The sequence below is a fragment of the Cryptomeria japonica genome, chromosome 7 (genome assembly GCF_030272615.1).
Source record: "Cryptomeria japonica chromosome 7, Sugi_1.0, whole genome shotgun sequence".
Lineage (NCBI taxonomy): Eukaryota > Viridiplantae > Streptophyta > Pinopsida > Cupressales > Cupressaceae > Cryptomeria > Cryptomeria japonica.
This window is the reverse complement of record NC_081411.1, coordinates 846,040,292-846,112,380: the sequence shown is the minus strand read 5'-3', so window position 1 is coordinate 846,112,380 and position 72,089 is coordinate 846,040,292.

Sequence of the window (72,089 nt, the reverse complement as noted above, 5' to 3'; positions counted from 1 at the left end):
GCTTCTAGTTCTTCTTGTGTGATTTCGTACTTGATTTGTCCTATCTCATTAGGGGAATTGATAAGTGAAAGACTTGCTTGTGTCCTTTCTTTCTCCAACTATCAGTCATAGTCTTCTTGTCGTCTTAATCTGATTTCTTCTATTTCCTTTTGCATTCTTAGGCGTATCATATCTTGTGTGTTATCTACGATATCTCTGAGTTCTTCAAGCATTTCTGTAGTAGATGTATCTAAGATGTGATCTGGACCCCATTCATACTCATTTGGATCAGCTTATGAGTCATCTACTTGTTGTCTGCTAGTATATGTGACCAGAATGTTTAGCGGTGCAAACAATTCTCTAACCCTGTATACCTCATCTCTCATATCCTCTGGGGTGTCTACTTCATGTGGTATTATAGCTGAGATAACTAGAACTTGATTACCATCTGTTTCCTCTCCCTAGGTGGACAATTCTTTTTGTTCACCATCACACTCCTCCTGAGTTTGTTGAGTATCAATTTCTTGTGCTATTAAAGGTAGTACCTTTTTCTTTCACTTACGTTGGTGGTGAGATGTGTGCTTCTGATCTGATGACTTTCTTGAATCATATCCCAGTCCAGCTTTATCATTGACAGACTTAGTTTGTAACTGAATAGGTTCAATAATACCCTGTCGATGTTTGCCAAAAGGACTAGTACCTGAATATCCCATGCGTTGAAGCATCTTATAGATTGGACCATATTGTGTTGGATAAATCTCACAATGTCGTATTTCTTTATCTACACTATCTTCTTTGAAGAGCTATTTAAGGACATCATCCCCTTCTATTTCACCTACAACAGAAGTAGAGGACTGTATAAAGGTGCCATCATAAATGATTTTTGGAGTTGAAGTTTGTGGCCTCATACCCTCTAATGGTTTTCTCGACTATCTTGGTGATGGAGGAAGAGATGTTAGTGAGAGTATAGGTTCTATCTTGTAACCATCCATGCTAGTGTTTGTGATTCCCAGTTTCTTTTCCAAATCTTTCAACAAAGATTCTGAATTTTTAGCTACAGAAGTTGCTCTATTATTAGGAACAAAAGCATCAGCACCCTGTGTTAATGCATTATAGGTATAACTTGTATCGGCAGGAATACTGACTTCAACTCTATTATAGGGAAATTTCAGGCATTGATGATATGTAGATGGTACTACTTTCATTTCATGAATCCATGGCCTACCCAGTAAGATGTTGTACAAAAGATGAAGATCCAGGACTTGAAAAATGGCATTTCTCTCCACAGGTCCTACTCTGATGGGTAATGATACCAATCCCTTAGAAGTTCTTTCCTCTTCATTATAAGCCTTGATTGTTATTTTCTTTGTTGGATCGATGACATTCTCAAAAAATCCTAGCTGTGTCAATAGATTGTAGGTACAAATATTCAACCCAGTGCCTCCATCTATCAAAACATGTTTAACGCGGTGCTTATGAATCATGGCTTCAATGTGTAATGGTTGGTTATGTGGGTGACTCAGTGAATTATCATCTTCTTTAGAGAATGTGAGATAATGGGGTGAGGTTAGGTGACCCACCATAGATTGAAACTGATCTACGTGTAAATCTTTAGGGACACTGGTAGTAAGTAGAGCCTTGTCTAGGACCTCTTTATGAGTAGAAGAGATCTTAAGCAATTCTAAAATGGAGATTTGAGCATTGGTTCTCTTCAATTGTTTGACAATACTATAACCAGGGGAAGACAATGAAGCTGGTTGTTTTGATTTAGCCATGATTGTGTCTATTTGTCTATTTGGCAGTTTTGATGTCATTTGATCAAAAGTTGGGGGACTAGCTCCTAGGAGAGAAATCTTCCTTTGAGCATGAGTCATGACATTAGCAGTCTGTGTTTGACTTTGATGATCTTGGATGAGGATCACATTGGAATATTCAGGTTGAATAGATTCAATCATGTTGATCACATTATCATGATTAGTGTAAGTATAATTGACTCTAGCTCCTCCCTTGGATTTTGAGGATTCTCCTTGTTCATAATTGGGTAAGGGATCTTTAAAAGCCTTATGATCAGTGTTAGCCATGTGACTCCCAACAATGATCTTGTCTATGTCAATGAGATCTTGGATTTCATGTTGGAATTTCATGCAGTTGTTTATGTTGTGTCCCTTGTTCCGATGATAGTCGTAGTATTCATTTTCTCTCCGCCATCTGGGTCTAATTTCTGGGTCATATGGTCTAGAATTGTCTAGCAATGTTATCAGATTATTTGCCAATAAAGTTTTAAAAGCCTATTCATATGATTCATCTAGAGGAGTAAACTCACGCTTAGGTTTTGAGACCCAAGGTTTGTCTTTAAACCACTCTCTTGTTTTCTTTGGAGGATTTTCCGTTGTAGTTTCGCCTGCCTTGAGTACTTGTGTGCCACTGGCCAAGTTAAATATTGTGGATTTTGTTTTTGCTTGGACAGTATCTACCACTCCATCACTAATGATGTTCTTGTTGCTATATTTGCCATATTTCCAGTATTTACTCTTTTCTTTAGAGCTAGAACCTTGTGATGTTTCTTTCCAAATTGATATATCTCCCTTTTTGATAAGAACATCTTCCATTCTAAGGGCGTTATCTACCATTTTGTTTAATGAAGGGTGTACTTGCATCTAGACACTATATTTCAATTCAGGGACTAAGTTATTGACAAATATATCCATTTTCTCAAGATTTGGGATGGTGCATGAATATCTAGAGAACATCTTTCTCCATCGTTGGAGGAAAGTGAGAAAGGGTTCTTCTGTCTTTTGTCTAGTATTACAAAGCTCTATCATAGTGACTGGGTGATGAATATTGTATGAGTATTGTTGTAAAAATAGTTGGATTAGTTCTTTAAATGTTTTTATTCCTTTGGGTAGGCTTGCGAACCATTCCATTGCTTGACCCCCTAAACTCCTTGGGAAAGGCACATGAGGTACGTTTGATCATGCATAAACTCCATACAAGCAGCACAAAACTCTTTGACACGATCTTGAGGATCTGAGGTACCATCATATTTATCAAATTTTGGGATCTCAACTTGTGAAGGAAATGGAGACATGTAAAGGTTTTTGTCAAATGGGAATGGGCATATCGTATCTAAAGAATATTGTTTTGGTTCTTTATCTTTGTTTTCTATTCTTGTGACTACAATTTGTAATGCTTGCATTTGTTTGCTCATTTTTCCCCATGGTGTCTCTTCTTCTTTAGCAACAAGGGCCTCCACATTATAACCAATAGGGAGTTTGGCACCTTGTTTTGCTAATTCTAGGAAATAGTCTTCTTTTTCCCTAGCCATGATGACCTTCATCATTTTCTGGAATTCTTTATCACTCTGACATTTATGAACTTTGTCTTCAGGAGGTTCAAGAAGTTCATATTTAGTTGATGAATCGCTGTCAGTGGCATGATTGCTGAAATCATCGTGAGTGTTTTGTTTACTAGCTTCTCTTTCTTGCCTTTCTCTAGACATGGTGGGAGATAAGGGCTGACCAAAGATTGGTATATCATAAACTGGTATTTGTGACGAGGACAGTTTATTGTAAAAGGGGTTTTCTTTGAAAAAATGATTGTCTTTGGTTGAAAAGGGTGTCTCTTTTTCTTTGTCTCCTTTGCTGCGAGAATTTCTAGTTTGATCAAGCATTTCTAACCAACAGGACCAAGAGCAAGATGTGTTGCAGAAGTCAAGATCAAATTGTAGCTAGTATTTCATTTAACGTAATAATTAAGAGAAGAAACTTAAGATCTGGTCTAGTTTTAGGAACGATAATTCTTGTGTAAGACGTTATCCAAGTTGACTTAGGTTTGGTAAAATGTTCGTTTGAACTAGCTGAGAAATGATCAACAAAATCATGCAACGCAACTGCAGAGGTACACTATCAAGGTTGTTTATGCTTATGAGGATGATAACCAATTTTAGGCTCACCGTAGACTATTTTGGCCAGGTTTAACTATGCTCAACTGACAGAATCAGAGACTCATATGATTGTATTTTTGGAACTGTACAATAGTAGAACAGGTTTAGGATGACAATAGTTCTGTTTCGTAAGAGTTGCTACCTAGTACCGTACGACAAATGGGTAGGTCCCGGATGACAAACGATTCTATTCAGTTATGTCTCGTACGACATAGGATATGGCTCTAGACAACAAACTACTAGGTCTCATATGACAGAGGATTGGGCTCAGGACAACAATATAGTATACTCATATGACACAGGATTTGGTGTAGGATGACAATTCAGCAGACTCGTACGACTGTTCACAAATCAAAGACTAAAAATTTTGGGTTTTTCAATGACTGGATAAGGCAATTGAACATGACCAATTCTGAGGTGGACTGGTTTCTGACCAAGATAGACTAGTTTGTGACATGAACAGAGTTTTGATCATTGAGTTTGTTGATTTGTGTTCTCCAATTTTAGTATTCTAGTTTCAGTTCGGGGGATGAAAACACATAAAACACATGGTATGAATAGTAACTCCAATCACAACATGCAAACCCTATGGAAGTTGGCTTAGAGAAGAAAACCTTTCCTTGCTAACTTAGGTACACACCCAATAGCTAATCATAATATGGCCGCTAAGTCTCACGCAATGGATTCTCAATGTCGTATTAGCTGACTCCAAACGCTGATGGGGGCATGATATGGCAAGTGTCTTAGGAGAGTTACTATCTCTCTTGCACAAAGATTATCAACCTTTCGGGGGTGAATCAGGTAGCTTCTAATTTTTATCAGATCTAGTAAGGGTTTCATTTGGCGCATCAAGGTATAAACTCAATTAAGAGGTCTCCCAACCTTGAAAACCAAGGTTTAATATACCCGAAGGTACTGAGGAGAGCTATTCCTGAGCACTGCCGTTGACTTGATTTTTATCAAATCATGTTTATTTTATAGTGGGCTGGAGAACTTGGCATTTAGCCATTCCTACTTAGGTCGTTCCCCTCTCACCACCCATAAAGGCTATAGAGTTATTAGCTCCTCCGGAGGGTAGGCCTGCTAAAGATGTACAAATCTCAAACAAAGAAAAAGCCTCAAGGGTCTAGATTTTTGATTGTCTTAGAAAGACAAGAGCATACTTTCCTACCTCTCAAAATTTTCCAAAAAAAGACAAAAGACAGATGTGTTCATTTACCCAGATAGCAAGTTAAGGGCCTAGAAAATTTAAGAAATACACAATGTTTGATTGATTTCTCCTTAGACAACCTACAAAAACAACGCATCAGTAGTCATGCTATTTTTATTTTTTTCTTTTTTTGGCATATGTTTGGTTGATAAATTCTTTGGCAAACCTCTTGCAAGAAACTGGTTAGGCTGTGAAAATATCAGGCAGATAGAAAATAGTTTAGGGTTAGCGTTAGCATAATCAAAATTTAATCCAAAAAATCCTGAAAGGCAGTCTGTTTTTTTTAATCTGTCAGAAAAATCATACAAAAATCTTCATAAAGCAGGACGACAGAAATATTTTATCGTACGAGTTATAAATCAGCACAGAATGACAAAAGATAAAATGAGCAGTATGTCGTACGAGTTAGGAATTAGCACAGAACGACAGAGTATCAAAGAATTAGTATGTCGTACGAATGATAATCCTGATTCATATGACAATTTAAAGGATATGATCTTGTTTCATAAGAGAAACTACAGGCGTCAATATAATATCATGTGATGCAGTGAAACTGCTCATACGATATTTCGCAGAGGCTATACAGACGAAACCTGTAGATAAAAAAAAATTATTTTAAGGCCTGAAAAAGTAGTTTTCGGCCCCATGGTGGGTGCCAAAAATGTGTGTGTGAAAAGTGGACTAAGAATCTATATTTGCAAGACACAACACTTCAATCAAGTCATTACACGCATGGTTAATCAGATATAATCAATGAATAATAAAGCATAACAAATCGATCCATTGCTTTCTAAAAGATACGAGTATAAGATTGCTCTTAGATTATTTAGCAATACCAGTCACTAGACAACATCAAGACGAAGGATTTAATCTATATGAGCATGATGAATGTTAGATGGATGTAATATTGATCTAACAAGATTTAAGCAATATTAAGCTAAATGATTTAATCAATATGAAATGATTAATATGCAATATATCAATGAGTCTAGAGCAAAAATAGTATAATAACAATATATTCTCCAGCCTCTCTTGAATGAGAGATGAGCCTGAATTTATAGAAAATTTAGAAAGAAACCAATGGCTAAGATCAAATTATGATGAGTAGTCAAGATTTTCCAAGAGGAAGCACAATCCAGGTGAATTGATGTGATTGGATGCTTTTCTCAGTTTTAAAGGAAATTGAACTAAAATTAAGATTAAATCAAGAAAAAAACCGATTTATTCTCTATTTCATTCAATTTTAAGATTTAATTGTTTTAATTGCTTTCTTTGAGATTATTTATCAATTTTTAATTTGTTTTTCAAGATTGTCTCCAATTGATTTCTTTTCTAAAATTTTTAATTCTTTCTTGGTCAATTAATTCCTTTTTTGATTTATTTCCTTTTTTGAAGATTTGTGCTCAATTGATTTATTTAATTAAAATTAATTCCTCTTTCTTGATTTGATGGCAAATTGATTTATTTAATTAAATATGCTAGGATATTCAATTAAAATAAATAAGATAATTGTTTAAAATGATTTACTTGGAATGATTTAATTAATTAAATAAATATTTAATTAATATTGAGTGATTAATTTGCCATGTGACATTTGATGTTTTAGAATTAATTATGTTTGATTTAATTGCCTTTGGTTAGGACCTTGGTGATGTTGTCGAGATTAGGGGCTCATGGTTTAGATGACCATTTTTAGGGTATTACAACTATCAATTTTCATTTGAGCTCACATGAGTTCAACCTTTCAATCAATCTCATCCAAAAATCTATAAATTGAGCATCCAATCTCCATTTTCAATAATCATGAACTTTGAATCTTTGTGTCACTTGGAGGTTACTAGCGCAATATCTGAGAGCCATCATACCATGAAGAGGAGAAGAGAAATGGACGTTCTACGTAGTCATGGAATAGGGAGTTTTTATTGATTGAAATTATAATTCCTATTTTGCATGGTTGCATTATTCCATTGTCTTGTTTGTTAGAATTCTTTGATTAGAAGGGATTCGTGATTTCCCTTTTTGCTTCTAATTGATTACTTGTTTTTATAAGATGAATTTTACATGTGCACATTTTGGTGAACCCGACGTGAACTAACAACAATTTAACCTTCTTTATTTTTTCGGTGTGATTTTTGCAGATTGTGCAGATTTTTCATATTTTTTTGTAGGCTGCACGAATTTTGAGAAAAGATTTTTCCGTCATGCAATTGAGCTTACATCATCACGTAATCGCATACACAGGATCACACATTCAACCTTTCAGGGTCACGCAATCACCTTGTCCAGATTGCGCAATCGCCTTTTCTACATCACACATTCACAGGAAGCTTTGCTGTTAATTTTTTATTCCATCTATTATTTGTTCTATTTAATTCTGCCTCAAATTTGGTTAATCAGGGATCAAATTGCTTTAATTTTATGATTTTATTAATACATTTAATGGCAAGAAAAGTACAGTTCAGGATTTCAGGTGCAAGAAGGACGAAACAACAAAGAAGAGAAGCTAAACACTACCAAAAGGTTCTCCAGGCAGAAAAATTGATACAGGATTCGAAAGAGCAACTGGCCTTAGATAGATATAATAGCCTAGTTCTTTCTTATACAGTTAAATATGATCTAATCAATATTGAATGGATGATGAGGGATTTGGCTAGGGCTTCATAATTGGTTTTGCAGGTTCCTGATCGGGTTTAGTTCTCTTTTTTTTTTTTTAGTTTTTGACTTTTGTTGTTGTCTTCCTTTTGTCATGCAATCGATCTATTAGTGCTACGCAATCAACCAAATATAGTCACGCATTCGATATGTCAGATTTACGCATTCGGCCTGTCAGATTTACGTATTCAGTCTATAAGTATCACGCATTCGCTCAGGTAGTATCGCACAATCACCTCTGTCAAGTTTTGGGTTTTTGTTTTCTATTGGTTTAATTTTACTACTAATCTTCTGTTTACAGCTTGTGGCAGATTTGCAGGGAGGATTAGATTAGTAATTTTGCATGCACATCTCACACTTCAATTTTTAGTGCTTAAAATCAACAATAGTTAAAAAGGACATGCATGGATAATCTCACACTTTGTTGTTGGTGTTTAAAATAAACATGGGCTAAAATGGACATGCGTGTATCTCACACTTGGTTTTTGGTGCTTAAAAATCAACAAATGGTTAAAATGGACATGTATGCCTTCATACTTGGATTTGGTGTTTAAAATTGGCATGCATATGCATATCCAACACCTAAATTTGGTCTATAAAACAAACGTGAATCGGGCTGCATTAGATTAAATCATTTTTTTCATTTTCTTAAGGAAAAGAACTTTTTATTGTGTCTAGGGTGGACCTACTATTGCACTAACTGACTTTCTACTCGCCATCAGGCTGTTGGGAGAAAGAAAGAAGGTGACAATGACATCCAAATTTTCTTTTATTCTACGTAGTGAGGGGTATCTTTGACTGGGGATTTCATCACTCCACAAAGGTGCTTTGAATTGGGATGCATTGGGGATATCATCTCTCCCAGCATACTCTCAAGCAGGTGTTTCGAGCCGCTATATAAATATACTGGTCAGGCGGCTAGAGTGTTGAGTGAATTCAACATATGTGGGGGCCTTCCCTACACTGATAAGCTCAACTAAAGCTTTAAGTGGCTTGCTTTGAGAATTTGTCATTGGATCAGGACCCCTCAAAACCTAATACTAAGAACCAATCTAGTTGCCAAAAAACCCTACTTTCAGTGATTCCGGGAGTCTGGATCGTACCCCATAGATACCCTTCATGTACCTTACACTATGATACAAGAATCCCTTGGCTATAAGATCTTCAAATCTTTAGGGTAAGAGAGACTGGCATGCCTGAGAAGTGTGTGTCATGGACTGGAGCCAGTGCTGCCAGACTCTCTATCTGTTCATTTTGTCTTGGTATTTTATTGTAAGGGCCTCACTTGAATGGTTTCCACTATCAAGCCTAAGATTGTATTCCATGCTTTTTTATGTATCGATGTGCTAGACCAGTATTGAGTCAGTCCCTTGGTCTATTTTAGGCCCTATCCCACGTATCTTCGAATTTTTTGAGATTGTATGAAAATTGAGTCAATCAACTATACATACCTACTAGAAATTGTTCTCGGATTTGGAAAACTATAAAACATTATCCTACACATGAAGTTACCCAAAAAAAATTCTATTTTGAAACTAATTCTCAAAAGTCCTTACATACTTGGGACCATAGGCAGTCCCTTACATAGTCTCTTGCATAGTCCCACTTAAGTCCTCACTATTGTCCTATGTCTCTTGCATAGTCCCACTTACATCCTCATTATCATCCTACGTCTTTTGCATAATCCCACTTACATCCTCATTATCATCCTACGTCTTTTGCATGGTCCCACTTACGTCCTCATTATCGTCCTATCTTTTTGCATTATTATCCATATTAGTTGCATAGTCCTACATTATCATATACGTCTTCATCTAGACCTCATATACATCTAAGTCTGTTGTCAGTTATAGGTTCATAGCATGTGCCTTCATGGGTCTCCCAAGTGATGGTTTTCTTTCCTTTGAGCAACCTAATCTAGTTCCAAACGACAGTCAACAAGAAATCATTGATGGTCTAGCTAACTTAGATTGGGATTTAAGAAGAAGCGCACCTCAATATATAGGAGTCATACATGAGATAAACATTGAGTCTAGGATTTCCCATATAATTGATAGAGAGATTGAGGCTGAACAACTTCGTGAACAAATGGAAAGACTTGCATTAGAGAAATCTAGAAATGCTAAAAAGGTCTCACATCAAAATCCTCAATAAAGTCTAGTATAGTCTTGCATACCTCATATTTATGTCTATAGTCTAGTGTTAGGCCATCATCTTGCATAGAACCACCTTCATATAAGCAATTTTAGATGCCCATCACAAGGTCACAGAAAGCGAAAGGAATAATGGACCCGAACAACACACAGTCTATAAACCCTACTTGGAACATGGACTTGTCAACAGGTCAACACTCAGGTAGATAGACAATGTCCAACATAAACTAATTACAATAGCATTTGACAAAGTAAGAAATTGAGTCCGCACAACAAGACCCACATGTCCTCATGATCCTAGATGCACTTATACATAGTGATAGGGACAAGTATCTTTCATTGTTAATACAAAATGGGGCAAAACTACATGAGGATTTTGATGTCACAAATATTTTACCACCAAGAAAAACTTTAGGTCAAGAAAACAGTCAAACACCACCCTTGACACAAATACGAGAAACGACCTCTAGTTTTCCTCAAAACATACCTATCCAAACAAATGTCAACACAAATGCGAACTTTCAAACAAGTGTGTCATCCCCAGTAATCAATGCTAGTATAGCATCACAGAGCATACCAATAATATCAAGTGTCTCCACACCTATTCAAACACAAGCAACAAGTACAACCCAACCTCCAATTTCCTATTCTATGGGATCCACATATAGTCAACAAAATGCAAATCTAGGTATTGCCAATACAACAAATACAAGTCAACCAAACATGGGTTCACATATCAGTTATTTCACAATACCCAGTGGATTGCACAACAAATAAGGTTATAATCTCGATACCTTCCAACAACTCCCTAGTTATGCAACCACAAATCCTTTTCTGGGACATACACAAACACAAGGTATACCTTTGACACAAACAGATATTCTGACACAACAAATATAGAATTTACAACAACAAATGATGACCATGCAAACTGGCAATGATAAAAAGAGCTACACAATGCAGGACTTACATCCTTATCCATTTGATCACACATTATACATGCCACCTTTCCCACAACATTTTGAAACACCCAAATTTGATAGATATCAAGGGAAAGGTGATCCTAGAGATCATATCAAATAATTTTTTATGGCATGTATAGAAGTTGCCTTAGAAGATACTTATCTAATGAGAATATTTCCTAAAAGTCTAGGAGGTCTAGCTTTAGAATGGTTTTCACATTTACCACCAACTATCACATCATGGGGAGAATTAGTTGAACAATTTATTGCAAACTTCTTGCACAACATTGACACCCCGGTTACTTTGTTGGAATTATGTGCAACTAAAAAATATGAGAATGAAACATTTGCCTCCTTCATACAACGATGGAGGGCTCTCTATAGGAGGTGCAAGATAGTTATCCTAGAAACAGAGCAAGTGGATATGTTCATAGATAATTTGATTCCTAAGATTAAATATTTGATACAAATGCAATGTTTAACCACATTCAAAAAAATCATAGAAAAGGCTCTAAAATGTGAGAAGGGACTAGTAGAACAAGGTCTTATTAAGTATGGCAATACCAACAACAATGACAAATCTAAGTTTTGGACGAAAAACAAAAATGTCATCAATGATGGTATTGTAGACGCCAGAATGATAAATATAACTCAACCCATTTTATCTTTGAGAATGACTCAGTCAACAAATCCACGTACAAGGAATAACACAACATTAGAAAATGTAAATGCTATGCAATACACGAACACAAGATACCCTAGGGTAAATGCTCCAAGAAGAAATTACACACCTCGAGGAGAACCTATTGAGTTAGTGCTCAAAAAGTTAATATAGACAAACATGATCGCTTTACCTAAGGTAAGAGTGTATGAACCAGGTCCTTTCAAACCCACATGGTGGAATGATAATGATTTTTGTGATTATCATAGGACTAAAGGTCACAAAATGACAAGTTGCTACAAATTGAAAAACTTGGTCCAAAATATGACAGACCAAGGGGACATCACAATTGATACCGAAAAAACCTCAGCAAACACAAATCATACTATTTTTAAGGATCCTTTTGTTAAGCATGACAAGGGGAAAGCTACCACATTAGATACCCAAGACAACACAACTAACTACACAAAGGTCTTATTCGACTATACTATTCATGCCATTAGCTCAGGAGATACAACAAACAATGATTCACAAGAAACACCTGATCAACATGACCAATATCAAGACACTCATAGAGATGACAACCAAATTTGCATGATATATGAAGCACCAAAGTACAATGATGATACAACTCTTTGTCTCAGAGAATGGGGGCATGATCAACCATCTCACTCAGGTTGGTTTGAAGATGAACTCATAGAACACATTATGGATGTCAAACATACACATCAAGACTGTGAAGAGGGATTTAACATAAATCTTGATAAAACAACCTATGATACAAATGATACAATTGATACAATCACAATTACTCCTAGAGATAGAGATTGTGCAGTGGTTACTCGCAAGTCAAAGGTAACTCTAGAAGGGATACCACAAAATCAAGCACTAGTAGTAGGGACTTACAATATAGTTGAGAAACTTAAGAAAATTCTGGCACATATATCATTATTTGAACTATTGTGTATTTCATCCAATCATAGAGCTATACTGGACAAAGCACTTCAAGATTCAGTAGTGGATAGAGATATAGATGAACATGACTTCCAATCTATGGTAGGAAATTTGACACAAGGCACACGTATTGCATTCACAGAACAAGATATTCCTAGGGATAAATTGCTTCATAATGACCCACTACATCTGGAAGCTTATATTCATAAGAAAAGAATCAGATGAGTACTCATAGATGGGGGAGTCGGTCTCAACATTTGTACTTTAAAGCTAGTCAAAGCACTGGGATATTCTGAACTTCACATTGATTCTTCCAAAAGGATAAATATCAAGGCCTACGATGATGAAGAATGTCCATCTAAAGGCATTGTAACATTACCTGTACAAGTAGGACCAATAACAATAGAAGTCACTTTTCAAGTCTTGGAGAGAGAGCTATGATATAACATGTTATTGGGCCGCCCATGGATCCACACCATGCAAGCAGTACCATCCATATTTCGTCAGTGTGTCAAATTCCCATACAATGGTATTGAAATCACCATAAAGGGTGATCCAAATCCATTCCAACATTGCAATTATCTGAAAGACTGTGTGGATGATCATATACCTATCAATCAGGCCGCACCTCTCACTACACAGCTGGAAACATTAAAGATCACAGAAACAAAAAAAGATATGCCTACAACATCCTCCTTACAAATAAAGGATATGGGTTGTGGAGAGTACTCTATTGCAAATACTTTAAGTGGGAAACAATTGTCTCTTTCTCCTAAGTCCTTTGGGAAACCTCACACCATAGTGCAGAAGCGAGACAAAGGAAAATAAATTGTCAGATACACAAATTCATGCTCTTTCATTAGATGGGGTGACTTATAGGAAGAATCCTTGAACGAAGATGTTAACCATTGGATATATAGAGAAGAAGATCATATGACAACACCCAGAATACACACAAATCAATATGGCAATGGATTCAAAATACTCCGAAGATATGGATATGATGGTACCACAGGCCTTGGGTTATAGAAACAAGGAAGACTAGAACCTGTTGTTCCTAATGATAATCCAGGGAATCAAGGATTGAGATACAAGCATGTACAACATATCACCAAAGCAAGACAACATACTCTTGATATACTAAATTGACCAAGAAAACCATAAAATTACATATCATAAAGGAATTTGTCCACACAGGCGCTTCCATCTTCATGTAAAACAAGAAATTAGGTACCTACATCACCAAGCACAGAATCAGATGGGGAAGACATGAGACAACTCTTGCAAGAACCTACCACTGAGTTACAAAATGATGCAGTTATTGACACAACAGTACAGGCTAATGTGGCAACAGTTGTAGGATTACCCCCATCACCCAAATCCCACCCATGGTTATTGTCACTACTTCTACCACGAGAAGCAACTCAGGCTCAACCTAACAAAATAGATGAAGAAAGATTGCAAAGGCTGATACCTAGCTTAAGAAGGGTCACTAATGTGCAAAGAAGACCAATCAATCTACAACAGAATCGAGGACAAGAAAAAGAAGAAATAAGTGATGATAGCTCATATGATGAAACATATATTGAAAGTGAGATAGATTCTTATGACTACGAGTTCTTATCACTCCATGATTCTACCCCACCAGAAAGTGAAATATCAAACAATCAAGTCTTCATGTTATCAGATTCTACTAAAGAAGGGAATAATGATTTACCCCTAGTACATTCACACTTGATTGATTGGGGGCAAGAAGGAAAACCAACATTGGATTGGTTTGAAAATAATGAAGCAATTTCAAAATTTCTAGGAGTCAGAGAGGGATTTCTGCAAGGTGATCATAAAGCAGGGTTTGTTATAGACCTAAATAGAATGACATACTTTGGAGAAGAAAAAACTTCTGCAATAGAAGATAAGGATCAAACTACCCATAATGACAAGAGTGACTTGGGTAATCTTCCTATGGAAAGAGAAATTTCAGCATTACTTACAGAGGAAACAGAAGAAGTAAACATAGCAGAAGAGGAGGTTGTACATAACATCCATCTGGCAAAATCACTTAGCAAAGAAGAAAAAGATAGATTCATTCATTTTTTCAAGCAATGACCTATCAACTTTTATTGGTCTTATTCAGACATCTCAGGCTTAGACTCTGAAATAGTGTTGCATCACTTACCATTGATACTAGGAGTTAAACCTTACAAGCAAAAATTGAGAAAAATCCATCCAAGTATTGCATTACTAGTTAAAATAGAACTACAAAAGTTGCTTGATGTAGGTTTTATTAGACCTATTGGCTATGCGGAATGGATATCCAACCTGGTACCGGTGACTAAGCCCATGGGAGGCATAAGAATCTGTACTGATTTTCAAGATCTAAATAAAGCTTGTCCTAAGGATAACTTCCCGCTACCCAATATCGATATGATAGTTGACCTAACAACTGAAAATGAGATGCTATCCTTAATGGATGGTTTTTCAGGATACAACCAGATTAAAATTGCACCAGAAGATCAACATAAAATGGACTTTACATGCCCATGGGGAACATACTGCTGGAATGTGATGCCATTTGGTCTCAAAAATGCCGAAGCAACATATCAAAGAGCCATGACAACTTTGTTTCATGACATGATCCATAATATAATGGAAGATTATGTGGATGACATATTGGCTAAATCACAAACTAGGGGAAGTCACCTTGTAGTTCTTACACATATATTTGATCAGTTGGAACAATATAATGTCAGATTAAACCTGAAGAAATGTGTGTTTGGTGTAACAATAGGTAAATTGTTAGGGTTTATAGTATCAAATAGAGGAATTGAAATAGACCATGCCAAGGTCAAGGCAATCATTGATATGCAACCTTCATCAACACTTAAACAACTTAGAGGGTTACAAGGAAGACTGCAATCCATAAGGAGATTCATAGCATAGTTGGCAGATAAGTGTCACCCATTCCAACATTTACTCAAGAAAGGAGTTACTTTTAAATGGACATAACAATGCTAGGAAGCTTTCTAAGCTCTAAAGATTATCTTTTGAACACACCAGTGTTAATATATCCTACTCTAGGACAACCTCTATTGTTATACATATCAGCAATGAACTCAGCTCTAGGAGCTCTATTGGCACAACATGACAAAAATGGAAAAGAAAGAGCCATTTATTATATAAGTAGGACCCTGATCGACTATGAGATTAATTATACCCCCGTAGAGCGAGCATGCTTAGCAGTAATCTTTGCATCCCAAAAGCTCAGACATTACATGTTGAGTCATAAGGTGCAACTCATTGTACGCTTTGACCCACTCAAGTACCTATTGAACAGAGCAACATTGACTGGGCGTTTGGCTAAGTGGGTTATGATCTTGAGCGAGTTTGATATAGAATACATAGACAAAAAAGCCATCAAAGGACAAACCATAGCTAATCAATTAGCAAAGGCTCCTATACAAGATAGTCATCCATTGCTAATAGACTTTCTAAATAAATCCGTGTTTATATTAACTACCTCAGTAATGTGGAAGTTATACTTTGATGGGTCATATACAAGTCACGGATCTGGAGTAGGCATTATCTTCATTACTCCTCAAGGGGATGTTATACCTAAGTCATTTAGAATCAATTTCCCATGCACCAACAATATGGCTGAATATGAAGCTCTCCTTATAGGGCTTCATACAACTATACAATGGAAAATACAAGAGTTACAGGTCTATGGTGATTCACAATTGATTGTAAACCAGGTTAATGATGATTACAACATGAAGGATGACAAACACGTGCCTTATAAGAAGTTAGTCAAAGATTACAAGGAGCACTTCAAAAAAATTACCTTCGAACAAATCCCAAGAATACAAAACAAGGTAGTGGATGCAATGACAACCATAGGATCTCTTCTAAATATTCCTGCTAATGAAACTCAGTTTGAGTTTGTCATAGAACAATTAATGCTACCTACATATGAGACTCTCCTATTAGACTATGTATGTGCAATTGTGGGTCCAAAATCACCTTGGTACAATGAAATATATGCATATTTGCACACCCAATACATGTCACCAGATTTGTCCAACAATCAAAAGAAGACATTTATTCATCAAGCATCTAGGTACAACATTATAGCTGATACTTTGTATAGAAAGGGTTTCAATGGAACTCTTCTCCGATGTCTGGATGAGAATGAAGCACACCTTGCTTTAAAATAATTCCATGAAGGAATTTGTGGGGCTCACCAAAGTGATTAGCCATTTTCAAATAAATTGCTGAGAATAGGGTATTACTAGCCAACCATGGAAAAAGATGCTTACAAGTATGTACAGAAGTGTAAACAATGCCAAATGCATGGAGACCTTATTCATGCACCAGCACAAGATCTTCAACCCATCACATCATCGTGGCCATTTTCACAATGGGGATTAGATCTAGTGGGTAAAATCAACCCTGCTTCCTCCAATGGGCACAAGTTTATCTTGACAACCATTGAATACTTTACCAAATGAGTTGAGGTAATTCCTTAACATACATTACTGGAAAGCAGATAGAAAAATTCATGCTCAACTACATTATATGTAGATACAGAGTTCCAATGTGCTTTGTTACAGATAACGAGCGTCCATTTAAAAACCAGGAAGTGAAAGAATTGTGTGACAAATTTCACATACAACAGAGATTTGCCACACCATATTATCCACAAAGTAATGGACAAGCAAAGGCTACAAATAAAACAATATTGAAAATTCTTAAGAAAGTAGTCACTGACACAGGACGAGACTAGCATCTCTAGTTAAATCCCGCTCTCTGGGCTTACAGAATAGGAGTACGCACACCTATAGGAGCAACACCATATTCCTTGGTCTATGGTACAGAAGTGATACTCCCCATTGAAATAGAAATATCATCTCTAAGAGTATCCTTACAGAACATTATATCAGAAGAAGACTACAGGGTAGCAAGGTTGCAAGAACTCGAGACCCTTGATGAAAAATGACAAACAACATTCAATCATTTACAAGGATATCAAAATAGACTGAGACAAAGTTATAATAAAAGAGTCCACCCATGAACTTTTCAAGTGGGAGATCTAGTACTTAAAGAGAATCAAAGGAACCTAGCAGAATGAGAAAGGCCAGGGAAATTCGAACCTAACTGGCTAGGTCCTTTCATTATAAAAAGTGTCATAGGAAATGGAGCCTATAATTTGGCTACCATGGAGGGAGATCCAATCTCTGACCCTATGAACAACATCCACCTTAAGCGATATTATACCTAAAGGCTGTGTAGTTTAGGTTTTACTTTCTGCATTGCATATCACATCATTTAAAGCACTACATGACCTATAGTTTCTTTTTTTTTTAAATGCATCGCAATCTTAAACTTTCCATATTTTCATATAGCAACATCAATAAAACAAGGCAACTATTTGAGTTTATCATTCATTTGCATCTAAGGAAAACAAGGGTCATCTCCTTTCTTAGATATTCAGAGATGAAGTCTTTGAGATTCTAAGGTCATTCATTCTCAACATTACCCTGTGATGACGCTTTACTTATGGTTGGGTAGCAATTTCACTATTTGAGACTTGTTAACCCACAATCTATCAATTTCTATATCTCACACATTAAGAAGATCCCTAGTTTATTCTAGACACCTAGTTGATCATATGACTAGTGAAAAATCTAAAATTCCGCTTCAGCGCTGCTGTAATTGTCACACCCAAGTAGGTTTCATTACTTACAAGTCAAGGAAAAAAAATTTTAAAAAAGAAGAAAAAGAGCTATCCCAAATATCCATCTCAAGGCAAAAGAGCAATGATATATAACTAAAATATCATGTATACAAATGTGATAAAAAGCTTGACTATGGGAACATGCAAGTAACTCCATCAAGGCTATGGACACCTCCTGGCAATGGAGAAATATTTGAGAAATTATAGTCTATAACCTTGTCGGAGCTCTCAAGGCTTGTTGGCAGCGAGACTTTACTCGAGATGCTTTTGAAGTTAGGATAAACCATGTAGCTAGTCATATAGGATGCTAAGGATCTTTAGTGAACACAAGAGTGGGAATTAATGCATTTGCACACACATGGGCAAAAGAAGATCAAAGTTTCAAGAACCAATGGGGAAGTTTTCCGTGTCTCTATTTCTAAATCCTAGTCTCTAAGTGTGTTGAGATGAATGTTCTGAAGGGCCTTAGAGATCGATTGACCGCTTATCTATGAGATGTTTTGCACCTCCATTTCTATTGGTGTATTCAAATGATAAAACAAACATAGTTAACCTTGTTTGAATAGGAAATGCATCTTCATCCTACATATTACATTCACATAGGTCATGTCCAAAACTCATTTGTCTCCACATGCATTCTGTAGATAATCATCTCATATCGGTCTGCACACTGGAGGCATAACTGAAAAACTCCAAAAACATCGGATAAAGTCCTGAAAAAATCCTAAAAATCAGATAAAGTCTTGAAAAAATCCAAAAACATTGAAAACCATAAAATACCAAAAACATCTAGTTACAATCCTTCAAAAATACCAAAAACATCCATATAGGATCCTTCAAAAATCCAAAAAATTGAATACGATCCTAAAAAAATCAACCAAAAACTTCTGCAAAATGTCCTGAAAAAATCATCCAAAAACATTCAAATATCAATCTACAAAATCCAAAAACATCGAAAAAGCTCTTGGAAAAGAACTAAAAATCGAAAATCAATCAAACAGAAAAACTTGCAATAAAATGTGTTGTGAGAAACAAATACCCTAGCAAATATCCAACAAACACTTCGCACAAAGTTAACAAAGGATACAACTATCCAATCAAACATCTGTAATCAACTGATCAAACTATCTTATCAATCGTATCATATCCATATCAACGTGATCATTATCTTGTCTTAAACAGAAGAGGATACACTCGAAATCAGACAGGTCAGTCTTAAATGGGGTCTGCAACTTTCTGAGATTAGACATTATCAACCATCACATCAAATAACTAAGAACAAAGGCACAAGGTCAGTATAGCTGCTGAATTTTCTCTGGGTCAGTCTTTATCTTTTATCATTTGGTGACAGATATTGTTCCTATGTGATGGGATGGGGTTTGGGATAGACTAGCCTAGTCTATGCTCTTGGATCCTTTCCTTGGATCACCAGGTGTTCTAACCATGCCTTAGGGTCTCTAGGACTCCCCCTACTTGTGGAATCCCCTGACCTTGCCCAATCCACCCACCAACAAGTTGAAAAACTACTCCTAAGGTCTCACCTACTTATGAGATTCAAGAAACCCTTACTTAGGCCAATAAGGGTTAGGCTTGTTCCACACCTTCCTAGGTCTTAGCAAGGTTAGGTCAGGTCTAATTCTTGGTTTTTCCATCCATTGATGTGCCCCCAAGAGGTTTCAAGCTTTCAACCCCTTACCGATTTCACTATTTTGTGTTTAGCCTACAAAATAGGGCTACAAGGATTATGACCAATTAGACCTCCTACCCGGTCCTTTAGGGCTCCCTCTCACAAATGATGCACTTTCTTGTGAAACTTAAAAAAAGACTTGCTATTAATTTGGCAAGGACTCAAGTATTTTCTAGGTTTTAGGCCTCTAGGTGTCCATACACCGCCCTAGGTGGATTTTGAGCTTTTTAAGGGTTTTAGGAGGGTTTTTTAGGCCTGCCAAGGTCACAGTGTAGGTTTAATGCTCTTTTCCACCTTGACTGGATTGGTGGAAGCTCCTCCTTCATACCAATGATGCTTCACTCACCCCTTTGCAACTCCTCCAAAGGGTGCCTCCTCCTTTGACCTTCCTTTCTCTCCAAGACCTCTGCAACTTAACCCTTCCTAGCCGGGCACTGTTCAGTCTCGCCTAGGAGTGGGTTTTTATATGGCCTCCTTTCATTTTCAAGGGCCCTTCTTGCATTAAACTATAGTATAGGGTTTGTACTTGCATTCCCCATGGTCTCATGGTGATTCCACAATGGGGAATGGAGTTATGAGCCCATTTATTCAAACTAGTCCAAAACTAGACAAAGAGAATGCAATTTACAAAATATTTACAAACACACACAACCTGCAAACTAAAACCTAATCTAATTGCTCAGAATGAGACTAAATACACCATACAAGACACTCCACATAGTTTTGCATGCAAATCAATCCATTATCAACCTTCTTTTACTCCATTTGTGCTGACTGGCAACAAAACTGCAGTCACAGTCAAGTCCCTTTGCTTGGGCCGTACAAAATCTGACATCCAACCCATTAACTTAGGGTTTTCAATTACTTATAGTAGCTTTTCCTTGGTCTATGTGCCCATATTAGGGTTGTCCATGCTACATTGAAGATTTTGACGTCATGGTGGAAAAGTTGCTTGACAACTTTTAAAAGTTGTCATGCAACTTTTGAGCAACTTTCTCAATGTTGCTTTTCTTGACTCCTAACCCACATTGGGAAAACCTAAGGACACCACCATGCTATGAAGGACCCCTAAACACCTCAAATGCACACATACCCTCTATTTCCAAGAAATATCAATCTTGACTTATGACCCTAAGACCTCAACTAACATGGCTCTTATTTTATATACAATGGCTTCATTGAGAAGCAAGAACACAATCTAATACTAATGGTGGGAGACCTTTGAAGGGTGCTCCTACAACATACTCCCCCTCTACAACAAGCTAAGCAATTAGGGGAGTGAGAAGAGCTGGATCAATGCCAAGCTTCTTGAACTTGCTCTCCTCCACCCAAGTAGCTTAAGATACAGGTTGGCTTGCCCATTTCACCAAATGCTCCATGTAGACCTGCTGTCTAGTAGACTTCTTCACTCTTGATTCCAAAATCTCCTCTACTATGGGCTGCTTCACGCATTCACATCCAAGTCTTGTAGTACCTTGGCTTGGTTCTCAGTCTGCCCTTCTATCACACCCTTGCACATGATCAAATCATCAATGTTGAAGACTGGTGAAATGGCTAAATCTGAAGGAAATTCAACCTTATAAATATTCTCACCATATTTTGCCAGAATTCTACAAGGTCCTACCCTCTTCATTTGCAATTTGGTGGGCTTACCACTTTGCATCCTAGCTTTGCTCAAATGAACCATCACATAGTCACCCACCTTGAACTGAACCTCTCTCCTTTTCTCATCCATTTTGGCCTTCAGTTTTTGAGTGGATTCAAGGATGGCTTTCTTAACCTGCTCTTGGACTTCCTTGATGGTTTAAGTGAAGTCCTCTGCTTGCCCACTCTTCATCTCCATGGAACCAAGCTCCCTAAGTTCACACACTCCTCTTGGATGTCTACCATAGATAACCTCAAATGGACTCTTTCCAGTGGTCCTATTCACACTGTCATTATATGCATACTCTACTTGAGGAATGATTAGGTCCCATGTCTATCCATACTCTTTAGTTAAACACCTCAACAAGTTTCCTAACACCCTATTGATGACTTCAGTTTGACCATTAGTTTGTGGATAGTAAGTTGAGCTAAAGGAGAGGTTGCTTCCAAGTCTTTTCCATAATGTTTGCCGAAAATGGCCCAAGAACTTGCTATCCCTGTCTGAAACAATGCTTAAAGGGAGTCCATGAATCCTAACAATCTCCTTAAAGAAGAGATGTGGAACATAGCTAGCATCATGTGTAGTCTTACATGGAATGAAATGGCTTATCTTGGAAAATAGATCTAGTACCACATAGATGCTATCCATACCTGTCTTTGTCTTGGGAAGTCCTACTACAATGTCCATGCTTATACATTCCCAAGGCCTATTTGGGACCGGCAATGGTTGATAAAGAACAACATTTCTTGATCCTCCTTTTGCTCTATGACACACACCACATTGCTCCACATACCTCTTCACATCTCTTGGCAAATTTGGCCAATAGTAGTACCTCTATACTAGATCCAAGGTTTTGTTGACTCCAAAGTGTCCACTTAAACTACCATTGTGTTTCTTTTAGATGAGGTTTTCCCTCGTGGATCCTCTTGGCACACACAACTGATTACCTTTGAACAAGAGACCATTTTAGAGAGTGTAATCTACATACTCACCATGGAAATGGTTCTCAAACTCCTTGCAAACCTTGTAAGCTGATAAGAAGTCTTCATCTCCTTCATAGAGGTCCTTGAAACCTTCTATTCCTATGCTCTGCAACTATAGTTCTTGAACTGTCAACAACTTCCTGCTTAAAGCATCTGCCACCTTGTTGAGTTGCCCCTTCTTATGCTTGATGGTGAAGGTGAAGGATTGGAGGTATTCCATCCATTTCAAATGTTTGTTGCTAAGATTCTCTTGAGTGTTAATGTAACTCAATGCCTGGTTGTCTGTGAACACCACAAATTCCTTTGGGAGTAGGTAATGCCTCCATTTTTTAAGAGACTACACTAATGCATACAACTCTAAGTCATAGGTTGAGTACTTCTTCTTTGCTTCATTGAGCTTCTCACTGAAAAATACCATAGGTCTTCCCTCTTGACTCAATACACCACCTACTACAATTCCACTTGCATCACACTCCAATGTGAATATCTTGTCAAAGGTAGGTAGAAGTAGGATAGGTTTTGTGGCTACTTCTTGCTTCAACAATTGAAATACTTTGTCAGCCTGCTCAATCCATGTAAACTTAGTTTTAAGGCCTCCTTTTATGGTGTCAAGGACTGGTGCACATATGCCACTGAAGTTCCTCACAAACTTCCTATAGAATTGGGCTAAACCATGGAAACTCTTAACTTTAGTCCCTGTTCTAGGTGCAGGCCAATTCAAGATTGCCTCCACTTTGCTTGGATCCATCTTCAAGGTTCCCTTAGACACCACAAATCCTAAGTAGACCAGCTCTTGCTTCAAGAAGTCACACTTCTCTAGGTTGATGGATAACTTCTAATCATGCAATCTCTCTAAGACTAACCTCAAATGCTCAAGGTGCTCCTCTTTGGTTCTGCTATAGATGAGAATGTCATCTAGGTACACCACCACAAATCTTCTTGTGAAATATTTTAACACCTCAGTCATCAACCTCATGAAGGTTCTTGGGGCATTGGTGAGTCCAAATGACATCACAAGCCATTCATACAATCCTTCTATGGTCTTGAAAGTAGTCTTCCACTCATATCCCTCCTTCATTCTAATCTAATGATAACCACTTTTAAGGTCCAACTTAGTGAAATGCATAGCACCTCCTAAACAGTCCATCAAATCCTCTATTCTAGGAATAGGAAACCTATACCTTATGGTGATCCTATTGATTGCCCTTGAGTCAGTGCAAAGTCTCCACTTTCCTCCCTTCTTTGATGCTAGCACTACCGGGACTGCACATGGGCTGATGCTCTTCTTAATCAGTTCTTGTTCCAATAACTCTTGTACTTGCCTTTCTACCTCCTTGTTTTGATCAAGTGTGAGCTTGTATGCAACTTTGTTAGGTAGGGATGCCCTGGGAACAAAGTCTATTTGATGGCTAATAGACCTTCTTGGTGGGAGTGTTGCAAGTGCTCCATCACTCACTATGTCCTTATACTCTTGCAACATTTGCTTCACCTCCTTGGGTACCTCTACCTACAACTTGTCTTCTTCCTCCTTTGGCTTCACAAAGATGGCACACTTCACTATCTCCTCCTCATGTAGCAAATGTAAGAACTCTTTACTAGTAGCCAATAAGACACTAGGTGTTCTTGAAGTTCCCTCTTCATTCTCTGTCAAATACTGAATCTTAAAGGTCTTCCTATCCTTCTTAAAGAAGATGGAGTTCTCCTCTCCATCATAGATCACCTTCCTATCAAATTGCTAGGGTCTACCTAGCAATAGGTGACAAGCATCCATGGGTAACACATCACAAAGGATCTTATCCTTGTATCCTATAATAGAAAACTCTACAAAAGTCTGTTCATTGACAAGCACACTCTGCTCATGATTCAACCATGTCACCTTGTATGGATTAGTGTGGGGTATCCTTGTGAGTTTCAAATTCTTGGTTGCCTCCTCTAATATTATGTTATCAGTTGACCCTGAATCAACTATCACCTTGCAAACTTTACCAAGGATCTTGCATCTCACCCTAAACAATGCTCTCCTATGCTTAGGTTCATTCTTGACTGGCTGTCTTATCAAGACCCTATTGAACATTAGATTCTCTCCAATCTCTAATTCTATATGGTCCACCTCAGGTGTCTTTCTGCTTGAAGAGTCTTCATGTGCATAAGCAACCCTCTTTCCACTATTAGATGATGAGGTAGGCTTGTCAAGGCATCTATATGTCGGGTGTCCCAATTGTCCACAATTGTAAAATTTCATGGTTGCAAAGTAGGAGTTACCCCTACCGGTACCTCTACCCCTACTTGGACCACCTTGTTCACCTCTTCCTCTAGAATGGACCACTCTGAGATTGGGTTCACTACCATATTCAATCAACTTGGCTTCTCCTTGGTTCCTTTGCTCATTTGTGTTACTTTGGTAACCACCTCGGTGATTCATTTGTTCTCTACCTCTGCCTCTACCCATGTTATTAGAGTCTCCTTTCCTTTTGTTCCTCTCTTCCACCTTGAAAAAAAACTAATGACACTTTTGAATAGTATTAGGAGTCGATAGGCTTATCTCCTCCTAAATGTTCCACTTTAGGCCGCTCAAATACCTAGCCACCTTAATAGATTCATCTTCTTGGACTTTGGATCTAAGACAAAGTTTTTGAAGTTCTTCAATGTAGGAGGTCACATCAAGCTCTTTTTGCTTCAATCCCTATCTCTTCTTATGAAGTTGAACTTCATAATCCTCTGGTAAGTTGTTCTCCTTGATCTTACTCACCATGGCCTTCCAATTGGCAATAGGTAGCTTCCCCATGCTAACTCTCTCTTCTTGCAGGTACTTCCACCATGTTAAAGTTCCTCCCCTTAATCTTTATTTGGCAACCTTAACCTTTTGAGCCTCTATCACTCCCTCACACTCAAAGTGGTTTTCCATGCCCTCAATCCATTCCATGACAGTATCAATGTCCATCCTTCCACTGAAATGTGGCAATCCTTCCAAAGATTTGGTGTTCAAAGCCTTAATAGCATTTACAAATGGTTCTTCATTAAACAAGGTATCTGGTTCAAGTATAATGTCATCTATGTCAATGATTTTCTTGCCTTTATCTTTGGTGTCTTCACCCCAAGGTCCTTGTGTCCTCTGATCCACCACTTCCTGCAGCTTATCCCTTATCTCACTCATAACTTCTTCAAGGAGTCTATTCTTCTCCTTCTTCTCTTCTACCTCCCTAGCCAACTCTGCATTAGTGACCATTGTGCTTTCCCCAATTGATTCACCAGAATATAGAGACATACACAGTCCACCAAATCTTTAACTTACTTTGATACCAATTTGATGAGATGGGGTTTGGGATAGACTAGCCTAGTCTATGCTCTTGGATCCTTTCCTTGGATCACCAGGTGTGCTAACCATGCCTTAGGATCTCTAGGACTCCCCTTGCTCATGGAATCCCCTGACCTTGCCCAATCCACCCACCAACAAGTTGAAAAACTACTCCTAAGGTCTCACCTACACATGAGATTCAAGAAACCCTTACTTAGGCCAATAAGGATCAGGCTTGTTCCACACCTTCCTAGGTCTTAGCAAGTTTAGGTCAGGTCTAATTCTTGGTTTTTCCACTAATTCATGTGCCCCCAAGAGGTTTCAAGCTTTCAACCCCTTACCGATTTCACTATTTTTTGTTTAGCCTACAAAATAGGGCTACAAGGATTATGACCACTTAGGCCTCCTACCCGGTCCTTTAGGGCTCCCTCTCACAAATGATGCACTTTCTTGTGAAACTTCCCAAAATAATTTCTATTCATTTGGCAAGGACTCAAGGATTTTCTAGGTTTTAGGCCTCCAGGTGTCCGTACACCACCCTAGGTGGATTTTAAGGTTTTTAAGGGTTTTTAGGAGGGTTTTTTAGGCCTGCCAGCGTCATAGTGTAGGTTTAATACTCTTTCCACCTTAATTGGATTGGTGGAAGCTCCTCATTCACACCAATTATGCTTCACTCACCCCTTTGCAACTCCTCCAAAGGGTGCCTCCTCCTCTGACCTTCCTTGCTCTCCAAGACCTCTGCAACTTAACCCTTCCTTGTCGGGCACTGTTCAGTCTCGCCTAGGAGTGGGTCTTTATATGGCCTCCTTGCATTTTCAAGGGCCCTTCTTGCATTAAAATATAGTATAGGGTCGTTACTCTCATTCCCCATGGTTTCATGGTGATTCCACAATGGGGAATGGAGTTATGAGCCCATTTATTCAAACTAGTCCAAAACTGGATAGAGAGAATGCAATTTACAAAATATTTACAAACACACACAACCTGCAAACCAAAACCTAATCTAATTTCTCACAATGAGAGTAAATACACCATACAAGACACTTCACATAGTTTTTCATGCAAATCAATCCATTATCAACCTTCTTTTACTCCATTTGTGTCGACTGGCAACAAAATTGCAGTCACAGTCAAGTCCCTTTGCTTGGGCCGTACAACATCTAACATCCAACCCATTAACTTAGGGTTTGAAATTACTTATAGTACCTTTTCCTCAATCTATGTGCCCATATTAGGTTTGTCCATGCTACATTGCAGATTTTGACCTCATGGTGGAAAAGTTGCTTGACAACTTTTAAAAGTTGTCATGCAACTTTTGCAACTTTTGAGAAACTTTCTCAATGTTGCTTTTCTTGACTCCTAACCCACATTGGGAAAACCTAAGGACACCACCATGCTATGAAGGACCCCTCAACACCTCAAATGCACACATACCCTCTATTTCCAAGAAATCTCAATCTTGACTTATGACCCGAAGACCTCAACTAGGACCCTAACTAGGAGCAATGAGCACATGGCTCTTATTTTATATACAATGGCTTCATTGAGAAGAAAGAACACAATCCAAAACTAATGGTGGGAGCCCTTTGAAGGGTGCTCCTACACCACTATGCTAGTCAAGGATATCCACAAGTGACTAGAGGAGCTATGATGGGCATTATCTTTTTCTTTGTTTGTTGTTTGTGGTGTGAACCGATGAAATTCTAGGGAAATTTCTCTAGTGGGTGTCTATGATAAGACCCTTCACATCAAGGTGAAATCACCACACATACCTTGACCCCTAACACAATTCCCAGAATGGAGGGTTCACTCCTTGTCTACTATGTGTTTGATTCTTCAATGAGATATCTTTGCATCTTGGTTCCTTATATCTTGATGCGCTAAAGCTTCATTGTTCAATAATAAGGCTTAGTGATGAATATATATTGACGCAATAAAATATGTGACACAGGTTTGTGATTGATTCAATTTCATTCTCATGTTCATCTTATTTTCTTATTGATAGTTTGTTGATTTCTCATCTTTTGTCTAAATCGTATTCTTTCTAACATTCTTTCTATCATCAATTTTTATTTCTATCATTTAACTAAGATTTCTTCAAAATGTATCTGAGTTAAAATTGGTTCAACTATTATCATACAAAAAGTATTCATTAATAGAGTTCATTTGCATTTTATTATAGAGTTCATTTGTATTTCATTATACATTTCATTTTCATTTCATTATAGAGTTCATTAGCATAACATTCATTATATATTCCATTTGCATTTCATTATAGAGTCATTTGCATTCATTTAAATTTTATTTACATCATTACTACATACATGTACTACCATTGCATTTAGAATCATATAGAATTAAAATAGATATGCATCATAAAACTCATAACATCATATAAAGTATACATGGAAAGAAAAACATACATAGGTCATTACCAAAACCTGCATGCTATATATAACTCAAAAATGATAATGTGTGTGAATACAATAAATAAGCCCGAAATCTCAGATAACATGATCAACCAACACTGCCTCTGTCAGCAAGTGGATCTTGTCCACTAGATCCTACCCGAGGATGTCAAGGTTGTCCCATAATGCCACCACTGCTAGTCCATCGTGAAGTAGATCTGCTCGATCTCCTCCCCATGAACGCACTAAAGCTAGGCTCTCTTGGATCCTCAGGGATGGCTCTTTCATATGTCTGTCTATAATAAATAGCCTCCTGCACAACAGTGAAGTACCTTTTTGCCTGGTTGCGCACATTTGTACCTAATCTAAAAAGCTGATCAAAGGCATCCATAGTGATCTGACATCATTGCACTGCCTCATCTCTCTTCCTCAGGATATGAACTCGCTCAGCCTCAAGGGCACCATAATCTGCACGGTAGGTCTCTCACTCGACATCTCATCTAGTGACCTCATCCTCCAAGCTCTGGACCTATGCTCTAAGAGTTTGTAGCTCATCCCCATCACCAACCTCTCCTATCCCACCCTTTACAATAGGCACATCCTCTAACTCTGGCATATCCTCATCATCATCCCCACCCTCGTTGCTCGATGAATCCAAAGAATCATCACTATCCTCACTGTTAATAGAGTCGGTGTCTCCACCAATGTCTACGTCCTCATCTCCCTCATCTCCCTCTCCTCCCTCACCACCTCCCCCATCTCCACCACCTCCTCCCCCAGCTCCACCATCTCCTCCAACTCTCTCCCCTGTGTCTATCCTCAACTGCTATCTAGGATGGTGAATCAGTCAAAGGCACTAGCCCGTGCCTAGTAAACCATGCATCATACTCCACCATCATCCCTGGATCCACTCCACCTCTACCCCAACCCCAACGTAATGGTTGCAGAGAATCGAACTTAGCAGAAGCAACATGTGGTTGAATACACACACCCCAATCAGATACCTCTCGCGATACACGAGCAAAATAGGTAGTAACCATAGGTGTCACCTATACCTCACCAAACTATCTGAGAACCCACCTTGGAAGATACATCTCAATAATCTGCTGGGTCTCAAAGGTCCTCCCAATAAGATATCTCTGTTGTCAGCAAAAAGATAAGTGCACTACATAATCAGGCCAACCGGGGCAATCTAAGTAAGGTCTCCAAATAAAATGTTGCAATATGTCAAACTGATGTCTCTAGTACAAGGTGTTCCCCGAACCCCTGTGTCTAATACCTATTGTATACTGGAAGGCATAAGGCTCACCAAGTTGCAAGTCTACATGAATAATAGGCCTTGAAATAGAAATGTGCTCCCATGCCCATGTCTGAAGAAAAGTAACACCACAACTAATAGAACGATATCCAAGATATACAATACCATGCATCTGATAATATAACATGGCAAGTAGACAAGGACCCCAAGCATACAGTTGACAATGCACAATCATATCGAGCACTCTACCCCATCCAACTGTAAACCCATGACCTTGTCTGTCAGGTATCAGTAAACCACTGACAATACCGCATAATACAATGGTCAGGTCATCATAGTCTAATCAGGCCCAAGGGATCTCATAACGACCACTGATCTGCAAATCTTGAATCTCACACTCAAAAGTGCACATAGTCCAGTAATGTCGTCATCATGGTCATATACACTCTCTCACCATGAATGGGAATACGCAATATATGCCATATATCCTCTAAGGTAATGGATGCCTCACCAGTCAGAAGATGAAAAGAATAAGTCTCGAAATGCCATCACTCTATCAAAGCTATAATCATGGCCCTGTTGGCTGTAACCTCTGGCAAATGTAAAACATGGTATAGACCAAGTTGTCGGATATGCTCGATCTCCTCATCTGATAAGTCAGCTCGAAGATCAAGTCCACTAGGTCTGCTCTATTGACAATATAACACTCCAATGTTCTCTTGCAATGAGAAAATGATCAAAATATCAAATATCAGATCCTGAAAAACTTAAATATTTTCAAATGCATGACAGTTATGACTTATGTGGTACAAATATGACTCTTGCATAACAATTAAAGCTAATGCGTAATGAAATGGGTGCATGCGTAACAAAAAACACTTATGTGTAATGATATACACGAATGTGACATGTTAACACTAATGCGTAACACTTACAATGCATGCGTAGCATTTAAAGAATTTGTGGTACACTTAACACTAATGCGTGAAAATCGACAAGCGATTGCGTAACAGAGAGCAAAAATTGATCATGGAATTTTTATTGAAAAATAGGCATAAAATAGGCGTAAAATAGGCATAAATCAGGAAAAACATTGGAAAAATACCATGCCGCTAGTCCCAGGAGGTCTCTGATATGAATGTACTCGGTTAGACAGGTGCAATCGAGTTTTATAACCAGCCATAATGATCAAATACTCGGAAAAAAGCACATAAATTGCAAAGAAAACCAAGGAATTACCAAAGTGCAAATGAGCAAATGAAAACCTAAAAATCTCTATTTATAGCTCAAAATTAGGGTTTTTTGACACCTCGACGCCTGTGGTCCCCGCCAGCTTCAAACACCTTGTAGCCTACTCAAACGATCTCGAAATCACATGAAATTTCACACGCTGGCTCATTACACTGATATCATAAACATGGTCTTAATTTTGGAATTTTCCAACCACCTTTTTCGAGGGGGCATATTTACATTATACAACAGTACCAAGGCATACTAGGGCAAAGTTTTTCATTTTCTTTGAAACAATGTCGTTTCGACTTTGTCTCAAAGAGGGGCAAATGTAGACACCTAAAAATGTCTCATTGATTATGTACTAATTATTCCTCTAATTGATTAAATAATTATTTAATTATTTAATTAAGTTAATTAATCTTATTCTTCTAATTTCGTATTTCCTCATCATCTTATTAATTATTCTATTTTCCTATTCTATCATCATTTAATCATTCAACCCTTTTCTAAATATTAATTAAATATTTATTATTTAATTAATTCTAATTAATTCCTCAATTTAAATAATCTTTATTATTTAAATAAATTGCTAATCATTCAATTTCTATCTCTAATCATCTAATCATTCAACCCTCTTCTAAATATTTATTATTTAATTAATTGTGATTTAATTCTTTTAATTCAAATAATCTTTATTATTTAATTAAAGTCCATTTCTAAATAATTAAATAGTTTCTTTAAATTATTTAATTAACTAATTAATTCTTCAATTCCAAATCCCCAAATTCTAATTTCATTTAATTTCATATTCTTCTAATTTCTTCCAAATTCAATCACATGTGCATGATTTCAAAAATCAAATTGAAAATCAAAGTCAAGTTTTAAATATATTCAAATACTAAATTGAATTAATAAATTCAATATTTGAATTAAAATCTCATGCAGAGATTAAATTCAAAATCTAAATCTAAATGCAAGCACATGCTAAATTAATTAATTAAATCATTTATCTCTTCAACTTCTATTTCCATCTTTCTGTTAGCTTTTTCTAAATTAAGCTCTCTGTGTCATCTTCTTTATTTCCTCCAATCATTCTTTTTCTTCCCTCAATCAGCTTTTTCTCAATCAGTTAACTCAATTAATCTATTCAATATATTGACTTTCACTCCTACAATCAGTAGTTCAACTATCAATTTTCATTTGAGCTCACCTGAGTTCCACCTTTCGATCAATCTCATCCAAAAATATATAAATTGAGCATCCAATCTCCATTTTCAATAATCATGAACTTTGAATCTTTGTGTCACTTGCAGGATACCAGCGCAATATCTGAGAGCCATCATACCACGAAGAAGAGAAGAGCAATGGAAGTTCTATGCAGTCATGGAATAGGGAGTTTTTATTGATTGAAATTATAATTCCTATTTTGCTTGGTTGCATTATTCCATTGTCTTGTTTGTTATAATTCTTTGATTAGAAGGGATTCATGATTTCCCTTTTTGCTTGTAATTGATTACTTGTTTTTATAAGATGAATTTTACATGCGCATAGGAACCTCATCCAGTAACTAGGGAATTTTTTCCTTAGGAGGTAGATTATCATGTAGATCTTTAGAACCCCCTTGTGGAGATCTATTATAGGTCAAGGATGGTTGCAGATGATGGAGATCGGTTATGCAATTAATAACCGGATGATTTTATGGTGGTCTGATAATTCGATGAATGAAATGATGAAAAATAGTGTATTCGGAATACTTGAAGGTTATGCATTTATTACAACTTAAAATTAGGTTAAAATGGACATTTCAATTATTCATTTTTCATATTATGAATGAAGAGTAAGAGAAGAAGAGAAAGGTGAATGAGTTTGAGCTATGATAATCGAGCTAGATGTGATCATTCAAAGATTTCTAGTGTCTAGTTGAGATCAAAAGAGGTATTTATCCATTTGCGAGTGATCTTTTCATACCCTAAATTCATCATGGCATTTGCATCTAGTGTTGCAACTCCTTTGATGGTGGAAATTTCTAAGAGAGCAAGGCCTGTATTCAAGAGGCATCCATTTAAATCCATTGAAGATGATCTGTAAGGAGAATTTTCTTCAGTCTCATACTTTGTGCTTCACAATGAGGATATTAGGGCTTATGTCCACTACAACATCAAAGAATTGGGTAATGTCATCATGCTATCACTCTACAACAAGCATATGTCAGATAGTTTGGGAAACCTGAAGCCCGAATTCAAGGCACTTCAAGATAAGGGTTTTGTGCAATTTATTCATTTTCTGGTACTCGATGAAGCAAAATGGGTCCAATATATTTTGAGAAGAGTTCACGATGAATTAATATGGTTGGATCAACCTTATAAGATCACCAAGCAAGCCATTGAAGTAATTACCTATTTAAAAGCAACCGATGAAGTCCCCGGATTAAGGAAAATACAAAATACAACACTAACAAAGATTAACGGATCTCATTTTGATAGCCAACTGATGACTATCAATGATATTATTGAGCACAATGTTAGATTTTCCTTGATGGTGATTGCATACAAGGTATATCAATCAAGCAAGCATAATTCTGTATCCGACATGACCATATTTGCAGCCTATGAAATGATAAAGGAAGACAAAAGGTATGATCTTTGTACAATACTCCTCAATTAATTAATGAGAAAATTGAAGAAGATATAGCAAGATAAGAAACATGTATTCAATTTTGGATCCCTAGTTGTCTATTTAGTACTCTATTTCATGAATGAGATCCCCTTAATTTGAAAAGTCCAATGGGCTTATGATAAGTTGGTAGCTATGCAAATCAAGGAAGGATTGTTGGGTTTGGGTGACAATGTAATGCAAAAATCAACTTTATAGGGATATTTTAAAACTTTTCAAGCCATTATGAAAAGAAGAGAGAGAATTCCTAAAGGCATAGTGGAGAAATATGAGAAGACTATTTGTTTCATGGTTGACAAGGATTAGTGTCATATGGAGGTAGTTGAGCCAAGAACTATTTGGATCATGCCCATGGGGTATGAGGTAGATACAGTCATGCTTGATGCATATGCTCGACACTTATTGAGTCAACCGGTGGAAAAGAAAGAGGAGAGATTTAGCACTTTCAAGGAGAAGGATCTAGACCTACACAAGAAATTCACTAGGTCTGGAAGAAAAAGTAAAGTAAGAAAGAAAGTTGTAGAACTTGCTGAACAAATGGGCATAACCCAAGAAGAAGTGCAGAGGGCCAGAGAGAAAAATATACAGAAGGAGGAAGATATCATGAAGCCATAATCTAAACTAGTATCTTCTCCTCCCAAGAAGTCCAAGACCAAGCAAAGCAAGTATGCACCCACCTCCGGTGTGCAGAAGTCAGTCCCTCCACCCAAGCTACAATCAACATCAACTAGTAGAGTAGAAAAGAAGAAAAAAGAAAAATCTACAAGGAAGTATGTAGTAGTAAAGGAGGAAACTGAATTAGATGAATTGGTCAAAGAGGTGAAGAAAACTACTACATTTTCTAGAGTAGTCAGAAAACCTCTATTCGGTGAAACTCCACATGTAAAGAAAGCTAAAACACAAGGAGATCAATCTGGTATAACAAGAGCACGCAAGAAGTAATCTAAGATAGATGAAGCCCTAAAATATGGTAAGCTTGAAGTCCATTACACTATTGTGCCTCCATTAAAAAAGATTATAGACACAATAGTAAATGAAGGAAATTTGACAAACCTTTTTGTATATTATGAGAATTCTACTGAAAAAGTTCAGAGAGCTATTGAACAAGCAATTGTACATTATATGAATTATTTTCATAAAGAATTGATTGAGTTGTCATCCATGATCCTAAAAGAGGAATATGATATTTTGGATGCCCAAAGACACATAGCTAGTCTAGAAGATGAGAGATTAAAATAACTTGCCTTAGTAAAGTTGTGTTGTGCTGTAACAAAAGATGAAATACCAATAATTTTGGGACTTGCTAAGGAAAACTTTTGGAGCAAGCACAGAGTAAATAAAATAATGTTCGAAAGAGTCGATGAAGTAGTAGAAGATTCATAGGGTATTCTAAGGAAAAAATTGAAAGAAAATAACTATCAGGTCAATCTAGAGAAGGATGACTCCCAATGGGAAGGACAATCAAGCAAAGATACTTCTCCTCTGGTGGTTCATGTTCAAACAAAAGGTTTTTAGGATCAACCATCTATACAAATTGATCCGGTTGGACAAAAAACTAAAGATGACTCCACTGATAATCAAGCAGATGACAACTATGGTGAAGCTATATAGGATCTTTCAGAGAGAGAAATTATTGCAGAGATAATAGCTGAGGAGATAGGTGATACAGGAAAGGGTGAAGGTGATGGTGAGAAAGAAGAAAATGATGTAAATTTAGAAGAAGATGTGAAGGAGAAGGGTGAAGAGTAGACTGATAAGGCTCTGGTGACTATGGCAAAAGCCATTGTTCCTAACAAATGAAAGTAGATTGCAGATGATGAGGATGAATTTTCTCATGGTCTGGTAGATTTGAGTACCCTGACCCCTCTTCAAGAAATAAAATTAGCCACCCTCACATAAATCAAGGAAAGTGAGGACTTACTTAAGTCCGCATCTAAAGAAAAAGAGGTTATATCTCTGGCGACTGCAATTTTGGAGAAAATTTTCCCTAACCTTAAGTAGGATTCCAATGACACACCCTTTGGTAAGCATAAGGGTATGTTAAACAAAGTTGAATCAAATTTTGTATCATTAGAGAAAGTAGTGGATATAAAAGTTTTGAACAAATTTAATGAGATGAGACTTCAAATATTTTTGAAAACAATTGAGGCTGATAGAGAAATTTTGAAATATGTAGTAAAGAGTGTTGAGGATGCTTTAGATGAAGGTGGTAAAATCTTTAGGTCATGTCTCATTTTACCCAAATTTACTGTAGACATTGACAAAAAGATAAAGGAATATGAAGGGTAGTTAGCTACAATTTCGCAATCTTTTGCCCCTCTTTCAATTTTTGCTAGCAGTTTAGAAGCCCAAATCATGAATCTAACATATAAGATTAGGAGCTTGAGTGTAGAGAAGGAGCGGTTAATAGGCAGAGTGGGAGAATTGAGGAGTTTAATCACTCCTGAGTTAAATACTTTGCTTGGTGCTCAGCAGGATGTAGTGACTGCTTTGGGTAAAGATGTACCAGAAGATCTTAAGAGCATAGAAGTTCATGCATACATGTTTAGCACCTTAATTTATGTTTTGGATTATTTACTGAGAGGATGAAATGAGTATCTAAAGTCCTTGAAGGTAACTTATGTAGATATTTTCAAGTTTTTGTAAGATAACTGTACACATTCTTTTGTATATAAGTTTTGACAGATTCCTACATTTGCCATTGATGTCAAATGGGGAGGGAGAGAAGTGAAAAATGGTACACATTCTTAGGGGGAGCTAGTTGAGTGTATAGACTTTCAAATTTTTTGATTGATTGCAATTTTGGATTCTTGGAACACTTGTCATTTTTCACAATGTTGCCATCAATGCCAAAGGGGGAGATTGTTGGCAAAAAAAACGGTTTCGGTGATGCTCTAGTGGAGATTGATGATGTTTTATGCATGAGATTACTTAGGGATTGTCATTGATGGAAACTTATCCTAGTAATCCTATCTGGTATATGGATATTGGGATGATCAGAAGTCTTAAGTAAGTTTGGTTATTCATGAAGCATAAGCCTTGTCGATGGAACATAGTGTATACATTCAGTAAGCATTATTCATTTCTCATGACTAAGTTCTTGTTGTAGTGATTGGAATAGTTTATTGGATGTCTAAGGAAACTTTTCATGCAATTCTATCCTCTGGTGTTGATTATAGTGCAAGTTTCTTGGTTTGGTATCCAGTATTGCAAGAAGAACTAGGTTATCTTCATGTTTGATGGTGTAGCATGTGGTTTGGATTCCTTGAGGTGATTTCGATGGATTTTGATGAGTTTGAGGTGATTGGGCCAACTTATGGGAAGCTTGTGATCATATATCTTAGGTCTGAAATAAGGGTTTGTAGAAGGATTGAGCCGACATGTGACTATACATTTGACATTTTATAGTTTTGTGAAGTCGAATTAATGATGATCTATGGTGGTGCAGATATATAAGATTGACTTTGATGGTCATTTTACATGGTGGCATATATGCGAGATTGTGTTGGAAGTGAGTGAGCGCATTTTCACGTGCTCATCTTAAGTTTTCATGATCTAGTACATGGTAGTAGAGTAGAACAAAACATTTTTTCAGAGTAGTCACAACGGATCATTCTTGACCCTAATCAGAGTTGATTCCTGACATTTGTATGTTATATTCCAGTTCAGACATTGTATTTGCTTCTATATCTCATTTGTAGGACAGAGGTTGTAGCCTTGTTTTGTAATTGAGAAGTGAGGTTTAGGCAATGTGCCTAAATGCAAGTGTGTTCCACTTTTATAATATTGTTCTACTACTGGCCATAGTATAATAATATTCTGGGTTCAAATCCCATCATGGTTTTTCCCTTTCCGGGTTTCCATGTAAAAATTCTAGTGTTATAGTTGTGTGGTTATTTTCTTTATGTTTATGCATTATAGTTTATGTTCTTTGCATCTGATGGTTAAATAATTAGTTTTATAAATTAGTAAGTAACATTGATTCACCCCTCCCCCTCTCAGTGCTTATTGATTCCGACACTAAATGGGTGTTCCAGAATAAGCTGAATGAAGATGCACAAGTTGTTAGAAATAAAGAAAGGCTAGTATGTAAGGGATATTCACAAATGGAAGGTATTTATTTTGAGGAGACTTTTGCTCCGATAGCTAGAATTGAAGCTGTTAGACTATTTATTGAATATGTTGCTCATAATAAATTCAAGGTATATTAGATGGATGTGAAGTCATCCTTTTTGAAAGGTGAATTTGAAGAGGAAGTTTACATTGAGTAAACAGATGGATTTTCATTGACAGATGAAAAAAACATGGCATGCAGATTGAAGAAAGCATTGTATGGACTTAAACAAGCCCATAGAGCTTGGTATGCTAATTGGACAAGTATTTGATGAAATTAGGATTTTGTAAAGGTATTGCTTGCTAGTTAATATATTTGTCCTAAACAATCATATGTGTACTTGACTCTGTAACCCTTTATAAAGATCAAATCAATAACCAATCAGTTGGGTAAACTATAAACAAATTCCCTTTCAATTGAGGTACAACTCCCTTTATGATATTCAATGAATAATTTAAATAGAAAATAAACTTACAGGCATAATTTTTTCCAGAGAGTACTAAAAGAAAACTAATATACATAGACATGTTATGAATGTGATCTTTCATGAAATCGATCTCAATAAACAAAGCACACAGACTCTGTCTAACTTCTAATAAAATTAATTAAAATGATATTATAAACCAACCAACTCCACTCGGATATATGATGAATTTCCAAAGTAATGAACAACTATCATATTGAAAGATAAATCCACACACAAATTTATTTTCATCAACTTGAACACATAGATTTAAGCTCGCGATAATCATTTATTCATTCCATTTACAAATAGAAATTCTTTTTTAGAACATCGTGTATCAAAAAATAAAATATTAAGTATATAAGACTGCAAAAACTCTCGGACCTTTTCAAAGTCATTTTAAAACATATATATAGCCAACATAGGCTAACTATATTTGAAACATAGAGTCACTTAACCATGCCCTAAAGTAAAATTCAGTTTTTGCATAACTAAAACTATTCTAGAACATATCCAAAGAAACTAAACAAGAGGCTGAAATCTACTGGCACGATTAGGGTTGGTGTTGTGATGTGGAACCTCCAGGTTGATTTGTGTTGCGGCAATGACATGTTTCCACTCCAAATGAGCTGCAGAGAAGTTCAGAATGAACACAAAGTTAGGAAGCCCAATATGAGTAATCCGTTGCTTCCATACTTTCTTATCCCACCTAACTTGTATCACCTTGTTCACATGATTGTCTAGGTAATTGATGCAGAGGGTTAACAAAGACTCTATTTTTGCCACGTTAGAGAAACCTTCTATTGTCAATATTTTTTCCTCTTTTACATAATCAATATTTTCTTTGAAAGATTGAATTATGATATCTGTAGCCTCTATGGTTTTACCATTGTCTTTTAAACATTTGACATCAATACATTCTAGATCATTCTTCATTGATAGAGTGAGTTCTATTAATTGTTTCAACAACTTAACAGATTCATCATGTCCCCATTTCACAATTGAATTCCTTCATTCTATAGTTTTCTTGCATACATATAACACATTATCATCTAAGCCAGACACAACCTTCTCTGCCAGAAATTTAATTTCACCATACTTTTGAATTTCGCTCATCTGAGCAATCGTTGTCGTCCATTTGGCTTCTTCCTTTTTCCATGAGGGAATTTTTGTTTCCAACTCTTTGATCACCACCATGGTGTTTTCACATAGTTTGCTCAAATATCTAATGTATCTTGTACCTTCTTGAATCACTCCTTATAACCAATCAAGAAATACCTTAGTTACCATTTTGCTTCTTTGAATCTGACCCAACATCTTTTGATTCATTGGGGATTAGGGGTCAAAAGATGTAGGCAACTAGTTATTGGTTGAGGGTTAGGATTATGAATTGCTTCAAAGTATTCAGTCATTTGCCTCAATGTCTACTTCAATTCTTATTTATATTTTTCATCTTTCCAAGTCCTAGTGATTATCTTTTTGGTATAGGCTTCCAAGTGATGTAAATTTGTATCTCTCAAGGCATTCCCAAGGTTGATCTTATCAACATTAAAATATTTAGTTGTGGGGTTTTCTACCTCTTCATCTATTACTGGATGAGCTACCTCTATAATCCAATTTCTTATGTCTAGATTGAAATCCACCCTTGAAGTAGTTTTCAATTTCTTGGACTTGGGGGTTCTCCCTAAACATTTACTTACCATGTCTTCGATTGGTGGAGATATTGGTACCATATTCCTTGTTTTTCTACTAAAAGAGGCTTCCAGCCATCGAGGCATATTAGCTGCATCACTTTTATCTAGCGGATCCTAGTTAGGTGTCACATCTATTACCACCATAGTGCTGGCAGGATCTGACACTTCTTCAAGTGGTTTCTCTGCATCAATATTCTCCACAACAGGCATTTCCTAGTTTTGATCAGCTATTATATCTTCAACCCCTTTAAATGCCTCTAAATCAATGACCAATTTATTGTCTGGACTTCTCCTATTTTTACTCTTACTCCTCGATCGAGTAGCATGGAGAGGTAGTTGGCTCATACAAGATTTATTTGATTTCTTGGTAGTTGTACCTTCGAATTTAACTTCAATAACACCTACACCACAAGATTGAACAAATTCATTAGATGAAATAATTGGGTCCTATGAAGGAGAATATTTGATCATCACTTGTCTAATCCTTTGGTCCCTTAATCATTTTTTCTGTTCTTCTTATCATAGGGAATGTCTTGAGCGGGATTTGATCTTCCTCATCTTTATCCCAGTCAATCTCTAGGATAGGATGACCCTAAACCTTTTCAGCATATTGCGGGTCTACCACATCCTCTCCTTCATCTGTAAACTCAAAAATATTCATCTCCAATTTGAGAGTAACAATTTGGTTCATAGTGAACATAGACCACATTCTCCTTTCGACTTCGGCTTCATCATAGCAATCCTCCTAAAAATCCTCCAACTAAGGAATGTGAGAAAAACCTACCCTAAGGCTCAAATGGGCATGTGCATTACCTTTACTATCAAAATTTGGGTGAGTTGTATAATACTCCAAATTAAATTTTTTGAACTCTACTTCTAGGCTCAAAGCATCGGAAACTAACTTACAAATATAACACCCCAGTTCAACAGGGAAGGAAACGCCCGAATTTTGCTTTGCTATTGATTTTCTATCAATGTGATCTAATTGTCTATAAATTTCAATCAACACAAAATGGTCTAAGGCATACCATGGCAATCTGAATGGTTCACCTTCAAAACCTCCCACCCTAACATATGTAAATCTAGGAAATTGAATGAAATAACTGTCCTAACTACTTATTAGCTGCATAGATTTGTCTGCCAGTCTTCTATTGACATTTCCCTGCAACTCATGAACTAATCTACCTATAAAAACATCATTCACCCTTCTAAAATTTTCATGACATCTCTACAACTACAAATGAGGGTGATACTTATAAATTTTGATTCCTTCAACCAGTGGTTTATGCTATAATCCTTGACATGGTCTTATAGAAGCTAAACAATAGAAAAGGTAAGAAGACATGTAGAAATTTTAATTTCAAAGACAATTACTTAGGCCTTCATTAAGTCTTTCGGCAATGAGTTTCGCCCAATCTAAATACCACTCTCCGTCTAAAAGTACTTGGATGAAAAAGTCCATCTAATCTTCCCATAAAAGGCCTATTCGATACCTTTCACTCTGTGCAACAAAATTACAATATCTCTAACCTCCTTAATAAGGGGTTCTCTCATCAATGACTTGTGTAACCTTGAACCACCTTTTTGGAATTTCATAAACTATTTTCTAGCAATTACACTACTGTATTGGGCCTTCATCTCATAAAAGAAACCATAGGATGAAGTTATGGTCTAGTTTGCATAAGGTTCTTTGGGAGGAATCTTCATTACAACCATTATGGTCTCTCTATTTACATTCAATAATACACCCCCATCTCTAGACCTAATGCACTTATGCTTTAGATCATACCTATTCATACATTCAACAACCAATTCTGGGCATCGCATGACTGTGGGAAAAGCAATGAATTTTATAAGCCCGTTATTAACAAATTTCGGCATCATAGGGGAGCTTGTAGGGTTTCTTTCTCTTTCTAAAAATTCTTCTAGACTAGCTTGAGATAAATAAGTATCCTCAAATTCAAGTAAAGAAAATGTGAGACCAAAGCTTGACCCTAATTTTGGACATACAGGCCTCATGGTGATGATAATTTAAACAGATACAGAATGAAGCAATAAACCCAACTAAAACAAATGCATGAAATTCAACTAGTTTCCTTCTACAACAAAGAAATAACAAAAATGACAAGAAATTTTAGAACTCACCTTTCATGCAAACTGAATCCCTACTAACCCTAAAGAATAGAACTAATTACTTCCAACAATGAATTCCTTTCTTGCCAATTTTAGCTTCTTAATGATAGAGAAATCCATTTGAAATCTATAAAAGGCTTAAAATCCGGATTCATAATTTCCATGCTTCAAATACCAAGTGACATAATTCTGACACTTGTATTAATTACAAGTCACTCCACTCAAGGTGCTTATCATGTAATGATCACTTCCATTTATGGAAACTTTTTTAAAATTTAAGTTCCTGAGATTTCCAGAATATTCCTCTTTTTCTTAACCATTTCCCTCCATTGATTACCCACCTTTATATTTGTTTGCACAATAGGATTTGAACTTTTGAACATTTGAACCAAGATGAAAGGTTCAACAGTTCAAGTTCACTCATCGTTGAGATTCCTCTTGCACATTTAAAACTTACTTTAACAAGGACTCGACACATACACACACGGGATAAACTTTGAAACAATGAACTATTAAACATACACACAAGTTTAAGAGGAAGGTTCAAAAGGAAGACTTCGACATATAAAGGCCAAAACAAGAGGGATTTTTAACAAAACAACATCAGGATGACATTAATGTACTCTATTTTTTCTTGAAAAGGAAATTATGGAAAAATTAAACATGTGCAAAATAGGGGTAACAATCGGCTCTAACTGGGGATCGAGACTATAAAGGACCAAGTGAAGAAATTAGAATCTTTGGTTATGCAAATAATTAGAAACACAGAGAAAAGGACGGAGACACACCAAAACCACACACACAAAATTGACAACAAAAAAATGACTAAACAAAGGACTATGTACAAGAACAGGGGACTCTTGTTTTACAACTAATAGAGCTTAAGATCCTGCCCATTATAAGACGGGGGAAAATTTATTCAATATGGCTATTCTAATTTAAAAGAGTTAGGTCTCAATATCTTATGGATTTTGAATGGTCCTTTCTAGAGAGAGTCAAATTTACTATGAGCTCCTTTTGGTTCTCTCCTTTTGTCCCATAGCAACACTTGATCTCCTTGCATGAACTTTCCTAGTCTGGCTTTTCTATCAAAAATATTTTCAACACAAGCTTGATGAGATATGATGTGATCCACCAGCTCACTTCTCTCTTCATCTATCTTGGTCAAGTACATTACCCTCTTCTCCAAGGAATCTTGAAAATATTGAGCTTCAATCACCTTCTACAACTTGGTTGTAGATAACTCCAAAGGGAGTGACAACTGAGCTCCTATCCCATATACCAGTTCAAAAGGTGTCATTCCTATTGCCCTCTTAGGTGATGTTTTGTTGGCCCAAAGTGCTTCATAAATCCTTTTATGCCAATCATTATAATTGTTACTCACCAACTTCCTCATGATAGCTATCAAATTCCTATTGTTGGACTCAGCTTGTCCATTCCCTCAAGGATAATAATCTAACGAATGAGAAAGTGAGATACCATGGTCATAACATAACATAGCTAACTCTGATGAAGAGAAATTAGAGGCATTATTCGTTACAATCTTTTGAGGAACACTAAAACACACCAATATGTTTTCTTTGAGGAAATTGCAAATGATCTCAGAAGTGGTCTTCTTTACTAGGATCGCTTCCACCCACTTAGTAAAATAATCGATGATTTTCAAAATATGTGTGTGTCTAGCACTAGAAGGTGGTGTGAGGGGTTCAATAAAGTCTACACCCCATTGTTTGAAGGGATCCTCTATAACAATAGGTCTTATCTGATTGTAACCTGAATCCCATCTAAGATGAACATCATTTTTGACCCATCAACTGTCTGTAGGATATGATCCATGACCGACAGAGGGTAATTATCTTTTAGACTTGCCTAATTCAAGTTTCTAAAGTCCACACAAATCTCTATTTGCCACCCAAGTTGAATGATGGATTGGATATATAATCCTAGCCTTTAACATTTTATCCACTTCTTTAAAGATGGAATCTGCAACCTTGGGGTTATAATTTCTTAACTTTTGCCTAAAAGGGGTTGCTCCTAGTTTCAAAGGAATATGATGCTGAAACTATGTTGGCATTATGTTGTCATTAATGTCAACTGGCATATCATGGAAAGCACTATGGGAGAGTGATGTGTATTGTTGTCATTGATGTCAACTAGTATAGTAGGTTACTGGTATAGCTAATCACCAGTAAGAAAGAGAATGTCAACCTGCTTTGTGAATCATTGGAGTCACCAGTACACAAGTTAGTGTTGGCTTGTGTTCAAGACATAAATAATGGAGACCGATATGCTATAACAACTAGTAAGTGATATGTTGGCAGTGCATTATTTCCAATTGGTTTGCATATGACCATTGAGAAAGCAGGGTGAGCTAATGAAGATGTGCAGAACTTGTATGTCATTGGATGTCAATCAGTAGGACTCCCACCAGATGAAGATGATATCATAGGTTGATGATATGCCTGATAGTGAGTGTGCTCATCCAGATCATATGTACCTAATTGAATATGTATCTTCTCTATGACAATAACTTCATATCAATGCAATGCTAGAAGCAGAATGAATGACAAGGATCCACTCCCACCGGTAAGTGGAGCTTATCCCCCAACATGCATGGAATGCATTATAACTCTCTGGGATAGGTTTGTCAAGAAGTTAAAGGCAGGATTTTGAAGGTTCACACTGGATTAACTAGTGAAACATAAAGATACCTCAGGTGCATGAAATCAGAGATATGCATTGGATCAACTTGAGTTGGCAAGTTGAGCCACTAGGACAGAGAAGGAAGAGTAAAGAAGTGATGGGTTTATCCCTTTGACAAACCAGTCAAGATGTTGTTCGGGCTGATGAAGATGAAGGTAAAGTTGAGTAGTTATAGATAGAGAGTGCATCCAGGATGTAGATGGAGACAGTTGAAGGTTGATGACATGGTGTCATCAAGGAGGTTACCAATAAGTATGTCAATCGGTAAGAGAGAAAAGAGACAAATTATTGTGCTTCCATCTGACGAAGGTAATCTTGTTGTGGATTGACAAGGTTGATAACTGGGCAAAGGTGTTCCATGGGCAGAACATCAAAGTGTAGGCCTGAAGGTTGACTAGTTAGGGTATAACTGGAAGGGCTAGAAGGTAGTTGTTAGGTTAGTGGACCAGTAGTATGAAGCATACACCAGTTGTGAGTTATTGGTCAGTGACCAAGTTTGACCGACATAGTGAGCTAAGGTGCATGCCGATAGAGACACCACATGGAATCCAAGTGTCAAACATATGGATCGTGCATTGTTGGTGATTGGTCGACATTAATGTCAATAGTGGATATCATGGGTCAAAAGAAAAAGGATGTGGCTCGAGACAGATCAGAGGATAGTGATTTGATTTGTTGGCATCATGATCAATGTAGTGTGCCTAGGTGTTGATCATGGTAGGAGAAGTTAACCACGTGATCGCTTCATGGTGATTGACAAGTGTAGACTGACAAAGAGGTTGTGTTTTCTAAATATAGCAAACGTGTTTTGGAAGCAACATGATTGGCAGTGATAGGTGATTGGTTGTAGGTGGTCTATCTTTGATAAGAGATCTGATCCAATTTGATGTGCCTTGTGGTTGATGAAGGAACCCTAGCACGCTAGAGGTTTGAATGTCAGTCATGGTGGGAAAACACACATATAAATATGTCGACTAAAGACCAATATGGATTGATGCTACCAAATGATTAGATTTCAGATATTGAAGATCAAAGTGTGAGAGTGCAACAGAGAGCCAACCAGTCAGAGACTTCATCAAAGATCATAGGGATTGAGTGTTGGAGGTGCAACTCATGAGAGGATTTAGCAGATTCTTAATTGGCAAGGTCAAATTGACCGGTAAACTGCAAAGTGATTTGCAGTGGTGTATACTGATGGTTCTAGAACCTACAGAAAGGAAGAGAAGGTGTTGTAGTGCAGTGGGAGTGTCGATGAAGATCTAGTAAGGCAAGATCAGAGCAGGGTTTAACCAGTAATCTGAGAATTGATAAAGATCAAAGTGGAGATAACTGGTAGAGTGAAGAGTGCTAGTAATAGCAAGCAGCAATGAATCTTAGTGAGAAGAGAACCAAGTGAGATAGAGTAGAGAAAGAGCCATAGAAGGTGAGCAGAGAACTGACAAAGAATCAAATAGAGGTGAACCAGTGAAGAGATATGTGTGAGAGTTACAAAGATCTTTTGTAACAAGACTATTACTATTATTTTTGATATATGCTATTGTAATCTCTGAGTTTGAGCTCGGTGTAGGGGTTGGTGCTCCTTTGGTGGGTACCCTAAAATCAGGGGTTGGTTCCCTAAATCAGGGGTTGGTTCTCCTTGGGTCGATGCCCTAAATAAGTAGGGGTTGTACTCCTTGGGTTGTTTGCCTAAATGTTGTAACCATTGTTTTCATTGTGAGGTTGGATTGGAGCAGTAGACTCCAACGACATTTCTCACTGAGGTTTTTCCCATGTTGGGTTTTCCTCGTATATCTGGTGTTGTGTGATATGCCCTTTTGTGTGTGCTTGCATATTGATGTTCTCTCCTATCTCACCAGTATGTTTACTTTGTGTTAGATCTGCTAACCGGTACACACCTTTTAATTATTAAGATGGTCAAGTTTGGAAACCAATGATTCACCCCTCCTCTTAGTGGCATCTTGTGTTCAACAAACTGGCCTTCCCTGAAATTCTTTAAGTCACTATATGACCAAGCAGAGACATCCTTATATCTTAGCAAAATTTCAACAAACACACGCTTCTCCTCAGGCATACAAAATTTTCCCAAATTAACAAACTTTGGATCAGCCTCATTCCCAATATTCACCTTTTCATAATCCCTTGAACCATCAGTATTTGGGGTATATTTATTTCTAGCATATCTATCATGGTGATCAAATAACTATTCAAGGGATATCAAACCTTTTGGAATTTTTTTCCCTTTTAATTGGATGATGTTTTTATCTGGATCATCTCCTAGGTCAGGGAAAAATTCACTGCATTCCGATCTAGAATCTTCAAAGAAGGTTGACATGAACATTTCAGCCTTCTGTAGAAAGTTATTAATCTATTTTTCATTTTCAAATACCTTCCAAAACTCAGAATTATTCAAAATATCAGGATGATAAACCATCTCAATCCTATGTGTTTCTTCTTGAAAATTAGGATGGGGAAGCAAAAGGGAAGTTGATACAACTAATGAATCAACCATGGTATTTTGATCTCTAGGAATTGTTTCAATTGAAAATGCATCAAAAATTTCTATCTGATCCTAGACCCTATTTCTATAATGCTTTAATCTTTCATTCCTCAAAGTGAAAATATTTCTTACTTGCTTAACAACCAATTCGACATCCCCCTTCACTTTAAGAATTTTTAACCCTTTTTTCTTAGCTTCATCCAACCCCAATAACCAAGATTCATACTCTGTTGTGCTATTAGTGTTCTTAAATTCCAATTTAAAGGAAAAAGGGAACTTCTCACCCCTAGGAGAAATCAAAACTACCCCAGCTTCAGAACCTACTGATGAACAACTACCATCAAACTCCATAATCCAGAGACTTTCAAAACAATCAGAGTCAAGTACTGGTTTTTCTTCCCAATCTCCTAAGAGAATCATGTAATTTCCAAAATCACACTCCTGATATAGTATCTAAGACTTGGGGTCATCAGAAGGGAATATAGTAAATTTAGATTTTGTTTTAGGTTGCAACACTACCTTTTTTTTTCCCATTAGAATAGTTGTTTGTGACCAATCCATTTTAATCTCCCCACCCAAATCTTTGCAAAAGGTTCTACTCAATAACATACCATAACTGATGGGTATATCCTCCCCTAGGATAGTCAACTTCACCCTTTTACTAGGATAGGCTACAAAAGAAACTCATGCATCTTTAATTTGACCAAGCAAAGGAATTTGTTTTGATTCCATGGAGTAGCATCTACCAAATGTTTTAGTAAGGGATAGGCCCAAGGCTTTAGCTACTAAGGAGGGCATGCTATTATCTGATGCACTAAAGTCTATAATACAATTGTTAAGCTTATGACCATTTATAAACAAGGATGCATTGAACAGATTAGGCTTTAGGTCAAAAGAATGAGGGGAATCATTAGATTCATTAGCAATTATTTTAGGAGCAGAAACATATGACTCCAATGATGAAGAAGAAAATTTAACATTGGAGGACTCAGCATTAATTGACTGTTTATTGCTAAACTCAACCTAAGGATCATCACCTTTGACATACTTTACTAATTTATCTAGTTCCTCGAGATTTAGCCTAAGGTATTCAACAGGGGATATCTGAATCTTTGAGGATTTACAAAATTCAATATCAAATAAGGCATCAGGGTTAGATCTTTTTAACAAATGAACCTCAAGAACCTTTAAATTACCATCAAGAGTTTGAGATAAAAGTTCCTTACCTTTGATCGATACTTTTGAAGAAGCTGCATTTCTTGGGTATTTGAAATTGCATTGATTTATAGTCAATACGACACATGAAGGATCTTCCAAGGTAACCAATATATCACCTCCTCTTTCTGAATTTGATTCATACTCCAAAAAGTGGATTACAAAGTTGCTAGGCTGTCCAAGAATCCTTTCATCTTCTATAATCTCTTCCACCATTTCCGTTGTGTTAGCCTACTACGCATAATGCACCATCTCCAGACAAGAGCTTACATCATGATCATCAGTCAAATGGAAGTCACACATCTTGACTTTCCCATGAGGAGGTTGAATTGCAAGCCTTTTCTATATAGGTGGGAGCTGTAATACTTTGTTGCTAGTGTTTATTGGTTGATTAGGGTTTCTTCTAGAGATAGCTTTATAAGGTTGCTGAAATGATTCATTAACCTTTGGAAATTGTCTTTTTAGTGCAATAACATCATATCAGAAGAAGATGAGGGTTGAGCATTTGGTATCTGAACCTCTTTTTTCCATTTTCCAGTTGTGATTAGATCATCTTCCAACTCAATAGCTAATGTTTGGGTTGCTGCCAAATCTGCTACCCTTTGTCTTCTGAGATGAAAGCCTATATTGGGGGGCATAGAGCTAAGAAAGAAACATTTTTTATTGTCATTGGAAGGCTTTTTGTTTGTTGGGATCTTATTAATAATCTTATTATATTTGGTCATGAAATCCCTCATAGGTTCATGTATTTATTTTTTTAACTGAGTCAGTTGAACAAGAAGAGAGTGCTCATCTTCTGCACTTTTGAACCTGGTTTCAAATTTTGTTTTCATATCATTCCAATTGGTGATTGAGCCATTAGGTAAATGATAGAACCATTCTGCTATGATATCAGTTAAAGATTGTACAAAGAGTCTCACAACCACATCTTTGTGTTGAACACCTGATACACCACATGCTACATTGAAAGCACTCAAGTGCTCATCTATTGATGTTTTCTCATCATCATTAAATTTAGGTAAATTTTACCTTGCTCCTTTAGGTAGGGCATTCAAATTATCTCCTAGGTTTAGGGGTCCTACAATAGCTCCCCATGTCTGGGCTATTGGAAAAGTAAAAGGTGTGAGATTAATGACAATGGGCAGGACAGTACGTGCAAAATGAGGGTTTGGCAAGTGGGAGATGCATAAGGTGTGGGAGAGGGAGGAGGTCTACTTCTTGCCTGTTTAGAACAAGTAGGGTTAAATGAAAAATTTAGATTTTGTAATGCTTGAAAAAAATGATGTATGACTCCTCTCCTCAAAGATCTGGTGTGCCTTCGACTCTAGTCTGTTGAAGCATAAAAGACAACCATATCTTCCTATTCGTCTTATAATTCAAGATTAAGCTGCACAAAAGAGAAGATGATCTCATGGGGTAGCACCATTTTTTTCCATGTTTAGGAGACTAATCTTAACAATATGCAAGATAAAATCCCCAGCAGAGTCGCAAAAAATCTATTGGTTAATAGATTTGTCCTAAACAATTATATGTGTACTTGACTCTATAACCCTTTATAAAGATCAAATAAATAACCAATCAGTTGGGTAAACTATAAACAGTTTCCCTCTGAATTGAGGTACAACTCCCTTTATGATATTCAATGAATCATTTAAACAGAAAATAAACTTAAAAGCATACTTTTTACCAGAAATTACTAAAGGCAAACTACCATTCATACATAGACATGTTATGAATGTGATATTTCATGAAATTGATCTCAATAAAAAAAGCATACAAACTTTGTCTAACTTCTGATAAAATTAATTGAAATGAGCTTATAAACCAACCAAATCCACTCAAATATATGATTAATTTCCAAAGAAATGAACAACTATCACACTGAAAGATAAATCCACACAGAAATTTATTTTCATCAACTCAAACACATAGATTTAACCCTACGATAATCATTCATTCATTTCATTCACAAATAGAAAGTCTTTTTCAGAACATCATGTATCAGAAAATAAAATATTAAGTCTTAAGCCCCCAAAACCTCTCAGACCTTTTCAAAGTCATTTTAAAACATATATATAGCCAACATAGGCTAACTACTTTTGAAACGCAAAGTCACTTAACCTTGCCTTAAAGTAAAATTTAGTTTTTGCATAACTAAAACTATTCTACAACATATCCAAAGAAACTAAACAAGAGGCCAAAATCTGTTGGCACAATTAGGTTGGTGTTGTGATGTGGAACCTCCAAGCTGATTTTGTATTGCACCGGTGACACATTTCCACTCCGGATGAGCTATGCAGAAGTTCTGAATTACCACAAGGTTAGGAAGCCCAATATGAGTAATTTTTTGCTTCCATAATTCCTGTAGACACCTAAAAATGTCTCATTGACCATGTATTAATTATTCCTCTAATTGATTAAATAAATCTTTAATTCTTTAATTAATTTAATTAACCATTTCTTCTAATTTGATATTTTCTCATCATCTTACTAATTATTCTATTTCCTATTCTATCATTATTTAATCATTTTAATCATTTTCTAAATATTAATTAAATATTTATTATTTAATTAATTGTGATTTAATTCCTTTAATTTAAATGATCTTTATTATTTAAATTAATTAATTCTCAATTTCTATCTCAATCCTATCATCATCTAATCATCAACCCTTTGCTAAATATTAATTAAATATTTATTATTTAATTAATTGTGATTTTATCCTTTAAATTAAATAATCTTTATTATTTAATTAAATTCTATTTCTAAAATATTTAAATAGTTTCTTTAAATTATTTAATTAACTAATTAATTCTTCCATTTCCAAATCCCCAAATTCTAATTTCATTTAATTTCATATTCTTCTAATTTCTTCCAAATTCAATCACATGTGCATGATTTCAAAAACCAAATTGAAAATCAAAGTCAAGTTCTACATATATTCAAATCCTAAATTGAATTAATTTCATGTAAACATTAAATTGAAAATCTAAGTCTAAATGCAAGCACATGCTAAATTAATTAATTCAATTATCTCTCCAATCTCTATTTCCATCTTTTAATTAGCTTTTTCTAAATAAAGCTTTCTTTGTCATCCTCTTAATTTTCCTCCAATCATTCTTTTTCTTCTTTCAGTTAGCTTTTTCTCAATCAGTTGACTCAATTAATCTATTCAGTTTCACTCCTACAATCAACAGTTCAACTATCAATTTTCATGTGAGCTCACCTAAGTTCCACCTCTTGATCAATGTGTTCCACCTTTCAATCAATCTTCTCCAAAAATTTATAAATTGAGCATTCAATCTCCATTTTCAATAATCATGAACTTCGAATCTTTGTGTCACTTGCAAGTTACCAGCATAATATCTGAGAGCCATCATACCACAAAGAAGAGAAGAGTGTTGGCATTACAATAAGTTTGATGGTTGATGATATTGAGAAGGTTGTTGGAGATAAATGATATAATTGATAAAGGATGATTACTATCTTAATTATTTTGTCATTGATGTCAAGCAATTGATTTTCTGATTCAGTATGATGTTGCCATATCTTAAAAAGTATATTTTGATAAGTATAAAGTTGTCAGCAAAAGACACAGAAAGAATGTGAAAATGAAGGGGAGTAATAAGTTACTCAATGGGCAACTATTACCGAGTTAGACAATGATGAGATTATGATGTTTTTGATAGTTCTGATACTTAATATAAGTATAGATCCAATATCTAACAAGATGAGAGGGGGGGGGGTGAATCATACAAACTTAATCTTCCATAAAAACATCAAGTTCAACCTCGATAACATATACTTCAGTAATATAACCAAAACTGTTAAACATGCAAACTCAAAATCATATAAACATCATAAACCTCATAACACAAGATTTAACATAGAAACCCAAATAGGGAAAAACCACTGTGGGGTTTCGGACTCAATAAGAAATATACTCTTCTAGAGTATGCTTAGTTAAAAGCAAATCCTGTTAAATATTACAAACACATTGCTAGATGTGACCCGGTTAAGGGATTTCCCTCAGATCTATTAGGATCTTCACCTTGTTAGAAGTGACCTTGTTAAAGGATTTCAAACACTCAATCAGAATGTCACCTTGCTAGAGGGTTTTACAAATAAGACTTCTAAGTCCACTCAATAAAGAGATTTTCTATCACTTTCACAAAATAACAGTAATAAAAATCTATCTACAACTTCACATCTAAAATGCTCAAGCAGATTCTTATTTGCTCAATACAATCTTGACATAGAACTAATCTTGTCTATCTACTAGGCTTCTATACTCTGTTATTCAAATAGGTCTTTAAGCTTCTGTGCTCGGTAATCACTATGTAGCATCCATGTGCATACACTTGCCCGCATGCATTGTTTATCAACAATTTCCTATTTATAAACAATTAGCTAACCGCTTAATCTCCTTGATCACATTTCCCATGATCAATCATAGCCATCAAATCTTCGATCTTGTCTAGGTTCAATGCATCTTTTGATCTAAAAATATTTTACCCCACCTTGGAACTTGCATACATTTCTTGGTACTTGTGCCAGGGTATTGCAGTTCAATCTGAACTGTAGATCTTCATGCCGACTTTCCATTGCCTTGGATTCTTAACAAACTTCATGCACGACATACCAATCATTTAGTCAGTTCTAGCTCATCAGCTTCCTTCATTAAATAACTCATGCAACCATTTAATGTATTCTGTTATAGCTTGGTTACATCTTGGTAAATACTAAACTTCACTTGGTAGACATTGTGCCTTCATTAACTGATAGTGATAACCTTAGGGTTTACCGACTAGGTTCCTTAGGGTTATCAAGATAGTAAACATCTTTAATCAGTTATATCCATAATCATCAACAACCTTCTCAATATCCTTATTGAAATGTCAACAATCTTTCATTGTCTGTTATAATGCTATATTGCCAACAATTTTGATTGTTTTGATATCCTATATATGTGTATTCAAAGACTGAACAAGAAGGAGAAAATATTTCATGCAATAGAATGAGTAAAGGTTTGATACTATTCTATTTTACCGAGCAAAGAGCTAGTCGGTAAACTCCAAGGTTATTGATGTTGGTTAAAGAAGGAAAAAGTCACCAAGAAGAGAATGACTACCGAGTAAAGTTCAATATTAACCGAGTATCAATCGAGCAGTAACAAAATGCATTAAATAAAGTGTATACATTATTTAATGAAGGATGCCAATGAGCTGGAGGTTTATTGAAGATTGGAATGTCATGCAAGAAATTTGTTAAGGATCTACGACAATGAAAATTCAAGAGTTAGATCTACAACATAGATTGAACGGTCATAACCGAGCACAATTACCAAGGAAGGATACAAGTTTCAAGGCAAGATAAAATGTTTTTCAGATCAAAAGATTCAATGAACCTAGTCAAGTTTGAAGATCTGATGGTTAAGATTAATCATGGGAAATGTGATTAAGGAGATTAAGCGGTCAAGAATTGCTTATAAATAAAGTAATGTTGTTGAACAAGAAGGCAGGCAAACTGAATCACAGTGATGCTATAGAGGTGATTACCGAGTATAGAAGATTGAAGATCTAATTGAAGAACAGATTGAGAAGCCCAGCAAGGAGAAAGATAAGTCTTATGACAAGATTATCTTGAGCATATTGAGCACATAGAATCTTCTTTAACATTTTATATGTGAAGTTGTAGATATATTTAATTACTGTTATTTATGTTTGTAAGTGACAGGAAATATCTTAACCAAGTGGACTTAACAGTCTTATTTGTAAATCCTCTTGGAAGGTAACATTCTGAATGAATGTTTGAAATCCTTTGACAAGGTCACTTCTAACAAAGTGAAGATTCTAACAGATCTAAGGGAAATTCCTTAACAGGGTCACATCTAGCAATGTGTATGTAATCTTTAACAGGATTTGCTTTTAACTGAGCATACTCTAGAAGAGTATATTTTCTTGTGGGTCCAAAATTCGATAATGGTTTTTCCCTATTAGAGTTTCCACATTAAATATTATGTCAAATGTGATTTAATGTTTTATGTTTATCTGTTTATGAGTTTGAATGATTTACAGTCATAGTTGCATATCAAGTAAATGCTACCGAGGTTGAATCTAATTAGAGTAATTGATAATTAAGGTTATCTGATTCACCCCCCCCCCCCCCCCCCTCTCATCTAACTAACAATTGGTATCAGAGCTTGGAATCTGGAAGAAAAGTTTAAAGGTACTTGAGGCAAGATCCGAAGATGTATAAAAGGGATGCACCAAAGCTGAACAAGTCAAGTTTCACCATATGGCAGAAAAGGATGAAGCTGCACTTATCAGGAATTGGAGAATATGAAACATATTACCTAGAAAGTGATTACATTGTACCCAACACCTACCCTATGACAATGGAAGAAATAAAGGAAAAGCAAGAACACATTCAAGAAATGATAGAGATAACATCAGCTTTGACCAACTCAAAGTTTAATGATCTAGAAGGTTGTAATGATGCCAAAGCAATGTAGAATAAGCTCACACCTGTGTATGGTGGAGATGAACAAGTTCAAAGAGAAAAAGCAGATAGTCTAAGAGGACAAATTGAATCCATAAGAATGAATGAAGGTGAGAACATTATCCAATACAGTACAAGGTTAAATGAAACTATCAATCAAATCAAAGGAGCAGGAGGAACTATTGAAGAAAATGATGTAACAAGTAAGTTGCTGAGAACACTTCTACCTACTTATGCCATTAGAGTCTCTACAATAAATGAATTGAGGTATGTACCAAACATGCCAGTCTCTTTGGATGCTACTATCAGTAAGCTACATGCTTTTGAGTTAAGTAATTTTGATAACAGTGGGTCTTTGGTAAACAAAGTTGAATCTGCATTCAGTTCTTTTCATCTTAGTGAATTTTAAGATTATAATGATAGAATGTCTAAGTATGCTGAAGGAAATCAGAGTGGAGCAAGTGAGAGATTTCACAAAAACATGGAAGAAGTACACAAAATATATGAGGAAATCAGAAAGCAAGAAGAGTTTGAAGCATTATTGGCTAGAAGGTTACCAAGAGGCAAAGGTAAGTATAAAGGGAAGTTACCTTTGAAATGTTTTAACTATGATAAAATTGGACATATGGATTCTAATTGTCTTAACAAAGATGATGTAAAGAAAGAATACCGAGATGACAGACAAAAAGACAACCAATACAGAAGGCACCAAGACTTTAGAAGGAGAGATAGAAAGACATGTCTAGTAGCTGATGAGGAATCCAATGATGATAAATCTGATGAGACTGAGACTGAGGAAGTTGTATATGTGGCTATCAAAGATGGATTAGATGAAGAAAGGTATGAAGAAAAAGCCTTAATATAACACATAAATAAAAATGATTCTTGGATCATAGATAGTGGATGCTCACATCACATGACAGGTGATAAACATAAGTTTGTTAAACTAGAAGATTATGATGGAGGTTATGTAAGATTTGGTAATGATGCACCATGTCCTATGAAAGGTAAAGGTTCAATTACACTTCTTGAAAATTCTAAATGTGATGATGTATATTGGGTTGAAGGTCTGAAGTACAATTTGTTGAGTGTAGCATAGCTAAATAATACAGGATACCGAATACAATTTCAGAAAGGAATTGTCAAAGTTCATGACAAACATGGAAAGTTGGCTACTACCAAGACTCAAACAAAAGGTAATACATTTCACCTTGACTCAACTTGGAACCATTGTCTGTATGCAAAAATAGAAGATACCTGGTTATGGTATAAAAGGTTTTGTGATGTAAATTTTCATAATCTGATCAAAATAAGCAAGAAGCATTGTGTAAGAGGTCTACCGAGCTTGGAAAAACCTGTGAATGCAATATGCCGAGGATGCTAGATGGGTAAGATGACAAAATCAAGCTTTACAAGTAAGTCTTACACTTCTAAAGGAATTTTAGATCTTGTACACACTGATCTTTGTGGTCCTATGAAAGTTCAAAGTTACTATGGTGATAAATACTTTATATTATTTGTGGATGATTACTCAAGGATGATGTCAATTATGTTTCTAAAAGAGAAATCAGAAGCTTTTCAAACATTCAAATGGTATAAGGAAAGAGTTGAAAAAGAAACAGGAAGACAGTTGAAATGTCTAAGATCTGATAGAGGAGGAGAATTCATTTCTGATGAATTTAACTTATTTTTCAATGATCATGGTATAAAGAGACAAGTATCAGCACCAAGGACACCATAGCAAAATGGAATAGTTGAAAAAAGGAACAGATCAATTGTAGATTGTGCCAAAACGTTGATGATTGAAAAGAGAGTACCTCAAATATTTTGGAGAGAAGCAATAAGCACTGCAGTTTACACCTTGAACCGAGTACAACTAAAGAAAGGAACTATGAAGACACCTTATGAAATCTGGTATGACAAGAAACCAAATGTAAGTTATTTTAAAATATTTGGAAGTAGATGTTATGTTCACAAAGATGATAGAAATGGAAAATTTGATAAGAAAAGTGAGGAAGGAACATTTCTTGGTTATTCCTCTAGGAGTAAAGCATTTAAATGTCTGATCAAATCATCTAACAAAATTGTGGAAAGTGCAAATGTGAAAATTGATGAATTTGCAAAAAGGAATGATGAAGGAAACTCCAAAGAACCAGAAGATTATGAAGAGTTTGTATATGTACAACCGACAAGTTTTATCAAGAAAGCCAATAAAGAAATTACTCAGTTAGTGAGTGATGAAGAAGATCATCCAGAGCCTATCGAGCCTATATTAGCAAAATATGTCAGAAGAAATCATGCATCAAGTCAGATTATAGGAGATAAGGATGCTCCAATGATGACAAGGAACAAACTGAGACATAACACATGTCTGATATCCGAAATTGAACCGAGGATAGTAAGAGAAGCACTAAACAATGAAGATTGGGTGAATGCTATGACACAAGATATTGATCAAATCAAGAAAAATGAAACGTGGACACTAGTTCCAAGACCAAAAGAGAAAAATGTAATATGTACAAAGTGGATTTTTAGAAATAAGCTAAATGAGAAAGGAGATGTCATTCGGAATAAAGCAAGGCTAGTTTGCAAAGGCTATGCTCAAGAAGAAGGAATAGAGTATGGAGAGACTTTTGCACCTATAGCAAGACTTGAAGGTGTAAGAACATTGTTGGCATATGCCGCTTACATAAATTCAAGGTATATCAAATGGATGTTAAATCTGCATTTTTGAATGGTATACTAGAAGAAGAAGTCTATATTGAACAACCTGAAGGATTTATTGAAGAGAAGAATAAAGATCTGGTATGTAAGTTGAACAAAGCTTTATATGGTCTAAAGCAAGCACCTAGAGCATGGTATGAAAGGTTGCACTCTCACTTAATAAAGATTGGATTTATAAGGACTAGTGAGAACAACATGTATATGAAGAATGATGAGGAGAATGGAATACTGATGTCAACCATATTTGTTGATGATATTATTTTTTGTGGAAATGATTCTTTATGTAAGAACTTTGGAAATGAAATGTGCAAAGAATTTGAGATTTCATTAATCGGTGAGATAAAGTATTTTATAGGTTTACAAATACTGCAAATGAAAAATGGGATTTTTATTACTCAATCCAAGTATATAGAGGAAATCTTGAAAAAATTTGGAATGGAGGATTCTAAACCTATAAGTACTCCTATGACTACTAATTGTAATCTATCAAAGAATGATGAATCTGCATCTATTGATGAGACACTTTACCGATCTATGATTGGAAAGCTGCAATATGTAGTTCACAACAAGCCTGATATAGCACATGCAGTAGGTATAGCTACAAGATTTTCTGCCGATCCCAAAGAAAATCATATGATAGTAGTCAAGAGAATTTTCAGATATTTGAGAGGCACTGAAGATTATGGTCTACTATATGAAAAGAGGAATGATTTTGACTTAAAAGTCTATACTAATGCTGATTGGGCAAGAAATATTGACGACAGGAAAAGCACAAGCGGTGGAGCTTTCTTTTTGAGAGAAAGACTAGTAAGTTGGCTTAGCAAGAAACAAGGATGCATTTCATAGTCAATAGTTGAAGTTGAATATGTCACTGCAGCATTGAATTGTACCAATATAACATGGATCAAACAACTATTGGAAGGAATGAATGAGATAGTTACCAAGATAGTAACTATATTTTGTGATAATAGAAGTGCTATTAACATTTCAAAGAATTTGATAATGCACTCTAAGACAAAACATATCTCTATAAGCTCAAGAAAAGAATGTTGTGTTGGAATATGTTAGCACAAAAGAACAAATTGCAGACATCTTCACAAAGCCACTGCCAAGGGACACTTTTGACTTTCTCAGAAGTAAGTTAGGGGTCCTACCCCTATCTAGCACTCATTGACAGTGTTCAATGATAGCATCAATTCTATGACCCCAAAGAATACTATTTGTAAGTTGGTGCTGATTTACACACTTTAGAAGGATGTCTAAAGTTGTGCAGGAAACCGTAAATGAAGACAAGTTGCTTTGACCGAGATACGTTTGTATATGTTTGAACTGCAAGGAAATTACTTCACAGGGGGAGTAATTATGGATCAGTCTTCCTTTAGGCATTGTTGTCAAAGGGGGAAAATATTATCAAATAGGAAAAGGTTACAAAAGGGAGAGAAGTTTATAGCTCAAGGATAATAGGAGAAGATTAAAGCAATTGGAATAAATCAAGTTGGTATTGCCATCAATGCCAAAGGGGGAGATTGTTGGCATTACAATAAGTTTGATGGTTGATGATATTGAGAAGGTTGTTGGAGATAAATGATATAATTGATAAAGGATGATTACTATCTTAATTATTTTGTCATTGATGTCAAGCAATTGATTTTCTGATTCAGTATGATGTTGCCATATCTTAAAAAGTATGTTTTGATAAGTATAAAGTTGTCGGCAAAAGACACAGAAAGAATGTGAAAATGAAGGGGAGTAATAAGTTATTCAATGGGCAACTATTACCGAGTTAGACAGTGATGAGATTATGATGTTTTGATTGTTTTGATATCCTATATATGTGTATTCAAAGACTGAACAAGAAGGAGAAAATATTTCATGCAATAGAATGAGTAAAGGTTTGATACTATTCTATTTTACCAAGAAAAGAGCTAGTCGGTAAACTCCAAGGTTATCGATGTCAGTTAAAGAAGGAAAAAGTCACCAAGAAGAGAACTACATTATTTAATGAAGGATGCCAATGAGCTGGAGATTTATTGAAGTTTGGAATGTCATGCAAGAAATTTGTTAAGGATCTATGGCAATGAAAATTCAAGAGTTAGATCTACAACACAGATTGAACAGTCATAACCGAGCACAATTACCAAGGAAGGATACAAGTTTCAAGGCAAGATAAAATATTTTTCAAATCGAAAGATTCAATGAACCTAGTCAAGTTTGAAGATCTGATGGTTAAGATTAATCATGGGAAATGTGATTAAGGAGATTAAGCAGCCAGGAATTGCTTATAAATAAAGTAATGTTGTTGAACAAGAAGGCAGGCAAACTAAAGCACAATGATGCTAGAGAGGTGATTACCAAGTACAGAAGGTTGAAGATCTGATTGAAGAACAGATTGAGAAGCCCAACAAGGAGAAAGATAAGTCTTATGACAAGATTATCTTGAACATATTGAGCACATAGAATCTACTTTAACATTTTAGATGTGAAGTTGCAGATATATTTTATTACTGTTATTTATGTTTGTAAGTGATAGGAAATCTCTTAACCGAGTAGACTTAATAGTCTTATTTGTAAATCCTCTTGGAAGGTAACATTTTGAATGAGTGTTTGAAATCCTATGACAAGCTCACTTCTAACAAAGTGAATATTCTAATAGATCTAAGGGAAATCCCTTAACAGGGTCACGTCTAGCAATGTGTATGTAATCTTTAACAGGTTTGCTTTTAACCAAGCATAGTCTAGAAGAGCATATTTTCTTGTGGGTCTAAAATCCCACAGTGGTTTTTCCCTATTAGGGTTTCCATGTTAAATATGGTGTCAAATGTGATTTAATGTTTTATGTTTATCTGTTTACGAGTTTGAATGATTTACAGTCATAGTTGCATATCAAGTAAATGCTACCAAGGTTGAATCTGATTAGAGTAATTGATAATTGAGGTTATCTGACTCACCCCCCCCTCTCATCTAACTAACAAAGAGCAATGGAAGCCATATGAAATCTTGGAATAGGGAGTTTGATTTGAATTATTTGAATTCCTATTTTGCTTGATTGTGTTATTTCATTGTTAGTTTCTTAGAATGTTTTGATTAGATAGGGATTTGTGATTTCCTTTTGATTCTAATTGATTGTTTTGATTAAGATGAATTTTACATGCGACTTTTTGGTGAACCCAACATGAAACACAGCTAACTTACCTTCTCTGTTCTTTGTTTAATTTTTGCAAGTCTTACGGATTTTTACAAATTTTGCACGGATTTCAAGAATAGATATTTTGTCATGCAGTCGCGATTACATCATCCCGCAATTGCATAGATAGCATTGCGCATTTGACCCCTCGGGGTCACACATTTTCTCTGATAGGCTTACACAATCACCATGTTCAGTTCACACAATCGCCCTTTCCAGATTACGCATTCGCAAGGAAAACTATTGTCTAATTTTTTATTGCATCTGTTATTTTGTCTATCTAATTCTGTCTCAAATTAGGTTAATATAGGATCAAATTTCTTCTATTTCATGATTTGATTATAAAAATTTATGGCAAGAAAATTACAGTTCAGGATTTTAGGTGCAAGAAGGATGAAAGAACAAAGAAGAGAAGCCAAATGCTATCAAAAGGTTCTACAGGCAGAAAAATTGATACAAGATTTGGAAGAGCAACTAGACTTTGATAGATATAATATCTTAGTTCTTTCTTATCAAGTTAAATATGATCTAATCAATATTGAATGGTTGATGAGAGATTTGGCTAGGGCTTCACAATTGGTTTTGCAGGTTCCTGATCGGGTTTAGTTTTCTTTTATTTTTTATTTTTTAACTTTTTTTATTGTTTGATTGTCTGTCACGCTATCGATCAGTCATCATCACGCATTCGGTCTATTAGAATTACGCATTCACCCTTTCAGGTTCACACATTTGATCTGTAAGTATCACACAATCGCATAGGTAGGATTATGCATTCATTTTTGTCAAATTTTGAGTTTGTGTTTTCTATTGGTTGTACTTTACTACTAATCTTTTGTTTACAGCCTATGGTGGATTTGCAGAAAGGATTAGATTAGTATTTTTGCATGCATCACCTCACACTTCATTTTTTGGTGCTTAAAATCAACAACAGTTAAAATGGACATGCATGGATAATCTCACACTTCGTTGTTGGTGTTTAAAATGAACATGGGCTGAAATTGACATGCATGTATCTCACACTTGGTCTTTTGGTTCTTAAAATCAACAAATGGTTAAAATTGACATGTATGCCTTCATATTTTGATTTGGTGTTTAAAATGGACATGCACATGCGTATCTAACACCTAAATTTGGGCTATAAAATGAACATGAATCAGGCTGCATTAGATTAAATCTTTTTCCTTTTTTTCTTAAGGTAAAGAATTTTTATTGTGTTTGGGGTGGAACTGCTATTGCATTAACCAACTTTCCACCCGCCTTTGGGGTCTTGGGAGAAAGGAGGAAGGTGAGAACGACATCCAAATTTTATTTTATTCTACATAGTGAGGGGTATCTTTGACTAGGGATTTCATCACCCCACATAGGTGCTTTGAATTGGGATGCGTTGGGGATATAATCTCTCCCAACATATTCTTGAGTGGGTTTTTTGAGCCACTATATAAATATACTGGTCAAGTGGCTAGAGTGTTGAGTGAATTCGACATATGTGGGGGCCTTCCTTGCATTGATAAGCTCAAATAAAGTCTTAAGTGGCTTGCTCTGAGAATCTATCGTTGGATTGGGACCCCTCGAAACCTAATACTATGAACCAATTTAGTTGCCAAAAATCCTACATTCAGTGATTCCGAGAGTGGGGATCGTACCCCATAGCTACCCCTCATGTACCTTACATTATGAGATAGAAATCCATTGGTGATAAGGTCTTTGGATCTTCAGGGTAAGAGAGACTAGCATGCCCGATAAGTGTGTGCTGTGGAGTGGAGCCAGTGCTACCAGCCTCTCTATCTATCCATCTTGTTTTGGTATTTTGTTGCGGGGGCCTCATTGAATGGTGTCCACTTTCTAGCCTAAAGTTGTATTTCATTTTTTTTTGTGTATCATTGTGATAGACCAGTATTGAGTCAATCCCTTGGGCTATTTCAGGCCCTATCCCATGTATCTCTAAATTTTTTGAGATTGTATGAAAATTGAGTCAGTCACTTATACATACCTCCAAGCAATTGTTCTTAGATTTGGAAAACTACAAAACATTGTCCCACACATGAAGTTACAAAAAATAAGTCCATCTTGAAACCAAAACTCAAAAGTCCTTACATACTTGTGACCCTAGGCAGTCTTTTATATAGTCCTCATTATCATCCTCATATACGTCCTTGTCTAGACCTCATATACATCTATCTTAGTTCATCATCATTTGCATAGTCATCCTAGAAATTCATACCTCAAACATCCAAAACACAATCAGAGGATTAGTCAAACTCAACCTCAACTCAAACAAGTTGGTCAAGTTTAATCAAACATTGTCACATTCAGAGTAATGGAGAAAATATCTTACATTTTTTGATCCTAGGTCCATACCAAACAAGAAAACATCATGGATTCTAATTATACATTTTGTAGGGAAGGTGGAGGATTCATCCCTTCCATTCCTATTCCATTGCCATCCATAGAAATATTAGCTCAACAAATCAAAACTTTGCAACAACAAGTGATAGACATGGCTAGTCCTAACAACCATAGGGGCTGGTTAGAAATCATGATGAGATAAGTGATGGCCACGAGGGAATTAGTATCAGACTAACATTCTTATTCTTGTGAGACCATTCAAACATTCCAACCTTCATTCTTCAAAAAAATCGTTCCTACCTCAGTTCAACCAAAATTAGAGTCATGTAAACCTTCTTTTTCTTTCAACCCAACATTCAAACCTCGTTCAACCAAAATCAAACCCCATTCAACCAAATTTCAAATCAAAATTCATATCAACCCAACATTCAAACCTCATTCAACCAAAATCAAATCCCTTTCAACCAAAGTCCAAATCAAAATTCACACCAACCCAAAATTCAAACCTCTTTCAAGAAAAATCAAACCCCTTTCAACCAAAGTCCAAATCAAAATTCATTTAACCAAAATCAAACAACATTTTACCCAAAATCAAACATCTTTCACCTAAAATCAAATCCCTTTCAACCAAAGTCCAAATCAAAATTCACACCAACCCAACATTCAAACCTCTTTGAAGAAAAATCAAACCCCTTTCAACCAAAGTCCAAATCAAAATTCATTTAACCAAAATCAAACAACTTTCACCCAAAATCAAACTTCTTTCACCCAAAATCAAATCCCTTTCAACCAAATCCAAAATCAACCATATCTATCCACCTTTTCATTATCCCTTCAAGTCACACAAAACCAATCCATGCCATCTCTATCTAATAACACAACCTCCCAAGGGCTATCCATCGTACAAAACCAATCTAATCCAAGTCATGATTCAGAGAATCTCATTCGAAATCCTTCTTCATCAGGCCAAAAAGTTGAAACATTCCAAGAATCTCCCATGCATTTTCAAACTCCTTCCCCATGTCAAGAGGATGATCCAAAATCAGAAGAAATGAGTCCTAAAACAAATAAAGATCAAGAACAACCACTTCCATCCTACCCAATTTTTGATCAAGATCCCACTGACCAAGAATCTTATGATGATCCCCTTGCTCTTTTCTATTCCATTCATAATCAAACCCTTCCATCTCAAGAACAAAGTGTCATTTCAAGTCCCATCCAACATCCACCTCCTAAGCAAGATCAAGACATCTCTTCCATCCTCACTAATAATCCCTTTACAAACCAAGATCAAATCATACCTTTACCTTCATGTCCTAAACAAGATCCCATTATTTCTCCAAATCTTGATCAAGATCCCTCCATCCCTTCATTTATATGTCATAATCCTCCATGTTCTTTATAATATTTCCTTTCAAATGAACTTACCATTTCTCCTCATGATCCCAATCCCTCTACACAGGTTGCTCATGAACCCCTTATAAATGAAATCACCAATCCAGATCATAATACATAGAGCAACTTGTCAAAAATTGTATGTGTACCATCATCAAATGCCAAAGTGGTGACAGAAACAAGCATGGCACGAGCTAATGAAATCAACACTCAAATTGTTTCATCTTCTTTTTCATGCACAAGCATAACACCAACTAATAAAATCAACACCTAGTTGACTTCATCATCCTCTTTAAATGCATCAATAGAAACAAGCATAACACCCGCTCATGTCACAACTTTAGAACTAAAATCTATTTTCCTCATATACCCACACTTGAAAGACTAGGGGCAAGAGAATCTACCATAGTTGGATTGCTTTGAAAATGATAATGCTATAGGTGAATTCATGGGTTCCAGAGCTGGATTTTCCTTTGATGAACCACAAAATCTAAAAACTAAAGAAATCAACATTGGAGATGTTGAACATGTACACTTAGCCAAGTCCTTATATCCTATTAAAAAAGACATCTTTATCCAACTCTTCAAACAAAGACCAATGAACTATCTACACAAAGCTCTCTAACCCTATGAACAACATGCACCGTAAATGATATTATACCTAAGGCTTGTGTATTTTAGGTTTTACTTTTTGCATTGCATATCATATTATTCAAAACACTGCATTACATATAGTTTCTTTTTTTAAAGGCATCACATTCTCAAAATTTCCACATTTTCATATAGTAGCATCAATAAAACAAGGCAACTGTTCAAAGATAATTTGTTTGCATTCAAGAGAAACAAGGGTCATCTTCTTTCATAGATATTTAGACATGAAGTCTATGAGGTCCTAAGGTCATTCATTTTTAACATTACCCTGTGACGACGCTTTACTTATGGTTGGGTAGTGATTTCACTATTTGAGACTTGTTAACCCAAAATCTATCAATTGCTATATCTCAAAAACAATAAATCTCTAATTCATTCTAGACACCTAGTTGATCATATGACTAGTGAAAAATCCAAAATTCTACTTCAGCGCCACTGTAGTTGTCACACCCAAGTAGGTTTCATTATTTACAAGTCAAGACAAGAAAATAAAAAGAAAAAGAGCTATGCCAAATATCCATCTCAAGGCAAAAGAGCAATGATATATAACTGAAATATCACGCATGCAAGTGAAACAAAAAGCTTGACTATGGGAACATGCAAGTAACTCCATCAAGGCTATGGATGCCTACTGGCAATGGAGCAATATTTGAGAAATTATAGTCTATAACCTCGTCGGAGCTATCAAGGCTTGCTGACAGCGAGGCTCTATTCAGGATGCTTTTGAAGTTAGAATAATCCATGTAGCTAGTCATATAGGATGCTAAGGATCTTTAGTGAACACAAGAGCAGGAATTAACTCATTTTCACACACATGGACAAATGAAGATCTAAGTTTCAAGAACCAGTGAGGAAGTTTTCCACGTCTCCATTTTTAAATCCAAGTCACTAAGTGTGTTTATTTGAATGTTTGAAAGGGCCTTAGGGATCGATTGACCGTTTATCTATGAAATGTTTTGCACCTCCATTTCAATTGGTGTATTACAAATGCAAAAACAAACACAGTCAACCTTGTTCGAATAGGAAATGCATCTTCATCTTGCATATTGCATACACATAGGTCATGTCAAAAATTCATTTGTCTCCACATACATTCTGCAAATCATCATGTCATACAAGTTTGCACACTGGGGGCATAACTAAAAAAATCCAAAAAATTGGATAAAGTCCTGAAAAAATTGAAAAAATCATATAAAGTCCTAAAAAAATCATAAAAATCATATAATGTCCTTCAAGAAAAGAAAATGAAAAAACACAAAATCCAAAACCAATGAAAAACTCAAAATCCAAAAAACAATGAAAAACTCAAAATCCAAAAATAGTGAAAACCAAAAAAATCCAAAAACATCCATATAATGTCCTGAAAAAATCAACCAAAAACATCTACAAAATGTCCTGAAAAAATCAATCAAAAACATTCAAATATCGATCTACATAATCCAAAAACATCAAAAAAGCTCTTGGAAAAGAACTAAAAATAAAAAATCAATCAATCAGAAAAACTTGCAATAAAATGTCTTGTGAGAAACAAATACCCTAGTAGATATCCAGCAAACACTTCATAGGAAGTTAACAAAGGATACGACTATCTAGTCAAACATCTACAATCAACTGATCAAACTATCTTATCAATCGTATCATACCCATATCAATGTGATCATTATCTTGTCTTAAACAGAAGAGGATACACTCGAAATCAAATAGGTCAGTCTTAAACGGGGTCCACAAATTTTTGAGATCAGACATTATCAACCATCATATCAAGAAACTGAGAAGAAAGGCACAAGGTCAGTATAGCTGCTGAATTTTGTCTGGGTTAGTATTTATCTTTTATCATTCGGCGACAGATATTGTTCCTATGCTACTCAGGGATGTCCACAAGTGACTAGAGGAGCTATGATGGGCATGATCTTTTTCTTTGTTTGCTGCTTGTCTGCTATGTATTTGTTTCTACAATGAGATATATTTACATCTTGGTTCCTTATAACCTTATGTGCTAAGCTTCATTGTTCAATAATAAGGCTCAATGATGAATATACATTGCGCAATAAATAATGACATGGGTTCATGAATCAATCATTCTCATTTTATCTCATTTTCTTATTGCTAGTTTGGTGATTCTTTTCTCATCATCTCTTTCCAAATCATTTTCAATCATCTTCAATTGCTTCTAATTCTCATCATTATTCTTTCATTCTAAGGTTCATTCTCTCACATTCTATCTCAATATCATCTTCACATCACCTATCTCTATCTCTAATCAACTAACCATTCTAACTATTCTTTCATCCCACATTCTTTTTTTTTTCGAGAGATCATTCATGTCTTTAATGCACAAACAATCTCTCGAGCGGGCATTACACCCTAAGTATCATCAGGGCATACTAGGGCATAATTTTTTCATTTTCTTTGAAACAATATCGTTTCAACTTTGTCTCAAAGAGGGGCAAATGTAGACACCTAAAAATGTCTCATTGATCATGTTTTAATTTTTCCTCTAATTGATTAAATAATTATTTAATTATTTAATTAATTTAATTAACTATTTCTTCTAATTTGATATTTCTTCATCATCTTACTAATTATTCTATTTCCTATTCTATCATTATTTAATCATTTTAATCATTTTCTAAATATTAATTAAATATTTATTATTTAATTAATTGTGATTTAATTCCTTTAATTTAAATAATCTCTATTATTTAAATAAAGTAATTCTCAATTTCTATCTCAATCCTATCATCATCTAATCATCAACCCTTTTCTAAATATTAATTAAATATTTATTATTTAATTAATTATGATTTTATCCTTTAAATTAACTAATCTTTATTATTTAATTAAATTCTATTTCTAAAATAATTAAATAGTTTCTTTAAATTATTTAATTAACTAATTAATTCTTCCATTTCCAAATCCCCAAATTCTAATTTCATTTAATTTCATATTCTTCTAATTTCTTCCAAATTCAATCACATGTGCATGATTTCAAAAACCAAATTGAAAATCAAAGTCAAGTTCTAAATATATTCAAATGCTAAATTGAATTAATAAATTCAATTATTTGAATAAATTTCATGCAAAGATTAAATTAAAAATCTAAGTCTAAATGCAAGCACATGCTAAATTAATTAATTAATTAAATCGATTATCTCTCCAATCTCTATTTCCATCTTTTAGTTAGCTTTTTCTAAATAAAGCTTTCTTTGTCATCCTCTTAATTTTCCCCCAATCATTCTTTTTCTCAATTACTTGACTCAATTAATCTATTCAATCTATTCAGTTCCACTCCTACAATCAATAGTTCAACTATCAATTTTCATGTGAGCTCACCTGAGTTCCACCTCTTGATCAATTTGTTCAACCTTTCAATAAATCTTCTCCAAAAATCTATAAATTGAGCATTCAATCTCCATATTCAATAATCACGAACTTTGAATCTTTGTGTCACTTGCAGGTCACCAGTGCAATATCTGAGAGCCATCATACCACAGAGAAGAGAAGAGCAATGGAAGCCATATCCAATCTTGGAATAGGGAGTTTGATTTGAATTATTTTAATTCCTATTTTGCTTGATTGTGTTATTTCATTGTTAGTTTGTTAGAATTATTTGATTAGATAGGGATTCGTGATTTCCTTTTGATTCTAATTGATTGTTTTGATTAAGATGAATTTTACATGCAACACTTCCTTATCCTGCCTAACTTGTGCCACATCATTCACATGATTGTCCAGGTAATTGATGCAGAGGGTTAACAAAGACTTTATTTTTGCCACCCTAGAGAAATCTTTTGTTGTCAATATTTTTGCCACTTTTACATAATCAATCTTTTCTTTGAAAGATTGAATTATGATATCTATAGCCTCTATGGTTTAACCATCATCTTTTAAACATTTGGCATCAATAGATTTTAGATCATTCTTCATTGACAGAGTGAGTTTTGTTAATTCTTTCAACAACTTAACAAATTCCTCATGTCCCTGTTTCACAATTGAATTCCTACATTCTATGCTTTTCTTCTTGCATACATATAACACATTATCATCTAAGCTAGGCAAAACCTTTGCTACCAAAAATTTAATTACGCCATACTTTTGAATTTCTCTAATCCGAGTGATCACTATCGTCCATTTGGCTTCTTCCTTTTTCCATGAGGCCATTTATGTTTCCAACTCTTTGATCACCACCACGGTATCTTCATATACTTTTCTCAAATCTGTAATGAATCTTGTACCTTCTTGAATCACTCCTTCTAACTAATCAAGAAATACCTTAGTTACCATTTTGGTTCTTTGAATTTGACCCAACATCTTTTCATTGATTGGGGATTTGGGGTCAAAAGATGTGTTGGCAATTGACACTCAATTGGTTGGTTTCATTATGTTGACATTGATGGAACCAAGCCAAGCTATTCCAGCTTCATATTTTGGGTCAGTTGTGTACCAATAGACACTTCACTGGCACCAGCACCGACATCGGCAAGTTGGAAGGATTTCTTTGGTTATTAGCAATGCAGACCGACATAGTTATTGGTATTCAAGGCCAACATATTTTGGATCCGGCATCGACAATTGTTTTTTATATTCATGTATTTATGTTATCTAACCAACACGTATATTGATATTGTAATTATCTTTGTAAGTTGACATAAGGCATGATAAATTGTATAGGGTATATAGGTCAGTTAGATTAGATCATTTTGAGATAGTGATGAAAAATATGGAATATGTGATATGATGTGAATATGTATTAGGAAGGAAATAGTGAAGGATATGGGAAATATATCAGAGAGAATCATGTATGTGAGGATATTTATGTAATGGATATTCTGGTAAAGGGTTTACAGTTTCAAACTGGAATAGACAGAGCTTAACCGGAACTGTATTCAGGCATAGAAGATGTTATCTTAGCAGTTCACTCATTTCTCCAAATTGTAGTTTGTATTTGTATGTACTCAGTGAGGCTCCTTTTGTGATTGAGAAGTGTGCTCAAGGTTGTAAGCCTTCTTGCAAGTGCAGGACCCTTATATTTTTTAATATCTCTTCATATGGCCAGTGGATTGATATTGTGGGTCACAAATCCCACCATGGTTTTTCCTCTTTGAGGTTTTCCATGTATAATTTTGTGTGTTATGGTATTCATTTATGTGATTGGATTATTGGTTTCTTTACTTCTTTCAATTCTATATGTACCGATATACTGGTTGATGTATGCATATTTTAATAAGGTTGAAATCAATCATGTCGGTAGAACACTGATTCACCCCCCCCTCTTAGTGTTCTTGGATTCAAAAAATTGGTATCAGAGCCTTGTGCCTCGAAGGAAGTTTAACAGCTTGAGGAGGATCCAGAATCCATAATCCATGGATATGGGTTTTGAAAAGCAACTTGAGATGGCACTTGAAGATTATGATCTTGAAAGGATGAAGAAGTTAAAGCTACAAGATGAATTGAATTCTACTAAGGAATTCATTCTTGTCCTATAGGAGAGGCTATCATCTATTCAAGCTAGGAGGAAGGAACTTTTACAAAAAAAAGATGATGAAGAGAAAGATGCACATAAGGAACAGTGTCAGAAGTTGGTCAGGAGAACATGGTCATGAAAAATTAAATGCAATCTATAACTATGAGAATGTCCAAGGAGATTGAGGACTGGAAGAAAAAGGAAGAAAAGCTTGTTGTATCTCTAAAGAACAAATTTGAAGAATGTGGTAGGTTGGTTCATGAGAATGATGTGTTGAGAACTAATTTAGTAAAGTCCTAGAGTAATGAACAAGAGCTTGAGAGACAAATGATAATTTTGAGAGATGATATAACTACTGCAAGTGAGTATAAAGAAAAAATCAAGAATAGTTTAGCACAGCTAGATGAGTTATTGAAGAGACAAAGGCAGAATGGAGATTCTAGTGGAATGGAGATTCCAATGGACTTGGATTTGATCAAGGCAGAGTTTCGGTACTGCTAATGAAGATCAAAACCATAAGGCACCAGTAAGGCAGACTAATTCTTATAAATTTAATGGTAGATGTTTTGTTTGCAATAAATTTGGTCACATGGATAGGCAATGTAGAAACATTGCAAATCAGAACCCTGATTCTGCTCTCAGTCAATGTTCTAAATGTAATAAGTATGGTCATAAGACAAAAGATTGCAGAATGAATGTTAAATGCTATGCATGTGGAAAATTTGGACATATGGCTAATTAGTGCAGGTCAAGCAATTATACCGGTTTTAGCAAAGCAATTCAAAGGAACAATGTTACATTTTATGCATGTAATGAGATTATGACATATTGCTAAATTTTGTAGAAGCAGAAATCCATTGGTTGGTAATGGAGGATCAAATGAGAAAGGGAAAGAGAAGGTTAATGAAATTTGGCAAGATCATACCCAGAGATGGGTCAGGAAGACTGAAGATCAATCTATAGATGGGAATGCATTGATTACTTATCCAGCAAAGGAGGTTGCTCTTGCATCGGCAAGAAGTTCAACCGGTAATTGAGGCAGATGCCTTAGGGGTAGGAAAAATTCATGAAGACACTGCATATGCCTTGGGAAGAGGTTTTGGAAGATGTTCGAGACATTGGAGATGCTTATCTAGCATGCAGATGTTCAATAGACATCCGATATCTTTCACCAAAAGTCATTTATATGAATGACAGATTAGGATTTTTCTTGGAGGTTAAAAGGTTAAATTCACTTCATTTTTTATCACCTTGCATTTAGAGTGATTAAGAGTGATTCAAAGTGATCAAATGTGATTCAGTGCGTTCAGATATCTTCTTGAACAATTTCACTGATGACTGAAAGAGTTTGTTAGGGTTTCACCGACAACGATTAACAAGTACTTATCTTTAATCATGGAAGCAGGATCATCATCTATTACTATCTTTGTTGCAAACCCGACTGTTGTTGAGGTCAAGGACCATCCTAGGCCAACTTTAAAGCTATATTTGCATGTGGCTACCCTTAAAGACTTGGTTGGAGAATTTTCCCATGTTCCGGAAGGAGTTGTGTATGTCAAAGATGTTAGGGTGTAC